The following is a 72,089-nucleotide window of genomic DNA, read 5'->3' as shown; positions in this document are numbered from 1 at the left end:
ATTCTTGTGCAACAACGAAAGATAGAAAACATCATGAATATGATTTATGCTTGTTGGTAACCAAGTTTATAAGCTACCTTACCAATCTACTCCACTATCTTATATGAGTCGATATACTTAGGAGCCAACCAAACCTCCGCATATGCTTAAATAGGGTAACTCCAGTTGACATAGCTTTTTGGTTTATCCTAAACTCGTTTTATTCTCTGTTTGACCAGCTAAACATCCTCAATCATTTTCTGAGTTCACTTTTTTCTAAGTGACTGAACTAAGACATCTTTTTCACCCAACTCATCCTAGTGTAGAGGAAAACGACACCTTCTACCATAAAGTGCCTCATATGGTGCCATTTGAATCATTGTTTGTTAACTGTTATTATAGGCAAATTCTACCAATGGTAACATCTTAACCTAACTCATTTTCTAGTTAAAATAATAGGTTCTCAACATATCCTTCAACACCTAGTTAATTCTCTTCATCTGGCCATTTTTCTATAGGTGATAAGTTGTATTGAATGACGTATTAATGCACAATGATCTATGCAAACTCCTATAAAAGCTGACACAAACCTTATGTCTTTATCTGATGTTATAGTCCTGGGCACGCCATGTAACTTGACAATGTCTTGAACATATAACTTCCTTAGTTGATCTGTAGGGATGTTGTCCTTAATAGGTAGGAAATGCATTGTCTTAGATAACCTGTCAACTATTACCCAAAGCACATTATATCCACTCTAAACCTTTAAGAGTCTAACAATGAAATCCATAAAAATAAGCTTCCAATTTTATTTAGGTACCTTTAGAGGCTGAAGCAATCTTGATGGTCTCTGGTGTTCGGCCTTAATCTATTGATAGGTAAGACACTTAGCAACATACATACCTACATCTTTCTTTATGTCGGACCACTAGAAACTCCTCTTCATGTCTTGATCAATTTTGACACCTCTAGAATAGGTTATGTAAAGAAAACTGTAAGCCTCTGAAAGAATTATTTGCCTTAACTCATTCACTGTAGGAACATAAATTCTGCGTCTGAACTTAAGAACACCACCTATCACCTAAAAGTCTGTCTTGAGATCATCCTGGATCTCTTGAATCCTTTTCTTATACCAATTGTCCAATAGCTAAGTTGACTTGATCTTTTTTACTAACGTGAATTTGATCTCTAATCTGGATAGAGCCCTAATCACTAATTAAATCTACTCTCAATCTAAATCTATCTAAATCTCTCTTTAAATCATAAATTGTGATAGAAACACCTTTTTGTTGGGAGCGTCTACCATTACATTTACCCTGCCTATGTGATAATTGATATCATAGTCATAATCCTTCACTAGTTTGAGTCATCTCCTTTATTTCATGTTAAGCTCTTTCTGAGTAAAAAAATACCTTAGGCTTTTGTGGCTGGTGTTGATTTTACATTTTACCCTATATAAGTAGTGTTTCAAAATCTTAAGGGTAAACACTACAACTGCTAGCTCTAAGTCATGAATGGGGTATCTGGTCTCAAAATCTTTTAACTGTCTAGATACATCTATTATAACCTTGCCTTACTATATCAACCACGTGCCTAAGCCATTGTAAGATGCATCAGTCTATAGATCATACTTGACCCCTTCCTTTAGTAAGGCCAACACTAGAGTAAAAGTCAATTTCCTTTTTAACTCTTGGAAACTCTCCTCATATGAATCTGACCACCGAAACTGAGTTTCCTCCTTAGTAGGAGCTATGAGAGGTCTTGCTAACCTTACAAATGCCTTAACAAATCTTTCGTAATATTGTATTAAACTTAAAAAACTACTACCCATTTTAATTATCTTTGGCCTCTGCAAATTTTAGAATTGTCTTTATTTTACTTAGGTTCATTGATATGCCCTCTGCTGAAACCACATACCTTGAAAAGACAACTCTATAAAGTCAACTCATATTTGGAGAACTTTACGTATAGTTGTTTTTCCCTCAACCTTCGCAAAGTAAACCACAAGTGTGTCTCATGCTCCTCATGACTCCTTAAGTACACCAAAATGTCATCTTTGAAAACTACTATATAAATTTGTTTAGACAATCCTGAAACACTCTATTCATCAAATCCATACACTATAAGGGAATTGGTAAGTCGGAATGGCATTACTACAAATTCAAAATGACCATACCTTGTTTGAATAGTTGCCTTGGGTATATCCTACTCAGTTACCCTTACTTGATGATAGCCTGAACTCAGATCGACCTTAAAGAATACTACTGATCCTCTCAATTTGTCAAATAGGTCATAATTATGGGCAAAAGGTACTTATTCTTTACCATCACCTTGTTTAGCTCTCAATAGTTTAAACATAACCTCATGGACCCATGTTTACTTTTAATGAATAGGATAAGAGCTTCCTAGCGAGAGTGACTCCACTTGATAAAACCATTCTCTAGTAGCTCATAGAGATATTTCTTTAGCTCTTGTAACTTGACAAGGATATTTTGTGTGGTGCTTTTGAGATAAGTGTTATGCCCAATGCTAGTTCAATATTGAACTTTATCTTTCACTCAATGCTAATCTTGATAACTCTATTAGAAACACATATGGAAACTCTTGAACAATTAATATCTTTTCAAATGTATGATAAGATTGATGATGTTGTAACATACTTATTCATGTATTTGTAAAAGATCAATGATAATAGACAGATAACTTTTAAGCCCAATTTTTTATTATATCAGAACCCTAGCCTAAAAACACTTTTTCTATCTCTTTTGGTTCTTGTCTTCCATCTATATATGACAACAAAACTAGAATCACAAATGTTACTTTTGGATCTCTTGTCTTTTCAAATAATTTTTCTTTTCCATCTATAAATGTTTCTCAACAATTCTCATTTGAATTCAATACATCTAATTATCTCTTATGGAAAACATAACTTTTACCTTTGCTGAAATGTTATGATCTAATCTATCATCTTCATGGTTCTTAAGAGAGTTCTCCTACTAATCTATCAAAAGGAGATCCTAATCCTACGTATTCACTTTGGTTCAAAGAATATCAAATTGTTTTGAGCTAGTTGATTGCATCAGTTTCAAAAAGCTTACTTACCCAAATTGTTGGGGTAGAAATTGCATATTATGCTTGGACCAAATTAGCACTGATTTATGCCTTTGGCTTGTGATCATAAGTATGACATCACAAAGGAGCATTGTATAAACTTTTTAAAGGGATTGATTCAATTACTAACTATATGGAACGTGCTAAAAGCATCATTGATCAATTGGTTGCACAAAATAGTCCTACCAATAATAATGATTTATTCAGGGCAATTCTTAAAGGTTTTGATACAGCCTATCACCCCTTTATATGTCTTGTGGAAGTACATCTTGAACTAATTTCCTATGATGACTTATATGGCTTACTTTTAAGTGAAGAATTGTAATTGCACAATATGGAAATTGTCAATCATCTTTTTCTTTATCTAAAAGTGATGGTTGAAATTCTCAAAAGGGGTAGAAGAGATAGAGGACATAATTTTACTTCTTTTGGTAATTTTTCAAATAATGAATATCAGAGTTTTATACAATTCTTCTTCCATAATGATTGAAAATTTGATTAAATGTCATAATTATGAAGGATTTGAGCATATTGCTTGTACATTCTCTAATCCAAAAGTTTCAACAACTTCACATCCAAGTCTTTTTAAGAGTGAATTCAATCTAGCCTCAACTGTCAATTCTACTAACTCTCAATCTTGGATTGTTGATTTTGGATTGAATCATTATCTTACAACAAATTTGGAAAATCTGTGTCTTACTGATTATCAAGACACTGATGAGATCAAAATAGGTGATGGTAAAAAAAATTCTTCTCTTACATTTGCTCTTCTATAATTTCACTGAATAATAATTCTTTTGTTCTTAATAATATCTTGTTTACACCAAATTCATGTCAAAATCTCCTATTTGTAAGTTCATTTACAAGAAATAATTGTGTTTCTATTGAGTTCTTCCCAAACTTTCTTTATTATGAAGGATATCCTCATAAAATAGGTATTTTACGAAGGCTAAAATAATTGTGAACTTTACAGCATGCATCTTCCATAATTGACATCAAAATTTGTCTATGTTTCTACATCTTTTCTTATCTCATTTCAAACTTGACATTCTTGACTTGGATATGCAAATCATTGCCTTTTAAAGCAAGCTTTGTGTGTCACCATTATATTTCTTATTCCAATAATGATATTTCTAGTTTATTTCATGTTTGTCAAGTTAGAAGGTCTTATAAATAACCCTTTTATGATTCTAGTTTTTGTGCTATAAAACTATTCGAATTAATTTGTTTAGATGTTTAAGGTCCTTCACCTATTCCTTTTTTTACGGGTAATATTTGTTTAGTTTATTTTCTTCAATGTAAGTTTGAAGTGTTTGATGTCTTCATTCAATTCTAGAAATTGATAGAAAAATATTTTGGTTTGCCAATAAAATTATTTTAGGCCGATTGGGATGGTGAATTTAGAGTCTTAACTTCATATCTTAAGGGAAAATGGGATTAGCCAAAAAATTTCTTGCCCAAATATACTTAAGCAAAATAGATGAGTTGAGTATAAACATAGACATAGTTGAAACTGCTAAAGCTTTAATACATAATACTTCTATTCCTTCAAAATATTGGCATGAAAAGTTTAAGCATGTAATTTATTTGATTAATTAGCTTCCCATTAATCACTCTCATAAACTTTCTCCTTATGAGGTTCTTTTTAATATCAAGCTAAATTATAATGATCTCAAACTTTTTTGAAGTCTATATAACCCTTGGCTAAAACCATATTCAAAAAATAAATTAGTTTTCATTCCAAAACTTGTTTTTTTCTTAGTCATAGTAAAGTGCACACAGGATACAAATGTCTTGATCTTTCTACTAATTGTTTATTTATTTCTCGTCATGTGGTTTTTTATAAGTAAGTGTTTCCATTTGTTGTCAAGAATGTTGTTTCCTCTCTAATCAATAATTCAAATAACACAATTGTGGTTCCAAATTCACTAGCAGTTCGAAACTTTTCACATCACATAACGGGCCAAGCATTTTAGGTGCCACTCCTCAATAAAACCCCGATTCCAACAAGTCCTAAGCCAAATCAATTATCTTCAAATCCTCCTTATCTTTACCCTTATCTACGTCAAGTCTTTGTTTACAACAACTTGTAGATTTTTCTAAACATTTTGATTCAATCATAACTATTATACAAATTTAAATTCTTCACAACCAACCAAAACACATCATATGATTGCCAAGCTCAGATAGAAAAATTAAAGCAAAAACAGTTTTTGTATAGTCTTCTTCCACCTTAACACTAACAATTTTTACCCAAGCTCAAAAGTTTCCTAAATGGCATGAAGCAATGCAAAATGAGATCATTGTGTTAATACACAATGGTACTTGGTGGCTAGTGCCTTGCAATAATCAGTAGAATGTAATTGGATGCAATAGAATTAAGTAGAAAATAGATGGGACCATAGAAAGGTATAAAACTCATTTGATGGCTAAGGGTTTCATCAATGCCTTGAAATAGACTTTTCTAATACCTTTTTGTAGCTAGTGAAACCAACTATATTAAGAATAATTCTTAGTCTTACTATTTCTCTTAGTAGGGATGTCAAACAGTTGGATGTATGTAATGTTATTTTCTTCTTCCTGGTAACTGCTTCATGCAGTAAATAAATAAATAAAAAACCTGATTAATGGTCTATAACTTCCATGCTTAATGGTTTGTAACTTTCATGCCATAAATCATCCACATATTGTTACTGCATTCTAGATGGGAGAATGCTTATTTAAGGTTGCAAAAAAGGTCCCTAGGTGAGTTTTTTTTGGAAAAACACATACACCATTCTATGTGAAAAAGAAATCACCTGGAAGATGAAAGCTTACAAACAATTTTCAGAGGATTATTTTGCATCGAATTGTCAAACAATAATTGGAGGTTAGGATTTAATATTCAACAAATTTTAGTTTGGTTTCTATCTAGCATACTTAGTATATATATATGTTTAGATAAAGACCATATACATGTCTTACATTTGGTATTAGACTATTTTATGCCTCTGCTTTGCTTGATGTGTATTACATGCAAAATTTTATGTTATCACGAATTTCTTTAGAAAAAGAAAATTGGTTGTTGGTATTTTTTGTTTAAAATTTTCATTTAGATGAATTCTACATCAAAAACTGAGAATTTTGATATATGGAAAGTCAAAATCGAAGTTTCGTAAGTTGATTTAGAGTGCAAAATGTATACGGGTCTGAAACATTAACCCGAATCTTGACCCAGTTGGAGGTCAAGGACGATCTTCAGATGACATGTCATATGCGTTACTTCTGCCTCGTTTGTGTTGCACTGCTAGCCAACATGACATTTGCATTCATTTGCAAAGGATGACATGTTGCTCTACCTTAATAAAAATGAAAAAGTTTACTCCCAGTCTTGGGTTTTGAACCAACAACATAAAGCACAAGGTTCTGAGGGAGCAATTTGCCACCAAGCCAATTTCATTTTGTTGGAAATTTAGGACAACTTATTTTCTTATACATTTCAGTTTCAATTTTCATAAAATTTTAGCTTTTAATTTGCTTGATCCCGTGACCTTTCTTTGTTATGAAAAATAAAAACCGCTAGGGTTTAGCCTTACAATATATGCTGATTGTGGTTTATTTATTAAATTTAGATATAGCCGAATTAAGATTTCACTTTTTCCATATACTTCGGTTTTTTGATGCTGAAGGCTTGTGAATTTAATAAATTATACATTTTGGATAAAATATATTTTTATAGTATGTGTTTGCTAAAATTATTTTCTGATTGGATAATTTAAGTTTCATTTATCTAGTTTTAAGTGTTTATTAAATAATTTAATATTGTTTATATGGTTAATTTTGTGCATAATTTTGGTTTAAATGAAATTATACTTTAAATAATTTCTTAAGGATTATATGCATAAAATTAGATGTCATGTGATTAGTATAATTTTGATTGATCATAAAGTAGCCACAATATCTTTGATTATGTTAAAGTTATACATTGAGTATCCTGGGATCATATTTAGTTATATGACATCACTTGTAATTAATCATTGTAAATATAATAAATCTTATCCCACACGAATTTTTATTATATTTATATGATTAATTAGGATGAAATAACAAATTATTTTCTTAATCTACCCACAAGAATTAAGAAAAGGAATATAATTTGGTAGTTTCATCATACGATTTATATATTTGTATATAAACCTATTTAAATTAAAAACTTAGCCCACAGGCAGTTTTTATATTATGTGGTTTATATATTTGCAGCATGTTTATACATTGGTAGAACATGATATAAATTTTGATTGTTTCAAATTTTGTGACTTAAGCGTGTATGTTAATATTTATTTGCAGTTATTCAACCTGTAAATTTCTCTGATAATGTATGTGATGTTTCTGTTTTGAGTGATGACAATTATAAAATTTGGAAGGAGAGAACTCTTCTCCAATTAGGGTTCATAGACATTGATTATGCTATTAGGAAGGATGAACCATCTGTAGCTACAGAAACTAGCACTCAGGCTGAAATTGCATTGTATGAACGTTGGGAGTGATCTAATCGCTTGAGTATGATGTTCATTAGGACACGCATATCTGCTAGTATTCGTGGTTCAATCCCTGAGTGTAATAGTGTCAGGCAATTACTGAAGGCTATTGATGAACAGTTTGAGTCTTTAAATAAAACACTTGCCAACACTCTTATGACAAAGTTTTCATCAATAAAGCTCACCAGTGTTAGAGGTGCACATGAGCACATCATGCAAATAAGGGATATTATGACTCGGTTTAAGGCTCTTGAGATTGAGATGTATGAATCTTTCCCTGTGCATTTTATTCTGAATTCTCTTCCACAATAATACAGACCTTTCAAAATCTCTTATAACACACATAAAAAAAAATGATCAATCAATAAACTTCTAACCATGTGTGTACAAGAGGAAGGAAGGTTGTTGATTGAAATGGGTAAAAGTGCACATATGGTTACACAAGAGAAGAAGAAGAAAAACCAAGCTAAGTCTAAGGGAAAAGATAAAATATTCAATCAACCCAAATTTAAGAAAGAGTCCATATGTTTTTTCTGTAAAAAGAAATGACATGTGAAAAAGGATTGCATTAAGTTTAAAGCTTGGCTTGAAAAGAAAGGTAATCCAATCTCATTTGTATATTATGAATCTAATATAGTTGATGTTTGTCATAACACTTGGTGGATTGATTCTGGTTCTACAATCTATATTTCAAATACCTTGCAAGGCTTTCTAAACCAAAGAAAGCTGATGACCAGTGAACAGAGCATTTATTCAAAAAATAAAATGCGTTCACATATGGAAGCAGTCAAAACATACAGAGTAGTTTTAGATTCTGGTTTTGTATTAGATTTAGAACAAACTTTTTATATTCCAACTTTCCCTAGAAACTTGATTTCTATTTCAAGACTTGATTTTCCTTTACATTTAATGAAATTGCATTTAGTTTGATTTATAAATCTATAGTTATAGAAAATGGTACATTGTCTGATGGTTTGTTCCAAATTCATTTACAAAACAATGTTTCATTTAATTTGATGCATGTTCAAAATAATGTTGACATTAAAAGGAGTATTATGAATGACAATTCTTCTATGTTGTGGTATCGAAGATTGAGATATATCTTCATAGAAAGAATTAAAAGGTTAGTGAATGATGGGTACTAGATACTCTAGATTTTACTGACTTTGATACTTGTGTGGATTGTATAAAGGGAAAATAAACCAACAAGTCAAAGAAAGGTGCCAAGAGTAGTTCAAACATATTAGAAATCATATATATAGATATTTCCTGTCCTGATATGGACATTTATGGTAAAAAATACTTCATCTCATTTATTGATGATTATTCATGATACATCTATCTCTATATGTTTCATAACAAGAATGAACCATTCGATGCCTTTAAGGTTTTATAGGCAGAAGTAGAGAAACAATCTGAAAAACAAATTAAAATCATGAGATCAGATAGAGGTGGAGAATATTATGTAAATACACTTATGATGGACAAGCACCTGGTTCATTTGCAAGGTTTCTTGAAGAAAATGGGATTGTTGCCCAATACATTATGTCTGGTTCTCCAGACCAAAATGGTGTAACGAAAAAAAGAAATCAAATTCTACTAGACATGGTGTAGAGTATGCTTAGCAGATCCAAACTTCCTAAATCACTGTGGGTAGAAGCTTTTAAAATGATAGTGTATATATTGAACCGAGTTCCAACCAAGTTTGTTTCTAAAACACCATTTAAGTTATTTAAAGGTTGGAAGCTGAGTTTATGACATATACGCGTTTGGGGATGCCTATCTGAAGTAAGAGTTTATAATCCACATGACAAGAAATTAGACCTAAGGATTATAAGTGGTTATTTCATTGGATATACCGAAAAGTCTAAGGGGAGCGATTAGTGTCCATCACATAGCACTAGAATTGTGGAATCTCGAAATGCAAAATTTCTTGAGAATGACTTAATCAGTGGGAGCGATCAATCTTAGGACTTAGTTTCTGAGAAAGATCATTTAGATACTCAACCATCCGTTTCGAGTAATAGATTGGTTGTTATTCACAACACCTTTGAAGTTCAAATGGACGTTGAACAACTAATTAATGAAGTTCCACAAGTTATTGATGATACTCTAGTAGATCAAACAGTTCAATAATCTTCAGATACTATTGAACCACCAGTTTTACACTCTACTTTACAGGAAGATAGTGTTACAACATTAAGAAGATCAACTAGAACAAGGAAATTAGCTATTTCTAGTGATTATATAGTGTATTTATAAGAAATTAACCATAATTTAGGAGTCAAAGATGATCCTGTTATGTTTTCACAAGCAATGGATTGCAGAAAATCTATTTTGTGGTACAATGCTTGAAAGATGAGATGAAATCTATGAAAAGTAATAGAGTCTAGGATCTTGTTAGGTTACCTAATGGGGCAAAGGTCATTGGGTGTAAATAGGTCTTTAAAACAAAGAAAGACTCATTAGGTAACATCAAGAGATATAAAACAAGACTCATTGCTAAGGGTTTCACTTAAAATGAAGGAATCGATTACACTGAGACTTTTTCTCCTATATCTAAGAAAGATTCTTTCTGTATTATAATGGCTTTAGTATCCCATTTTGACTTAGAACTGCATCAAATGGATGTGAAAATGACATTCCTTAATGGAGATCTAGAGGAATATGTATATATGAAACAACTTGAAGGATTCTCCTCTAGTGATGGTGAGTATTTGGTGTGCAAGCTTAAGAAATCCATACATGGATTGAAACAAACATCTCGTCTATGGTATTTGAAATTCCATGAGGTTATCTCTTCATTCGATTTTGAAGAGAATATCATGGATCAATGTATATACTAGAAGGTTAGTAAGAGTAAAATTTGTTTCCTTGTTCTATATATAGATGATATATTACTTGCAACCAATGATAAAGGGTTGCTTTATGAGGTGAAACAACTCCTCTCTAAAAACTTTGATATGAAGGATATGAGTGAGACGTCTTATGTCATTGGCATTGAGATTCATAGGAACAGACCTGAAGGCATACTAGGCCTATCTCAAGAAACCTATATCAATAAAGTTATAGAGAGATTTCACATGAAAGATTGCTTACCAAGTATAGCACCAATTGTGAAGGGTGATAAGTTCAATTTGAACCAATGCCTTAAAAATGAACTTAAGAAAGAACAAATACAGAACATTCCTTATGTTTTAGCTGTTGGAAGCCTTATATATGCTCAGGTTTGCACAAGACCTGACATTGCATTTACTGTTAGGATGTTAGGAAGATATTAGAGTAACCCAGGTATAAACCACTGGAGAGCTGCAAAGAAAATGATGCAGTGCCTTCAAGGGACTAAAGAATACATGCTTATATATAGACAGACCGATAATTTAAAGGTAGTTGGTTACTCCGATTGGTTGTGTTAATTCAAGACAATCAACATTTAGATATATTTTCTTGTTTGTTGACGGAGCCATATCTTGGATGAGTGTCAAGCAATCGCTGATTGCTACATCTACCATGAAGACTGAGTTTGTTTCTTGTTTTGAGGCTACATCACATAGTGTATAGCTGAAGAGTTTTATATCTAAGCTTAAAATTGTGGATTCTATTTCCAAACCGATAAAAATTCATTGTGACAATTTAGCTGCTGTTTTCTTGGCTAAAAATAATAAAAGTAGTAGTCGAAGTAAACATATTGACATTAAGTATTTAGCCATCAAAGAACATGTAAAAAAGAATAAAGTGGTCATTGAACACGTCAGTACTGAATTGATGATTGCCGATCCTTTGACAAAAGGCATGCCACCAAAGAGTTTTAAGGATCATGTAGAGCGAATGAGAGTTAGTCTCATGTTGTAATTGTGATGGGAGTTGGTTCTATCATGTGATTTGATGTATATACATTTTCTATAACAAAATTATTCAGTTTTTTAAATTGATTAGTTTTTCTCATTTTTATGTGCACATTTTGGTTGAGAAAATAATCAATTTTGGACCTAAAATAAACATAAGGTTTATTCATTCAGTTATAAAAGAATGAATACATCGTGATACATGGAAGATAATAGTCGTTCTTAGAGGACTTATCACTATGATTCGTGTATTTTATTTCTTTACTTCAGTATGTGGATTCATGGGCTACAGACCAAGTAGGAGAATGTCAGTTTCTTCTTCTTGGTAACTGCTTCATGTAGTAAATAAATTAAAAAAAAAAAAACTGATTGATGGTCTGTAACTCCCTTGCTTAATGGTTTGTAACTCCCATACTATAACTCATCCACACATTGTTGTTGCATTCTTGATGGGAGAATGCTTATTTAATGTTGCAAAAGGGGTCCCTAGGTGAGTTTTTTTTGAAAAAACACATATACCATTCTGTGTGAAAAAGAAATCACCTATAAGACGAAAGCTTAAAAGCAATTTTCAGAGGATTATTCTACATCAAATTGTCAAGCAATGGCCCACAAATTTTAGTTTGGTTTCTATCTTGCATACTCAGTATATATATATGTTTAGATAAAGACCATATACATGTCTTACATGTAATGCCTTTTTAAATGGTAATTTGGACGGAGATGTATTTATGACTCAAACACCAGGTTTTGTTTGCATTTGAAGAACTCTCTCTACAGTTTAAAACAGACACCATGACAATGGCATACATGTCTTACTAATACTCTTGTCTACAATGGTTTTATTCAATCTTGCATGGATTCATAACTCTTCTTTTATAAGAAAAAGGGTGTTCTTATGTTTGCTTGATTTATGTGGACATTATCTTCCTTACAAGCAACAATAATGAAGTTTTCTGAAACTTAACAGTTGCTTTAGGTTGGGATTTTCATCTTAAAGACTTGGGGAGATTTGAGTATTTTCTAGGCATGAAGGCTTAATGGCGTAAGGATGGCTTACTGTTAACTTAATCCAAGAATATTAAAAACTTGTTATGTATACAAGGTAAACATGCATGAAACTAATGTAATTAGCACTTGTATGAGAACAAGTGAATCCTTAACCAACAAGAAATGGCATTCTCTTTCCTAATGCCACCTTATATTGTATTGTTGTTGGATGATTGTAATACCTATATTAACTCGACCAGATGTATTCTTTGTAGTAAACAAATTCAGTCAATTCATGCATTCATTGAATAAAAAACATTGGGCAACTGTTAAGAGGATACGTCGCTATCTAAGAGGTGTTATTTTTCATAGCTTATTGATAAGTAAGTCTGATTTTGATCATATCAATACTTATTCAAATGTTGATTAGGTAGGCAACATAGATGATAAAAAATCAGCAACTGGTTATATGGTTTATCTTGGTGCTAATTTGGTCTCATGGTCAAGTAAAAAGCACGGAGCAATTTCATGGTCATTCGCAGAGGCAGAATATCAGGCATTGGTAGCTACTAGTTTTGAAATCACATGGCTACTAAATATGTTGCATGAATTGGTTATGAAATTAATTGTCCAATGTTGTGGTGTGACAATTTTGGAGCAACTTATTTAAGTGTCAATCTTGTATTTCACACAAAGATGAAGCATTTAGAAGTTAATGTCTATTTTGTATGTGACAAGGTCTCTGAAAAGTAACTACAACTTCTTCGTCTTTCTGCAATAACCCAAATCGCTAATATGCTCACAAAAATTTTGTCAAAGAATATGTTTAATTACTGAAAGGATAAGTTCATAATTTTTTACTAAAATAACTCAACTTGAGAGAGAGTAATGAGGATATAATCAAGATAAGATTAATGTTGATAATATTAATTGGGAAAAAATTAAGGAAAATATTAATTTTATTAATGTTAATAGATAAGATGATATTAATATTGATAGATAAGATGGATAGTTAATATAAGATAGGATTAGATAAGATTAATTTGAATTATTTGAATTTCAAATATGTGATAAAACTGATATTATTGTAACATACTTATCTATGTATTTATAGAAGATCAATAATAATCAAAAGATAACTTTTGAGCCCAATTCTTTACTGTACTTCTAGAATGTCCTTTTTTAAAAACGTTTTTAGCTATTTTTGTTTGTTGAACAATTTTATAGTGTTCTAAGGACATTTGGTTTTTAGTTCATTGTGTTTGATACTTCTATGCCTTGAAAGTCAAAGCCTTTATGAACTTGGATGACTTTCATGAATTTGGTTCTTTTACATGTAGCGATTGTATATTTGTTAACATTTTTCATTGTTCGCAAGTTATTGTTGTTTCAATATAGGCTTTGATCTTCGATTTAGAAAAGGGAAATATTGTGGATCTTTTTGGCAAACCATGAACAAATGTGATACTAATGTTTACCATTTATGCTAACAATGTGTGTGCACACATAATGCACTATATGATCAAATTCCTAACGAAATATCTATCTAGCACTTTTCATTAATTTGTTATCTTTACACTTCATAAAAATTTATACACTTGTGATTCTATTGTGAGATGGAACAAGTGTCAGCAATCTAGAGAATCTGATGATAAATTTTTTCATCAGGTTTTTGTTGGTATAACAGTTTTATAGTGCTTCTTTTCAATAATTTCTCTTTTAGAATCTTTTGGCAAATAGCATCTTTATGCATATTATTGAGATTCGGTTTAATCTTTGGTTGAAGGGATTTTAATATCATAAGCTGAAGGGATTTTAACTCTGTTGTTCATAAAGGGGATCTTGAACCTCTGCCTCTAAGTAGAAAGTTTGGAAAAATAAGTGAGATGCTCATTCCTATTTTAGATCTGTGTAACTGTAGTCACTAGAGTTTAAGGTTTAGTCAAGTGACCTTAAGTGAGCTATTTTATTTGAGTTGATGCTTTTACTTGTGTTTGACATTACATTATAGTGGATTTGAAATTTGTTTGACATAGTTGTTGAAGAATAAGTCTTGTTGACAAAGTCAGTTTGTCCTATTCTTTAGGGATAGTTTACGTTGCATTTATGTAGGCTTTAGTTGATCACTTTAGTTGCATTTTTTCTGGAATTTAGTTGCTGTAATGCCTATATATAAAGGCTCTTGATTCATGAATAAGTATGCAGTAAATCTTCAATTTTAGTCTCTCCTTATTCTTTTTTCCGCAACAGTGGTATCAGAGCCACAAGTGAGAGTTCTTGAGAGCCTTTAAAAATAAAAAAAAAAATCTGTGAGTTGAAGCACAGAAAAGAAATAAAGCAGCAGCTTTAGTATTTTCCTACAGAAGCAGAGAGTCAGTAGCAGCAACTTCATTTAAATTAATATTTTTTTTTTGCAGCAGTAGTAAACATTCACAGTTGCAGTAGATTTCAGAAACAGAGCAGTTTAGCCAAAATTAGTTATTTAAGTTCCAAGTGAATAATGGCAACATACAACTTTGTGCAGCCAGCAATACCACGTTTTGATGGTCATTATGATCACTGGAGCATGTTGATAGAGAATTTCTTAAGATCCAAGGAGTATTGGCAGGTGGTTGAAACTGGAGTCACAGAACAAGGAGAGGGAGTAGTGTTGATAGCGACACAGAGAGCTGAAATGGAGACATTAAAACTAAAAGACCTCAGGGCAAAAAACTATCTTTTCCAAGCAATCGATCACTCAATCTTGGAGACAGTTCTCTGCAAAGATACCTCTAAGCAAATTTGGGACTCCATGAAGAAAAAATATCAAGGTTCGGCCAGAACTAAGAGGCAACAACTTCAAGCACTTCGTACGGAGTTTGAAACGCTTCGAATGAAGTCTAGTGAATCAGTTACAGATTACTTCTCACGAGTTATGTCGATTGCTAATAAGATGCGGATCCATGGTGACAAGTCAGAAGATGTCACCATTGTTGAGAAGATACTCTGATCCATGACATCGAAATTCAATTTCGTTGTTTGTTCTATAGAGGAGTCAAAAGATATTGATGAACTCTTACTTGATGAATTGCAAAGTAGCTTACTGGTTCATGAGCAAAAATTAACTCAGCAAGAGATGAAGGAGCAAGCGCTGAAGGTTTCAATAGGCAAACACTTTCCACAGTCATTCAAACCAAATAGAGGACGAGGTAGAGGCAGAGGGAATAATAATAACAGAAACTCAAGCAAGCAATTTGAAAATAATCTGTTCCACGATTCTCAGGGGAGAGAAAGAGGTCGCAGTGGTCATCATTCAACTGGTTACAAATCAAAGTTGGCAGACAAATCCCATATAGAGTGCTTCAGATGTCACAGGTATGGCCATTACAAATCAGAATGTCCAACTAGTTTGAATAGACAAAATGGAGAAAAAACTAACTTTGCAGAACAAGAAGAAGAAGTGTCTCTTTTGATGGTGTGTTACGATAAGGAAAAAACTCAACAAAATATGTGGTATTTAGACACCGGTTGCAGTAATCACATGTGTGGTGATAAGAAGATTTTTTTTGACTTGGATGAATCGTATCGCAACACTGTGAAATTCGGAGATAATTCTACTGTTTCAGTAATGGGAAAAGGAAAGGTAGAAATTCAAACGAAGGAAAATTCTTTACAGACAATTTCAAATGTTTTTTATGTCCCTGAGTTAAAGACTAATTTGTTGAGTGCTGGCCAACTACAAGAAAAAGGATATGAAATCTCTATTAAAGGAGGAATTTGCAGAATTCAACATCGAAGATCAAGTTTAATTGCCCAAATCAACATGACGAAAAATCGAATGTTTCCGTTGTATCTCCATAACAACACCCATTCAAGCTTTTCTACAAGATTAGAAGATGAGGCATTGTTATGGCATTTTCGCTACGGACATCTCAATTTTGGAGGATTGAGAACACTACAACACAAGAACATGGTGACAGGTCTTCCTAAAATTACAGCCCCCTCTCTAATTTGCGAAGTATGTGCTATTAGCAAACAACATCGTAATCCATTTCCATAAGGCAAATCTTGGAGAGCAAAGACAGTATTGGAGCTGGTTCATTCTGACATTTGCGGGCCAATAAATCCATCATCAAATGGAGGTAAACGATATATAATTACTTTTATTGATGATTACAGCCGAAAAATTTGGGTCTATTTTTTGCAAGAAAAATCTGAAGCATTTGCAACCTTTAAAAGCTTTAAAGTGCTTGTTGAGAAAGAAATTGGCAGTCTAATAAAAGTTCTACGCACAGATCGTGGTGGAGAATACAACTCACATGAATTTACAGATTTTTGTGATTCTCACGGAATCAAGAGACAACTCACAGCAGCTTATTCTCCCCAACAAAACGGTGTTTGTGAGAGAAAGAATCGCACTATTCTTAATATGGTGCGAAGCCTTTTAACATGGAGCAAAATTCCAAAAAGTTTCTGGCCTGAAGCAGTCAATTGGAGCATCCATATTTTGAATAGAAGTCCCACATTTGCTATTCAGAATATGACACCAGAGGAAGCATGGAGTGGACAAAAACTGACGGTAGATCATTTCAGAATTTTTGGGTGTATTGTTTATGCCCATATTCCAGATCAGAAAAGAAAAAAATTGGATGATAAAGGTGAAAAATGCATTTTTCTTGGTGTTAGCGATCAATCAAAGGCCTATAAACTTTATAATCCAAACACCAAGAAAATAGTAATCAGTCGCGATGTTATCTTTAATGAAGACGAAACTTGGCCAAGGAGTGAAAATAATGCTAAAGACCATATTCCAGCAGATTTTGATCATGATGAGATAATACAACAACCTGTGGAGAATGTGCAACAGCCAACAGTCACTCAAAATGATCCACCTATAAATGCAGAAGATGAACAAAGATGGCCACAACGTGTTCGAAGAAGGCCCCAATGGATGACTGATTATGAGGTAACTGGAATTGATCAATCTGAAGACCCACTTACACATTTTGCTTTGTTTTCCGATTGCGATCCTACAGTGTTCGAAGAGGCAATTAAACAATCAAAATGGCGAAAGGCAATGGATGAAGAAATTACGGCTATTGAAAGAAACAACACCTGGTAGCTGACTAACCTTCCAAATGGACACAAAACAATAGGTGTCAAGTGGGTGTACAAGACAAAATTGAATAAAAATGGTGAAGTTGACAGGTATAAGGCGCGTTTGGTAGCTAAAGGCTACAAACAAGAGTTTGGTATAAACTACAAAGAAGTCTTCGCTCCTGTCGCACGACATGACACGATCAGATTAATGATTGCATTGGCAGCCCAAAATTCGTGGCCTATCTATCAATTAGATGTGAAATCCGTATTCTTGCATGGTGATCTACACGAACAAGTATTTATCGATCAACCACCTGGCTATGTGAAGCTTGGAAATGAAAATAAGGTATATAAACTTAAAAAGGCATTATATGGACTAAAACAAGCTCCACGGGCATGGTATAGTCGAATTGATGCTTATTTCTTGAAGGAAGGTTTTAAAAAATGTCCATATGAGCATACTCTTTTCATTAGAATTGATGATGGAGGAAAAATGCTTATTGTGTGCTTATATGTTGATGACCTTATTTTCACTGGAAATGATGATGCTATGTTTGACAAATTTAAGAAGTCCATGATGGTTGAATTTGATATGTCTGATCTTGGAGAATTGCATTATTTTTTGGGTATTGAAGTGGTGCAATCTGCAGCTGGGATTTTTATTTCCCAAAAGAAGTATGTTCAAGAAATCTTAGAAAGGTTTCAGATGAAGAATTGCAACTTTGTGAGTACAACAACTGAGTTTGGATTAAAGCTTTTAAAGGATCCTGAAGGACGAAAATTGGATAGCACTTTTTATAAGCAAATCGTGGGAAGCTTGATGTATTTGACTGCAACACGACCTGATATAATGCATGCTGTGAGTTCAATTAGCAGGTATATGGAATGCCCAAAGGAGATGCATCTTTTTGCTGCAAAACGAATTCTACGATACTTACAAGGTACTGTTGATTATGGGTTGTTTTACAAGAAGGAAAGCAAAATAGAATTATTTGGCTTTACAGATAGCGATTATGCTGGCTATCAAGATGACAGAAGAAGCATTTCAGGATATGTTTTTATACTAGGATCAGGGGTTGTCTCATGGTCTTCAAAGAAACAACCAATTGTCACTCTATCAACAACAGAAGCTGAATTTGTTGCAGCAGCATCAAGTGCATGTCAAGCCATTTGGCTAAGGAAGATTCTTGAAGAACTACAATTCAAACAGCAGGAGGCTACTTTAATTTATTGTGACAGTAGTTCAGCAATTAAACTTTCCAGGAATCCTGTTCTGCATGGAAGAAGCAAGCACATAGATGTAAAATATCATTTTTTAAGGGATCTCACAAAAGAAAAAGTGATTGATCTTGTTTATTGCAAAAGTGAAGACCAGGTTGCTGATATTTTCACAAAGCCCCTCAAGTTGGCTGCATTTCAGAAGCTAAGGAAGTTACTTGGTGTTTGCACACAGAATAATGCTTATTAAACTGATTGTTTGTTAACATTCAATTTAAGGGAGGGATTGTTGAAGAATAAGTCTTGTTGACAAAGTCAGTTTGTCCTATTCTTTAGGGATAGTTTACGTTGCATTTATGTAGGCTTTAGTTGATCACTTTAGTTGCATTTTTTCTGGAATTTAGTTGCTGTAATGCCTATATATAAAGGCTCTTGATTCATGAATAAGTATGCAGTAAATCTTCAATTTTAGTCTCTCCTTATTCTTTTTTCCGCAACAATAGTTGTAGTTGAACCACGCAAAAATGTTTTGTCCCCTTTGCTGCTCGTTTCTCTTTATTCTGCAGCATGTTTTATATTTTGTATGAAATCATATTTAAATTATATAGGTGTTAACTATGCTCACTAAGTGTGCACACAATCAACACGTATCGTAAGCTTTCATACCATGAATGCATAAACAAAATTCTGCAGATCTTGTGTAAAAAGTTTATTTGTCTGTTACATGTGCCTATGCAACTTACTTGGTTTTGACTTTAGTGACTCTAGAAATGAAATGGAAAATTTTTGTAAACATCTCAAGGCTTACCATATATATTCTATAGCAAAGGTAGTGTATTGCTCTTTAAGTTAACTTTATCATTTAATATTGAATATATTTAATTAGTAAGTTTGAATATATGGTAAATTTTAATAGAAATTAAATAAACTTAAATTTTCTAAATTCATTTGCTCCTATTCACTTGGTTTACTGCATTTTTAAGAAGAAATTAGTGGGCTAGCTGTACTTACAATGAGTATTGTTGATGTGGGAAATTGTACCGATGAGATGACATAATAATCCACAAATATTATGAGAGAAATGTAGTAGAAATGAGTGTATATAAGAAACACTAAATAATAAAACAGTAATGCAAGGAGATTTTTACAGTGGTTGGGTTGCCTTGAGCAAAGCCTACATCCATTGTTATATTGTTAGTCTCTTTTCAAATGTGCTCTTAATAAAACAATTTATAGAGAACGTAAAGAATTTCTACAGTTTAGTGAGTCTGAATGATAAAATCATAATAAGAAGAAGAGTTGCTAGCTACCATGGTCAAAGAAACGCGTTGGAGGCCTTTTTTTCTTTTGTAACTCTGTAGGAGAAATTGGCCAACCATCTTTCCATTATGCAACCCTCCATTTATAAAGTAAAAACGGAAAGACATTATTATAATTATTGAGAAAAGGGACGCTTGGATATTTGTTGGGATGAATGACACATGTGCCGTCAAATTTACTAGAAGGGGTGTTGCCGTTATACATTTAATGTGATATAGATAACTGAATCATCAAGATGTCAAATTTTCTAGTAGCAACTTATGCACATCATTCAATGGGGAATGTGTGGTGTTACTTGAATAGCCATGTTTTCATAATATTTTAGGCAGATTTGCTTTACTCTATATACATTGATCGAAATAATTTTATTTGTACTTTAGGGTAACATGCATCTAGGTGATGGGCCATACTACTAGTCATTTAGCCAAATGTCTACCGTCTAATGGTTAGGCTCTATCTGTGGAACCATTCTCGAAAGGACAACTTTAGCCACACAACAACTGCCTCACAAATTTTGAAGTTTTGAAAGAATTTCAAAAAACTTTTAATTCCTTTTGTTCCAGTTGGCAACACATGCACAGTTAGGGTTCATACATATGGAAATGATGATAATTATTACAATTTTACCTCGTGTTAATTAAAAGGCAGCTGTCAGATCTTCTTATTTTGAATCATGCACAGTATAGCCATCAATACATGTGAACTACTGGTTTTTGAGTCAGTTTCATATTTTGTTTCATCTTTCATTTAATGCACCTACTAAAATGGGCATATTTTGTTCAATTTTAACTTGGTATCTCCATACCTTTTGTGCTTGAACATTGAGAACAATATTTTGTTTTAAAGTGTGTGGGAGGATTTAGTTGATTTTTTTAAATTTTTTGTTTTTGTCACATTTATGTTCATTTATGCACATTACATTTTGTTTGCGTTTACATTTACATATTGCATATTGTCTAGACACTAAGGTAAATGTCAAAACAGTAGGCTAATACAATTTCATATATGCCCATATTACCATTCTAATGGCCAACCTTGGATTTTCAACTTTAACCCAATTTTTGCCAGCATGATTTGATGAATTATAGATTTATTAAAGCAGGGTAACTATAAAGAATTTTTTATAAAAAATGTTTTCACCTTGAGAGCTATGAATACAAGAATGTTTGAAATTGATAATAGGGTAAGGAATCTTGCAATTTCTATTTAGGATGTACTTTGTATGTAACCGACTTCTTGGGGTGTGTATGCTTACTTAGAAAAGACTTATTCGTGCTTAGATATATTGTCTTGTGTCTCACGAGTCCTAAAACTTGCTATATAACTTTCAAGGTGAAATCCTAGTTGCATGCATTGATAAGGATATGATAACATTTAGTATGATTATATCATATCCTTATCAATGCATGCAACTGGGTTTTTTTTTTTTTTGCCAATTGCTATAACATATAACATTTTCCCCACACATTTAGTGTGCATGTATCATATCCTTCATCCTAATATGATTTTCTTAGCTTGCTTAAGGACAAATAAAGTTGACGTTTGGTGATTTTGATGAGTGAATAATTTACACACATTTAGTGACTAATTATTAGCTTTTTTGGTGCATTTTAGTTAAAATTTTGTTAATTTTATTTCATTTTAAGTTAATTTTGTGATATTTCCTCATTTTGTGGTTATTTTTCTAATTTTAGGATATCTAGTGAAGTTTGGAGGCAATCGGAATAAATCTGGAATGAATTTGGAAAATTGTGCATAATTAGGCAAGATTTTCTAGTATAGGCAAGACTTGCCTAATATGAGGAGTTGAAACAGGAAACTAATACAGCTAAAAGAAGAAACAAATACAAGTGTTTTTGACAGAATCTATAAAATCCTAGAAAATCTATAACTCCAAGATACATGCTAGTTGTCAACCCTAGACTATATAAAGATGTGTTTCATGCAAAACATTCATTATTTCCTTCCTTTTCAACTTCTAGCCACCTAAAACTCATTAGAGACAAGTATTTAATGCAAAACTTAAGATCGAAGAGCAAGAACCATGGATTGCTTCAAGAATTCAAGGAGATCATGACTAAATTCTTCCCAAGATTTCTAACTTCATCTTCTTAATTCTTTATTATATTATAGATTGTTCTTGTTTTTTGATTTGTGTTCTTGCTATTAATAAGATAGCTAAACATATTTTCTAGGGATTAAGAGGGATCTTTCGATTTATCATACATGTAATTTGATTTGTGTTCTTGCTATTAAGAGGGATCATTCTTTATTATATTAGCTTGCTTGAGGACAAATAAATTCTTCCATAACTATGTAATTGCTTTTATTATTTGTTTAATAAATTTATGTTGGTGTTTTTGATTTTAAAGTCTTGTGTAATGTTAATGACCATATATCATACATGTTTGTAGGTTGATGTAAGTTATCAAAAGATAAGTATACAACTAGTTCATGTAATCATTAAACCTGGAAATATGAGTTTAGGGATAAATTAAAATCCTTGTGGAGTCATTGATTGTCACAAAACGTAATGGATTTATATTAAACAAATACCATGATAGTAAATATTCATTTAATGTTTACACATTTAATCCACCTCGAGGGAGGTATTAAGTAAAATAGGATAATCAATCATCAAAACACATCAAAATCCTTAGTTACTTAAAAGCACTATTAGTTATGTGAGATTGATAGTGAAATATTAATCTCTAGTCAAGTTGAATAAATAGGAAAGTTTCTTAGATAGGTTATTTAATTTCCAATATTAGATCAATTTAATTAATTAGGTTTACTTTAATTTCCATCAACATTAGATTTGGTAACCCTAGTAATAAAAGTTACAAAACAAACTAGTAGCTAGCTCATAATCCTTATGGGATCAATATCTTAAGTATTAATTGGTGACTTATACATTTGCAAGCAAGATGCAATAATTGCCCTTATAACAAAGTGATTTCTCCTACCATAGAGTCATCTAGTTACTCTCTGGTGTTCTAACCACTACCAATACTAGCTCTAGTGATATCTATATGTTATTCCTCATCAATTCCCATTTAAATTCCAATTCAACACCCTTTGAATTTCTAGTAGTGTCCTCTTCACCATCTACCAATTGGATCATCTTGTCACGTTGCATCAAATGGTTACTTGACTGTGGGATGATATTATAGCTTGACATACACTGACTTGCTAACATACATTTTCCTTCACTCAAACATCCCGAGATCCTTACTAGCATGCTGCTATGGTTTTAAGTACTCTGCTCTCATTCATAATGACACTCGAGAACTAATGGTATAACCACCTTATGTTTTGCCTATTGGTTATAAGTAAACATATAAGGTTAAGCTTCGATTTGATGGTTTTCTTAAGTGGCACAAAACTCACTTCTGGTGAAAGGTTTTCATCAACAAGTTGATATAGACTTCACTAGGACATTTAGCCCTGTAGTCATACTTGTTACTATTCAGATTGTTCTAACCCTAACTTACTAACCCATTCATGAGGTTGACATTTCCATGGCTTTTCAATAAGAAGGTATACATGGTTCAACCACTTGGTTTTGTAGACCTTTCTCATCTATATCATGTTTTCATCTTCGTAGATCTTTATATGTCCTTAAATAATTTCTTTGTGCATGTGCTTGCACTAAAATGATTGACACTTGAGTAGTCTCTACTTTATGCTTCATTGATGAACTGTAACATCACTGGTTCAATAGTTTAGCCTACTATCAAGATATTGTTTACTTTGGGCATACATTCCAATATAAGTTTTGCTTTTAGACTTTGTAACCCAAAACACATTTTGATAGTTTAAGGAGCTCACAAGCTATTTAACCAGTCATATCTTAGCATCCCCAAGTGACATGGGATGCACGTTTATTCCCAACTTCTTTCCCTTGATTTGCTAACGAGGATTAACTTAAGGGACTCATTATCACTCCCTTACAAAACTTAGCATCCTCATTAAGGTTTGCCCTACCATCGCTCAAGATGACACATGGAATAACTGTACTACCATTTTTAACATGCCTAATCTATAACCCAACCAACTGTCAAAATATTGTCTATTTTGGACATACAATCAATTATGGGTTTTACATCTCAAAACATGTTTTGAAAATTTAAAGAGTTCACATACTATTTAATTAGTCACATTTTAGTATCCCTAAGTGATGTAAGATACATATTTATACCTAGTATTTCTCTTGGACTTTGTTGATGTAGGATTCACTTAAAAGTCTCACAAAACCTCTCTCAATTTAAGATGGTGACCTATTTCCTGATCCTATGTTATATGAAGCATTGTAGGTGTCTTACAATACTTAATTCTCACTTGATCAGGCATTTTGTACTCAGTCAATAGAATGTGTCAATTCATCCATGCTCTCACAACAACTCACTAGCAATTTGTCAAACACATCTTGCGTTACCTTACGGATACACCAAGACTCGACATTTTCCTCACATGTAGTCCCTCTGTAACTTTCCATGGATTCTCTGTTGTAGGATTTAAGGAAGAATATCATTGCTTAGTAAACACTACAACTGAAATTATGTGGATTGAATAACTCCTTTGCTAACTTCTGGCCTCCCTACCATAACCTCCCACTTTTTGGTGTGATAATCCCTTACTCTATACTTGATAATAAATCTAGTATTCCATGCTTGCATAAAGCACATTAAGATAAACTACCATTTTATTTGCAAATGAATTGTTAGAAGTCGACTTAGTGTTCACTTTATTTTCTTAGTTGACCAACTAGCTAACATTTTTATAAAGGAACTATCCTTTACACATTTTTGTCCCTTATGATCCAAGTTAATGGTCTATTCTGTGTATTAGCTTGTGGGATGTTAGGTAAGATTAACTCTCTGATATCTACACATCCAATTTGAGTTTAAATTTTGAAATTAAATTATATTTGAGTTTAAATTCTAAGATTAGATTAAATCTAAGTTTAATTTTGAGATTGGATTTAACTTAAAGTTTAAATTTTTAGATTAGATTTGTTTGAGTTTAAATTTTATGTGAACAATCATGCGTAAAAAAAAGAAAAACATAAATTATTTTACCATTCTTTCCTGGGAAATTAATTAAAATAGGCAAATATGCTGTCGTTTATATGTTTTTAGGCCAACTTTTGTACTTTTTTCCTTTATAAGTAAACCCATTTTTTATTTCAATAATACCCCTTTTTTACTTCACTTAACTAATCTCCTTTTACCATTTTCATCTCATTTTCACCAATATCTCTTTTCTCAACACTCCTCTTCTCTCAACACTTTGATGACAACACATTCTAGTTATTTTCTTTGTCATTCATCATCATCATATACCAAGTAAATTTCTTTTATATAAATAACAACTTGTATTTTAAAAAAAACTGTGAATTGAATAACTTTTTTAGGGATAAAAGTCAAAAGGCTTTAATGATGGTTTCTGAAAGAAGTTGAACTTTTTTAGTTAAACACTTACATTATTTGTACAATCAATATCTATACAAGTTTTGGTGCCTAGATCTAAGGAAAATGGAAATCGCTATATTTTCTGGTAAATTGCAGGGTTTGTGTTTGTGGGGTTTGAGTTTAGGTGGTTTGTGTTCTGTTTTCTGTTGCTTTAAAGTTTCTCTTTCTGTTTCTGGGTTACTTAATTGATTAAAATTTTGTGTATATAGGAAAATAGGTAAGCTAATATGTCTGTTTAGATATGATAGATATTGGGTTAACGAAGGTGATAATAGTTCGAAATATATTGGTGGAGTTTAAACATTTATATCAATCAATAAAAAAATATATCCACAACTACATCCTATAAAAAAATATTCTGAGATAAAGTACATAATCATTCCAAGAAAGTAAAAGTAATATAACTCTAATTTAACCTAATAATTATTTCTAAAGTTACTTGAAATGTCACTGTATATCCCATTAATGCATAACTTTGCACTAGAATATCTAGATCGTATACTTGATACTCATGCATAACTTTTTCATACTTTTCTCCATCGCCCAACTTATTGATTTGGTTGTCAACTTCTAAACCATACCCCCATGAAAATCTATTGAATGTGTCCCAATCATTAACTAACAATAATATATATTCTGATACCACTTTTCGATTATCTATTCCTAATAATCTATAATGTTTCAAATACAATACAATTACTTTTGACCACATCTTTATCATTGTTTCCCCATGACTTAGACATTAAAGTTTTATTGAAAGCACCATGACTCACAAATATGGCACCTAGGAAGTACTTGTCTCTAAATTATGATGAATCCGTTGTTATGTATTCAGTTATACTTGTTTCCTTACTAAACCTTAGTCCTGTCATCATTGCAAACTCAATCGAACTCAATCGAACTAAATCTACAATCTACCCCATTTAATCTAAACTAAAACATCTCTCTTAACTTACCCTTATTCACTTGCCGAAAAAGTACACTATATAATAAGGTTAAACTATATCCATGTACTTCAAGGTTTAAAAAGTGTCCAAAACATGTTTGTCTAAACAATATCTTTTGCTATGAATTTAGTTTTGCCCTTATTTGTTTCATTGTATCTTTATGACTATGAATATTGATCGTAACTCTAAAATCATATGCATCATGTAATTGTCTCTCCCTTATCTATTCATTAATTGGAAATTTTTGCAAAAACGAATTTAAAATAAAATGCTATTCATTAAACAATAAAGTTTAAAGTAATTGAAATTCACAAGTGCAAGCAAACATGACATTTTGTGAACAGTATTGGTTTGCACAACATTATGTGGTCTACGTGACATTGCGCAATATAATTTGTATTATATTGCACAATTTACAATTTGCACGATTGCGGGATATTGCGCAACACGGGATTTTGCGTGGTTGCATGACATTGAGCGATTTGTGGGCCATTGCACAGTTCCTACAAATTTGCAAGATTTTTTATTCAATTTCCATTCAATCAATGGCTACACTTTTAGACATCTATATCACACTATTAACAGTGAAACTACAACTCTAATTACCAATAATTACCATTCATAACATTCAAATACATAAATTGACAAATTTAAGGTTTTAATCTAAAAACCCTAACTGCCACGAGAACCACCACAATTGATGCACATTGTCTAATCTATTTCAATCAATCCAACAACACTCAACAATCAATCAATACCCACAATGGGTTTTTATATCCGTTTGATAGAAATAAACATAAACCAAATCAACAAAATAGCAAATCCTAACTGACCTCTGAAGCCATTGTCGATGTATTGCTACTTCCTGAAATTTTGCTGCTTGCCCTATGCTACCACTCTAAGGATATTCACTGGTGGTTTGTGGTTGAGATTTCTGATTTCATCTTGCATTTTTCCCTTTTCGGCTAAAGTTTTTTTTTTTTTAACTAGGGGTAAAATGGGTGCAAAATTTATTGTTTACTTATAAAAGTTAAACCGTTATATGTTGGCCTAAAAACGTACACACGACAACTCATTTGCTTATTTTAATTAATTTCACAAAATGACTAGCCGTCAAGTCAATTACAAAATCTCAATTTTTTGACCTTTTCAACGTCTGATTTCTGGTAATATTTGGCTGATATAAAATCAAGAAATGCCTCTATTCTTAAAAATAAATCTCCAACCAATACCTACAGATTTAAATAGATTTCTGGGCTAATAGAATGTAAAAGAAACCAATATGCACCAGAATTCTAAATCACTCTCAACAAAACAGTAACACAAACTAGAAAGCACTACTAATATTACTTTTATTAAAAAGTGCACATTAACAAACTATAACTATACAAGAGATGTATATGTTTATAAATATTTCATTTATCAGACACCTTTAGGCCTCAGCTCAAATCCTTCTATAATCAGCCCCTGCTTCCTGCTGAAGCCATCAAAATCAAACAGACTATACATTACACCTCCATTTTCTCCAAGCTTTATGTAGAATTCACCCATCTCAATCTCCATCCACCCATCTCCTCGATCTTGAGGCAGGTTCGGTGCTCTTGCCTGAGCATCCAGCAATACCTTACTTCTTTCCTCCTCCTCCATTCCATCAACATAGAAAGACAGCTCTACAGGTCTTGTGTCAAATCCATATCTGGAGTCAGCAAACTTATACACCAGATAAGCTGCATAGGTGGTTTCAGGGGACAAATATTTAGTCTCTATCTTTCCCCTCACTTCAAACCAACAAGTAGGCTTTAGTTCAGCTACTTCAGGAAACCTGCAAATAACATATACTCATTACTGTAAATTTATGAATTGGTTTATTACCCGAATTAATATTATTAAGGAAATATTCCACAATATATAGTATTATAATATAGTCAAAACTAGAATTTTAATTCTATAAAATAGGAAAAATAATAAATGACTCAACTGGAATCTTAAAATTTCCATTCATCTCAAGATTTCCTTAATCCCTTCCCGTACCAAACATAAATTTTTCCCTCAATTGCTTGAACTATTTTTGTATGGGGGGCATTCCCACATCTTTTTTTACTGTAATGAGGCTATCCTCTTCCTCTCCTCTCTATTCATATTCCAAAATGTCATGACTGATCAATAAAATCAAAACAAGAATATTCGGAGGACCTAAATAGGTGAAAATGAAAATAAAAGATCCACCATCAACATTCTTGCCACATTATTGGATGAACCTTGTAACACTCTAGATCTTTTCTACAAACTAGAAAAAGATAGGCTAGGTAGAAACCATAATCTCACAAATTGAGGAAATTGGATATTCATCCAGGAGAAATTAGCTACATCTAAAAAATTAAACCATTCAATCGATACAATTCTGTGATTAGATTATCAGTCACATACTTTTAAATCCTAATTCTATGAAATAGTAAAATAATAAATAGTTAAACTGGAATTCTAATTTGTGAAGTAGAAAAATAATAAATAATAAATCAATCAGAATCAGATAAAATAAGAATATGTTTAACAGTTACTATTAGAATTACTTAATAACTAACTATAGGGAGGCAAAAAAGGTTTAAAATTTTAAGGAATGAACCTGGATTCTGGTAGAGATGGCCATGTCCAATAGGATATACTTCCCCATGTAACAGAAATCCCTGCTTTTGCCCCAAACATGCAACATGTTTTTCCACTCTCTTTTTGTAGTCCAAAGCTCTCCATCAAAGAATAACAAGTTTAATTATACATTAGAATTTAAAAATAAAAAAGTGTTGAAAATAGAGACTATGGAATGAGTTATTTATAGAATAATATTTTGCTTACCATATTGCTGCTGTTGATGAAGATGGGTTTATTTGCGAGATGAAAGTAAAGATCCTTCTTGGAGGAGCAAGTACTCAATCGAGACAACGAGGCCGAATTTGACATAACTTCCTCGTAATCTGAGGGCAGAAATCTCTCCCAAACGGCATCAGAATAAGCAATGGATTTGAAAAAAGAAGACACTGCTGATAACCTGCAGGCATCTCTGGGAGATGTAAGGGAGATGATCTGGGATAAGCACTCTTCAGGAAGAACAACACTCATGTCCATTTTCATTATTTCTTGTTGCCTTCTCTGTCTAACACTTGCTTTTATAATAATGAATGCCTTTGTTACGTATGATATTGAATAAGACTTAGGTAACAGTGAAGGAAGCCACTAACGTAAAACAAATAAAAAATAAAGACTCAACAAAGTCCTAATTAAAATATATCCTAAAAAATATTAGAAGGTAAGACTTGCTTTGTTCCTATTAAAAAAATACGACTTTGATATTGATTTTTATTTCCTTCTTTTGTTTTATTTTATTGTTCTGAATAGATTGATCTTCACATATTTCTTATGTTGCAAGTATTAACTTGTACATTTTTCAATTTTCATATGGGCCAACATTGGCTAATTTGAATTAAATACTAGAAATTTTATTTATAATTTATAACTATTAAAGTAATAAACAAGAATTACATGGAATTAAATTTAAAAAAAATAAAATTTTCACTTCATGAGTTGATTCGGGACATTTATGTCATTTCCTTGTTTTCTGTATTTGAGCTTTATTATGAACCGTGACTGCCTTTCTTTTTTGTAAATGGGATTTTTATTTTTATTACTATATAGTAAAGGCATCCTTCATATGTTTTTCATCATGTATTTTTAATTAAAGGTATTTAAGTCATTTTCATTTTAAGTTTAATTTGTTATTTAAATTTCTTTTTTTGCATGTTCTTGTAATCAATGTTGGTAATACTCTCCTCTAAAAGACAATACTTTTGGAGAGGGTATTACACCTATAAGATACTTTTTACATCGTTGTAGCAAGGCACTGTTTATAATAGGGCATACCGGTTCACAATAGAAACTGATTGTCTATAATAGGGTTTGGTAGGCCACAGAAGGCGAGAGGTAACACTCCTCTCCAATTGCATATTCCAAGATGAAATATGAACTTGAGGGGACGTGCTAACTTGAGCTTCACCCCCAAAAATACAACGGAAATTAAAAGTATGATATTTAAACTCAACCAACATGCAACATGCAAAGAGGTGTAAAATCAACAAACTGAATATTAATAAAAAATCCCAATCCATAATCCATACTATAATTCGAATGCATAAAGTGCAGACATAATCCTTATAAATAGATAATTTGAACATCCAGAACAAATAACATAATGTTGATAATGCGTTTTGGCTCATGCAACAAACTAAGTTGAACCGTTGCACAGCCCTATGTGCATACCACACTACTTATCTCTTCTACTTGTAAAACCACAATAAAAGACACAGTAAGTGATAAACACTCAGTAAGTTGATGACCACTTAACACCTTGCATACAACCAAACCAAAATAGTGGTCTAGAATTATTTCATAATGTGGTACTCTCAAATTTTTTCCGAGCATCCCAAATGCCCATCCAAACCATCTCAACACACTTATGCCATAACTTTATTGGGGTTGCCATCCTAACTGATTATTGACATGCGATGTACATTGACATCCCAAATGCTTGGTGAAAGCATACAACATCTTATATGTCTTTCATAAAAGTGCACACTACATGATGTCAGTGGGCTTCGGGCTAATGATACCTTAGTCACATGAAGAGTCAGACCCTAAGTCTTTCCTTGGCCAAACACCTTTACACATGCATCCTAGGTGCTAAGGCGTCCTAACGCTGAGTGCATAATATATCTCATAGGCATTTCTATCTCTCAAATAGTCTTAATACTTTCATAATATTATCATATTACACAAATTAGTGGCTAGATTGATGTATATCACTTTTATAATCTTTTCTTATTTTTGACTTAGATCTACTCCATTTAGACTTTATACCATCGTCCACATAGTCAGACACTTCTATATTAGTTAGTTAACTCATTTGACTTTCATTAGGCCTTTGTATACGTATCCCTTTTCAAACACATAACATAAGGGTAAAATAGCCATTTCTTTTATACATGAATATGCATGCATAACCTTTGTTCCTTGTTCATTTCATAGTGTGTTACTTGATTGCAAACTTTTTTAGGGTGGCCAAGTTAGCCTTCATGTATTCAAGATAACTGGCTGCATTAAGCAATTGGTGAGCTTGGATTTCGTCATGGACAATCAGCTTATCATTGACCTAGTGCTAAAACCTCTCCCTAAGTATTAGGCTAACTTCATTATGAATTTTAATCTAAACAAAAAAATAATAAATCCTTTGAAGAGTTATTGTATATGCACAAAATAGTTGAACAAGAAGTATATAAGGTTGATTTGAACAATGTGCTCATGGTTGAAGTCAAGGTACCTAAAACCAAGGGTAAAGGCAAGGCTATAACTAAGCCTAATCCCAAAACCAAGAAGTAACCTGATACTGCTAGTTAGGCCACGGATAGTATGGGAAAAGAAAAGTTTATGTGTTTCTTTTATGGAAAAGCTGGTAAATAGAGGAGATAATACAATGGCTTCATAAAGAACAAGAAAAAATGACGATTGAAGTCTCTACTTCAAGTATGTTTATCATTGAGATAAATTACTAAAAAGTAACCTAATATTACTAGTCATTGCACAGGATGTGTTCTCATATTTTTCTTATATACAGGGACTACGATAAAGTAGATTGCTTGCCAAATGAGAAGTTATTAATGTGTTGGAAATTGAGTATAAGTTGCTACATTAGCCATAAGGGTTTATTATCTTAGATTGCCCACTAGACTTGTTTTAGAATTGAAAAACTATTATTATGTTCCTTCTGTTTCTAGAAGCCTTGTTTTTATGTCTATGTTGGACAAAGAATGATGTTTATTTTCAGCTGTTAATGGTATTATAATCATCAACTTACATAATATTCTCTATGGAACAATTGAATTGTCTCATGGTTTATATATTCTAAAACTTGATAATGAAATTCTTAATATGTAAAATAATAAATGATTAAAATCAGATGAACTGAATACCACATATCTAAGCCATTGCAAGCTAGGTCATATAAGACCGATACATATATCAAGACTTATTAAACAAAGAGTCTAGGATTATTTGATCTTTACTCATATGATGAATGCGAATTATGTCAATTAGGAAAGATGACAAAAATAACTTCATTGGACACTATGAAAGGATGACTAGATTGTTCGAGATCATACATAATGATGTGTGTAGACCCATAATAGGGAATAGTAGATATGAGGAATTTTGCATCATCACATAAACCGATGACTATATGTTTTTGATGAAACACAAGTCTGAATGCTTTGAAAAATTAAAAGAATTCAAGATGAGATGGAAAAGCAACTTAGCAAATAGATTAAAATCTTTCAAAGTGATCAAAGAAGTGAATATCAAAATGCTAAATTTAGAGAATACCTAAATGAAAATGGGATTGTATCTCAACTCTCTCCTCTTGTTACACTACAACATAATGGTTTATCTGAACTAAGGACGAAGACCTAAATGAGACTAGTTAGGTCCATGATGAGTTTTACAGATTTTTCCATATCTTTTTAGGATCATCCCTTGGAAATTGCTACTTATACATTGAACTCTATCTCATCTAAATCTATGTAAAAAACCTCGTACAAGTTGTGGGTTGGGCAAAAACCTAATATAGGCTACTTCAAGATTTGGGACTGTGAAATTATACCAATAAATTGACTTTGAACAAGCTGAGTGTTAAATTTGAAAAATGTATCTTTATGGGTACCCAAAGGAAACTAAGAGATACTACTTCTACCATTCAGAAGAGCAAAAGGTTTTTGTCACTCGCACTAGTGTGTTCTTGAGAAGAAATTTATTCTCAAGAAGATTAGTGAGAGAAATGTGGAACTTGATGAAGTTTTAGTAATACAAGTTACCATGGATTCTAGACAGGATAATGTGCCATCATAGATGGTTAAGCTTGATAAGAGATTTCTTTCACCTCAGGTGGAACAACCTTAATGTAGACAAAAGTTAAGTAGGTCTATACAAATATGTCATGAGACAAAAAGATTTGGTTTTCTCCTGACTTAACATAGTGATGTACTAGTCATCCATAATGACAAATCAACAATCTACAATGATTTTGTTTCATGTCCAAATTCCAAAAAATAGTTTAAAGCCATGAAATCTAAAAATAAACTTTATATACCAAAACAAAGTGTGATCTTTGGTGGATGCACCAAAAGGGGTAAAACCTAAAAGGTGCAAATAGGTTTTCAAAAAAAAAAAAACTGACATAAAAGGTAATATGCATACCCATAAAGCATGATTGGTTGTTAAAATTTTCCAATCAAAAGCATGACATTAACTGTGATCAAACTTTTACGCCAATCACTATGTTTACGTTTATTAGGATTATGTTTGCTATAACAATAACTATGAAATCTTTCAGATGGATGTCAAGACTGCAATCTTGAATGATAACCTTGCAAAGAACATCTATATGGTGCAACCTATTGGACGTGCAAACAAAGTATGCAAGCTATAAAAGTCTTCGAGTAGTTGGAATATTTGTTTTGATAAAGTCATTCATGAGTTTAGATTCATCATAAATGAAGATGAACCATGTATGCATAACAAAGTCAGTGGGAATGTGATTGCATTTTTGATATTATATGTCAATGACACAATGATTATTGAAAATGACATACCGAACTTATAATTAGTAAATGCTACATTATGCAAGTGTTTCTCCATAAAGGATTTAAAAAAAGCAACCTACATTTTTGGAATTAAAATTTGTCGTGATAGAACACGTAGGCTACTGGGTCTAAGTTAAAACACATATATAGACAAGAAGTTGACTAGATTCAATATAAAAGAATCCAAGAAATGATTTCTACCCATTTCCTATAGTAAATATCTCTCAAAAGAGATATGTCCACATATATAATCTGAGAGAGATAAGATGAGTAGGATCTTATATGTTTTGGCTATATGATCGATCATGTATGCCCTACTATGTACAAGGATTGATGTCTCTAATGCCTTGAGCGTTTATAGTAGATATCAATCTGATATATGGAAAACCTAGATAGTTATCAAAAACATCCTAAAGTACCTGAGAAGGACTAAAGATGCATTCTTGGTTTGTGGAAGGGATTCTAAATTCACTATAAGAGGTTATATTGATACCAATTTCAAAACTAATCAAGATGATTTTAAATCACAATTAGGATTTATCTTTTGTTTGAATGGTGGTTCAGTAAGCTAAAAAAGTTTTAAACAAAATATAATGGTTGATTCTATAATAGAGTCTAAGTATATTGCCCTTTCAAAAGTGGCAAATAAAGTTATATAGATCAAAAAGTTTGTGATGAAACTTGGAATGGTTCTAAGCATTTCTGAATCCATTGAGCTTTATTGCTCAAGCAAAGGAACTACGGTTTTATCAAAGGTTAAAGCACATACGCAGACAATACCATATTATTAAAAAGATTATTTAGTGTGGTGACATCCACATAGCAAGTATCAATATACATAATAATTTAGTTGACCCATTGGAAAAACCTCTATCACAATAGAAGCATGATCGACATATAGCCAAATACAACATTTGATAAATGACCAATTGACTATAGTGCAAGTGTGAGATTGTTAGGGTAAATGTCTTAAAGCCAATCACATTTGACATTTGTAATTGTAATTTTATATCAATTATTAATAAAGGATTTATTATTATTCAATTTATAAGTATATAATTTATATAATCATATGAATAAAATACCCTTAGGATAGTAGAACTATAATTAAGGGATTAGATGACTAATCATGGGAACCCTATACACATATTATGTGGTCATTCTAAAAACATTCATAATCGCAATATTATTATAATAGGATTATTATATTGTTTAACAATTTCATTGAAAGGTGGTGATAATTCTTATATGTCAAAGTTGTTTATAGACAATTTGATGAACCACATAGGTGCACGTTGCAAATGTGCTTATTAGACTGACCCAACCATGAGGTAAAAGTATGGATGGTTACTCAAGTGTATATAGAATAAATCTACTAAACACTATAAGTGCATGTGATCCTTTGACTTGAGGTCATTAGGCTATCTCATATAAAGATCAGTATAGTTTAACATTATCCAACATGTTATTGTAATTGGGGTAACCCTAAAGGTAGTGATCGGTCATATTATGAGATACATTAAGACTATGGTTGATCAATAAAGGATTTGTCACTCTCAAGCATAGGAGAAGATATCTTACATGAGAATACTAAAAGAAATTTATATCTCATATGAGAATACCAAAAGAAATCCATGATTGTTTGAATTTATGGCCATAGTGGGATTAGCTCTTAGCCTGATCTATGTTGGTCATTGATGTATATTAGTTCATAACAAGGAGCCACTAAGATAGAGACATTTTTACATCTTAGCCTCGAGAAATATTGGTTGACAAAAAGATTGAATTACACTTAACTATGATGTTGTAAACACTTAAGAGACAATATTGATACTCTGTTGACCAAATGGCCATGATGCCTTGCTAGAGGCTAATCTTAGTCTATGTCTAGATTCAATCTGAATCTGAACACTGCTAACTTAATGGAAAGCTAAAAGATCACATACACATATGCGTTTAATCAAACTCGTAGGTATGAATTATTTAGTGATAGCCATGGTGCTTATGAATAAGAGTGAAACCTGAATAGACTTGGCTTATCCAATAGGACCAAAAAGTCTAGTTTGAATTTCTCTTAACCATGCATGATCTTGCATGGTTTTTAGCAACTGTGCATTTTTATAAAGAAAGGTCGACTATTCTTTATCAAGGGGTTGACTATTCCTTATCAAGGAGTCAATCATTCTGGTGTTTATTTATTATAAATAGATGCACTTGGCGAGAAAAATATACAAGAGTTTATTTTACAAACCTTAGTTACCTCTTTCTTCATATGCATATTCAATTGCAGAGCCCTAATAGCCTCTTATAACTGAATTAACCTCTTTTTGAGTATATGTTTCATGTAGATACCAAGGCACAACCTCTTGAAGGTTAGGTATCATTATTTTTTAGCCATGTAAAGAACGAAAGAGTTGCCTACTGCAGGAGTATTTCATTGACACCTTTTGTATGTTAATTTATGTTCATGAATCTTATGTTCAGCCTAGGTATCTTAGCCTAGGTTTTTCAGATTGTATGATTTTAAAGTTTTTAATTTTACTGTGTTACCAATCATCGACACCTTGAAACCATATTGGCCTTACTTGAGTGGTATTTAATCTCACAGTCATAATTCTTGACCAACTCTAACCACCTATTTTGTCTTATATTTAATACCTTTTTGGAAAAGAAGTTACTTTTGTGATTTGTGTATGTTACTCTTAACCCCATATAAATAGTGTTTCAAAGCAAACACCATAAGCACAAACTGCAAATCACGTGTAAGATACTGAGTCTTGTATTTATTAAGCTAACAAGAGACATAATCAATCACCTTACATCTCAATATCAAAACTACTCTTAAACCTTGATATGAAACATCTATGTTAATATCATGATCCTCACCCTCAATCAACAAAGTCAAAATGAAAACTTATGTTAACCTCCTTTTCAACTTGTGAAAACTCTCCTTAAGGCTAAAACCATCTAAAGGGAAAATTCTCAAGAGTTAGTTTTGTTAATGGTTAAGCTAACTTAGTAAAGCCCTCCACAAACTATTTATAGTACCTTCCTAATTTGAGAAACCTTTATATCTTCTTAATTGTCTTAGGCTTCCGCCACTCCAATACCTCTTTATTCCTAAATACATCAAGATGTCATCCATTGAAACCATATGTCCAATGAATGCCACTGTCAATGCAAAACTAATGCTAAGAAAACTTAGCATACAACTATCTATCCCTTAATCTTTGTAACATAATCTCAAGTGCTATACATCCTCTTTCTAATCCTAAAGTATACCAAAATTTCATCCATAAATACCATAATGGAATCATCAAGGCAATCCAAAAAACCTTATATTCAAATCTATAAAGACCGCTAAATCATTAATCATAATATCCCTCCCAGCTATCTAGACCTGATGATACTTAGATCTCAAATCAATTTTAGAAAATATTGAGGCACCCTTAAACTGATCAAAAAAATCATCAATCCTAAAAAACGGGTACTTATTTTTTACAGTCTTTTTGTTCAACTCTCTATAGTCAATACACATGCATATTGTCCTATCCTCTTTTTCACAAAAATAATTAGTGTGCCCTAATTTGAATGGCTTAGTCTAATTGCTTTTTCAGCTCTTCAAGTTGGGTTGGGGCCATTTTGTATGATAACTTAGAAATTGGCACTATCCTAGAAGCTAATTACAACACCCACAAGTATGTCCGAAGGTATTTGAGTTCTTTCCTCTTAATTGTTTGTCATTGCAAAGGTGAACGTCTGTTCATGCCTTATAAAAAGGTAAAATGGTCATTTCACATTGAGTGCATGAAAATTAGCTAAATAAAGAGACAAATGGTTGTTCTTACTCGTGGGACACCTGTTTATCCATTCATTAGATTTGAATTTGAAAAAGATACATTTCCTGATGATTTTGAGATATGTTTTAATGAAACCATGGTAAGAACAACCATTCATGGAAGATCAATGTTGTTCATGGTTTTATTTGGTATAATAAAAAAAGGCATAAAGCATGATTCAGCTATATTTATGCATTTATTTTTCCAAAACCAAACAAAGCAAGTGAAAGCATTGAAGGGTGAACCTAAGAGGCAGAAGCAAATATTAGATCAGTAAAATTTCTATAGCCATGTAAAGAAAAACAAGTCATTGGAAGGTAAGTTAGCAATTAGCCTCTAATTTTCTCTCCTTTGTGGTTTTGGTGAATTTGTTGGCTATGGTTTTGTCCTATTGATTCATATGCATGAAAAAATAATTTAGTAAGTTGAATATACAAGAGACTATGGTATTGACTTTATGAAATTACGTATCAAAATTGAATAGGATTACATGGCTACATATGTGTGCATAATTATATTGAATCTTGATAATGGTGATTTAAGAATTGAGATTGGTGTGTATATATATATTTACTATTGTTTCCAAATTTTTATCAAGCAATGTAATATGATAATTTGAGCTACCAAGTTGTATTTAGTGTGGTTATGAAAGTGCTAGGGTTAGTCTTTGTGATTGTAACACCTATAGGTACATCTCAAGGGTAAAATGGTCTTTCTATGAGAGTTTATTAAATATATGTTTTAGTCAATGTGATTTGAAAGTCAAAGTGTGATTTTTCTATGGAGCACAGTCGTGCATAGTGGGACATATGCATGTATCATTGTCACGTTAGTCGGATAAGATGATTTTATGTAAATTTCAAATTTAGGTACACACAGTCATATGCCTTAGACACATGCTTATGTGTGCTGAACACGATTTCAATTTATATTTGTCACATTGTTGCATTTTAGGGATCATGATTCATAATACCTAAACGCATGAATACTCCAAAAAAAAAAAAAAAAAAAAAAGAGTGAAGTTTGATCATCTAACTTGTAAACAGTAGCTCTAATGACCCAATTTCATCAACGTAATGATAAGGAAAGAAAAGAGAATGAGCCTCCCCTGTGACTAATTACAACAAAAATATCTAGAGGTAAGTAGAAATCTCTTCTTTCTTTTTTATATCGTTTTATGTAGACTAAAGCATATGCCCCATCAAAAGGATGATATTATGATTAGTGACAATTTTTTCATTATTTGATTATGTATAATTTAGTGATGGCGAGATTAACAATATTATGTTTTTTAAATCGTTTTGGAATAAGTAATTCAATATAGTGTTTTCTTAATGTATGTTGTATGATCCTATAGTTAATTATCATGGTTTAAGAGATTATTACATAGGGTTTATTAAAATAACAACATGAATTGATGATTGATGAATGAGTCTTTGTTATATGTTAGATTGTACATAGAATTATGCCTTACAATACGACCTTATAATGTTAATGTTTTGGTGATGTTTTTAAGATGGTTCTTGCTTATGCATAAGTTTGAATCACTAAAACAAAATTGATTAGTAGAGCATTTTGTAGAGTTGAGTAGATCACAAAATAGATAGGCAAAATCTTACATTCTGGATTTCGACACACGGACGTATGGTATGGGACACACGTCTGTGTGCTTGAAGACCACAGATAATTTTTAAGACCTAACAAAAATTTATTTGGCTCCAACTACCATGGATCAAGAAAAAAAAGTTTTCAAGACCTGATAGAAAGATAATCTGAAGGCCTGAAGCCATATGTTAGCTTTGATGAACAAAGAACTTCAAACAAAGCATGAAAACATGTAAAATGTGTATAATATACTCTTAGCCTTACATAGAGAGAATTTGCAAATTTCAAATACGGTTTTGTGCTACATTTTTTAGAATAAGACTAAGGGATGGTATGCCTCTAGATGATCATATCATAAAGATGATAAATATCTTATAACAGTTGAATGCATATGGAGTTGTCATTTCTCATATAATTAAGGTGAATTTGATTCTTCAATCCCTCGTAAATAGTTATAAACCATTTATAACAAATTACAATTTCAATAAAATTGAATGCACTCTTTTGGAGCTTCTAAATAAGATTCATAAGTTTTAAAAACAAGGGAAAGGTCATGTGAAGGTTAACATTGCTTTTACAATTGGGATAACGAAAAATAAAAAACAACCCCAAACATGTCCAAAAGTTGGATCAAAGAAATAAAATTTCCAAAAGGTTAAGTCTAGTATAAAAAAGGCCAAAGCCAAAAGGCAATGAATGAGTTCATTTTTCAATTAACCCATCACTATATAAATAAGCCATTAGTTCATTTTCAAGTGAATTAGTTCACTTTTGCTAAATCACTTTTCTCACAAAACACAAATCCTCTATTTTCTTTCTTCCTTTCAGCCAAGGAGAGTTTGACTTGGTTGGTGCACTTTTTTGGAGGCCTAACACTTTGAAGGTGCAACTCTACCATAAGCCATCAAATAAAGAAGCTTGGAAAAGGTATAAACACTGACTTTCTCATGCTTGCTTCTTTATTGCATTAATTTTTGCCTATACTTTGCATGCATGTCCTTTTTGTAACATTTTGTTCTTTATAATCTTTCAAATGGTGTCAAAGCCAATTTTGCTTCTTGTATGTTTCAAATGATCAAGAAAGGATCTGTTGACTCGAAATTATTGGATTCAGGATATCTACTAACTCGACCTAGTTTTGAGCTTCTAAACGAATGTTGATAAATATTAGAAACTAAAATATTCAGCTAGAGTATAATGTAAGTCATACAAAGGATATTCGTGATGACGTTTCCAAATAAATCAATTGATAATTTCTTAGAGAATCAAAATTAAGTTTTTGATGAACAATAAGCTTAAAATTTATCAAGATTGGACAACAAAAAGATCTTGCCTATGTGAAACATATGACTGGAAAATTAGATTTGATGAAGTGTTCCTTTATAATAGTTTAAGGGTTATGACACATTGCTAAATGTTTACTATACTCGTTAAGTTTTTAGATATATTTTCGAATCATTTGAAAAATAGTTTACAGCTACACCATAGTGAACCTAAAGGGTCACACTAATAAACTAAACATTTTAGACAGTGATGATTAATTATCCAAGGTTGGTTAGCACCTTCTAAAGGGTAATAAAAGTAGAAATCATATAACGTATTATATGGATGCAAAAGTAACATTTTAAGAGTTAAAATGTTAGTAAGATGAAATTAAGGTGGCTAAACTATATGTTTGATATACATGTATGGTTATAGTTAAATTAAGAATTTTTCAAGGACTAAATAACAAATACATATTTGTTAATTAACCTACCACTATATAAATAAGCCATTAGTTCATTTTCAAGTGAATGAGTTTATTTTAACTAACTTACTTCGCTCACAAAACACTAATCCTCTCCCTTCTCTCTACCTCTCAACCAATGAGAGTTTAGCTTGGTTGGTGCACCTCTTTAAAGGCCTAAAACTTGGAAAGCTCAACTTCATCATCATCTATCAAAGAAAAAAGCTTGGAAAAGGTATAAATACTAACTTTCTCTCATTTGCTTTTTTATTGCATTGATTCTTGCCTATACTTTGCATGCATGTCATTTTTGTAGCATTTTGTTCTTTATAATCTTTTTGTACATGAATTCATTGAACTTAGAAGCTTGACATTATAGATGGGTCAACTCCTTGAGGAGTATCTGCATTCACAAAATCCCAGCTCATTAATTTTAATAAAAAATAAAATTTTATATTATAATTATTAATTAATTATTTATCTAATTTTTTTTATTAATTACGTAAACAGTAACAAGCTGTGTCAGGCAAGCCCATTGGCCTTGTGTCTAGGTCCACGAGCTAAGCTTGTCATGTTACAATTCCCATTTGAGCCAAGCCATTTTCCCATGTCTTGAACCAAGCCATAGATCGACCAAATCCAATTGACACATCTAGATATAAGAGTCCACTAATATTGTTAGAAATGCACATATTGGTTTGATAATGTTAATTGGAATACATTTATTCATCCAAATTTTGCCCAAAAACAAAACATATATGACATTTTTTCAAAAATTAAATTACTATTTCACTTTTATTATTGTACTTTTCAAAATTATCATACTACACTACTTACTTCTCCTTCGACAACGCAAAGGTTTTCACATGGCAAGAACTTCTCTTAACAAAACTATAACGACTTCCCTTTTAGCTTACTTTCACAACTCTTAATTTTCTTGAAATATGATGAGAATGTGAACGAAAATGTATTTGGATTTATTTTATTTTCATTGTAATTAGTGATACATGAGGGTGTACTATTCATACACAACCGTGTATGTTGTTTCATAGTAATGGCAATTTCCACAATTATTGCGAAACTGCTCCTTATCCAAAATTCAAAATTGGCACAAGCATATGTATACCACTATACATGAGTGTGCATGTCTCCTATACTTAGCCAAATTTCACGAATCATACAAGAAAAAACCATTTTACCCTTGCCACTATATACATAGGTCTGTGGCTTACCTACATGACCATGTATCTTGATTTGCACAAATATATAATCAAATTAGCACAAATGGATGCAAGCAAAGTCAAAAGAGTAAAATATCCTTAAGCATACCTACAGGTGTTACAAAAAATAATTTCTTAATAATTAAAATTGGTAGCGACAAAAGGAAATTTTTTAGTTGATTCTTGAGGTGACTTACAACCTACTTTTCAACCTAAATCCAATACAAACTCATAACCCAAATACATCACATTTGAGGGTATGTACGACATTTTCATGGGAAAACCTTGCCATAGCTTGTTAACATCCCTTATACACGGACCTTTCAACCAAACCTTGCAATATTTTTCCTTCTTTCCCATTGGCAATCAATATACAATACATATATACAAGTACCCTAAATTAGCCACAAAAGTTCATGGATTTTAGATCAAGATCAGTTTCTCTTGCAAGAAGATCTCATCTTTCTTAAGAATCATGCTTAGAAACTTGTCACAAATAAGTAATATCTAGGCACAAATTCATCCAATACACATTAACACACATAAACCATATGCAACAAAATTCAAGAACCAGTTTCTCTAAAGATTGCACCTAAATCCAAAGGATACAGCTGAAAAAAGTCATTATAAGCAACTATGATTTTTGGGAAAAATCATAGATACAATTACAACAAAATATGACAATGAAAAAATCTACGAAAATTTCATGCAAAACCGTGTAGGAAGTTCTCCTACTTAGGATTTTTTTGGGCAAGAAGAGGTAGTAATAGCTCAAATTTTTTCTTCCCATTGTACTACCTCTAGTGGCCTTCTTCCTAGTTGTTGGTGGCTACTCTTTCTCTCCCCTCTCTTTTTCTTTTAGACTCTAGAAACAAAAGGTTGTGACTAGTTTAGTTGGATTATTTCAGCTAATCTTCTTCCTTCTCTCCTCATTTTCTTAGTTGTTAGAGATATCCCCAAGGCTACTAGATTTTGGCTTTCTCTCTTCTTTGAATCAAGGTGTGGAAACTTAACCAAAAATTATGGGAAGGGCATAACTTACATACGTATCACTATCCTACTTTCACAAGAACTACTTCACCGTTTCTTTGTTTTTTTGTTTTTCTTTCTACCTTTTCTCTTTTTTATTTTTGTCGTTCTTAATCATGCTTGGGCTAGTCATAAAGCCCAAAAAAGGCCCACACATCTATTTTTGGTTCGATCAAAATTCTATTTTTGAGTTCAACCTATATTCCACCCAAATCTAAAATTTTAAATTTTAGAGAAAGGACACTAATACCACTAGAGCACACTTAAAAGTGTTACAGTATGTCTTTGTCCATATCTATGATAAGTAAAAAGATCATTATTGCTATTGAAATGAAAGGTCCTCTTGTATTTATTATCCCAGCTACCTTCATCATGACTACCACCCTCTCAGTTGCCTATTGACATTACTTATTCTGATCTCTAGGTTAGTGATATCATTATCTCTAGTCATGTCCTACCTCATGACCTCAAATTTTATGCCCTACTTGGGACCTCTAAATATGAAATAGGGCATGGTCTCCCATCATAACATTCTTAGTAATATCTTACTAGAGCCTATGTACTATCCTCAGATACGTTTCAAGGGCATTTATGTCTTTTGACCTTATTTCCAGATATTTTCAGTTTTAAATATATATGTTCATATGTATGTGTGTTTATATATATATATATATATATATATATATATATATATATATATATATATATATATATATATATATATATATAATAGTGACAAAAAGATAAAGAGATATATATATGCATATATAAATCCATATTAAAAGGTATAGACATATATAAAGAGAGAAAAGACAAAAAAAAAAAAAAGGAAACTTCAAGCCTTTTTCTATCATCTTCTCCAATCCATTCTAACAGCCAGCCTTTTTCATGTTTTTTTCTTTTGTTTAGAGAAGAAAAAGGAAGAATTGAAGGGGTTTTGGAAGACAAAATAAGAAAACAAAACAAATAAGCACTTTGAAAGCCTTGGTAACCAAACAATCTCTTCCTTTCCCTTTACCTATGTTTCTATGTATTAGATGCATGTTATATGAATATGTTAGTATGTTTTAGTGTTGATTTAAGGTGGTTTTGGTGATAAAGGAAGCAAGACAAAGATGAGGAAGCCAACTTGCAAAGATTGGCTTAAAACAAGCTAAGAGGTATTATCTTTGGTATGTTTCATGTTTTATGTTTTTGGTTCTTTGGCTCTATGTTATAAATGATGATTTTTAAGTTAAAAAATGTTGTTTTGCCATATGGGGTATCTATGTGTGTTAGTTTGTTCATGGTAAAGAGTTAGATAATATTTACCATTTTACCACTGACTTCATCCCACATTTTGAGTGTCTTATCTGATAAATCATAAGTTCTATTATAGCTTGTTGGAAATCTCTTTGAATCCTCGTTTCAATGATATATAACTTGTATAAATTGGAGACCGTTTGGACTATTAAAATGTATGAACAAAAAGACTGTCTTATCAATGAATAATGAATAAGTTTTTTGTCACTATTCATCTTACATTTTGACTACCTTATTTGATGAATCATGAGTGTTGTTATAGCTTGTTGGAAAGCTCTTTGAATCGTCTTTTTAATGATATATAGTTTGTATGAATTAGAGACCGTTTGGACTATTAGATTATATGAAGAAAAGACTGTTATACCAAGTGAATAGTCTCATGAACAGTGATTTACAATTTTGGAAAGAAAAAAAAAAGAGGAGAAAAAGAAAAGGGAGAAAAGAAAGAAAGGAAAGGAAAGAAAGAAGATAAAAAGAAAAGAAGAAGAAAAGAAAAAAAAGCAAAAAAAGGAATTTGAGGCTTAAGATTCAAGTGTCATCCTAAGAGTATAGTCTAGTGGGTTATGGATAGTTTTAGATAGAAGTAAGAGTAGTAAGATATAACACATACATGCATTCTATGAACTATAATAGGGCACATTCGTAGTAGGATATAGACCCACATAGGGTCTACTCGCAATAGAGCATACTCGTAGTAAAGTACAATTCAGATTTAGAAATGGTGTAGTAAGAGAAAGGAAGAGAACTCGAGCTTAGAAAAGTGTCAAATCCTTATAGTCAACTTCCAGAAAGTATCGAATGGACACTAGATGGGACAAAGTATGACCCAAATAGTAAAGAATGAACTAGATTATCTCATTGATTTCTTATAGAGGTTATGATGTGACAATGAGTCTTGAGAGTGAGTTAGAACATGAAAGGTGACAGTTTACTTAATTCTTTCCCCTTACTGAGTGTTCTTATCTCTCACTTCCTTTTCTTTCATGATTGTAGGTACAGATGATTGTGGTAGCTGCGAGGCAGGGTCAAGTTAACGAAGATAGATTCGGTTGGAGTAGGTTATCACTGGTTTATATTACATGCATATAGTTGCATGTTCTTGTTGACTTTTTACCTTCTTGAGATGGTTGTACAGTTTTATATGATTACTCCATGTTTTCAAATGCTTTCAGATGAGTCATATAGGATATATTCATCTTTTGTTTACTTCCAGATTTTCAGTTTTCTTAGAATAATTTCTAAACACTTTTAATAAAGAGTTTAGTTTAAAGTAATTTAAAAAAAATAGATGTTTCGGATATTAATTTGTAACATTTCTCTTTCGGAGGGTAGTAATTCTAAGGAGGGATATTATAGCCTATTGATGAAAATCTTTATCTTGCCCTTATTGATGCTAGCCACCTCTATGGCATACTTAGCTAAGCCATTCAATTTGGTGGAGAACTCTTTTACTGTCATACAACCTTATTTCAAATTTACGAACTACTAGGCTCACATGTACAAGATGTCTATTGCTAGGTACTTTTTCTAAAAAGTCCATTTGAAATTAGCCTAACTCATGTATGAAGTTTAACAAGTTTCATGTAACATCTGCCACCCAACCTTAGTATCATATTTCAACAAAATGAAAAACCCTCTGAATTTTTAAAATGAACCCAATGAAGGATGAATAAGTTCTTTGAAAAAATTTAATGCACGAATTGCAATTTAAATAACTGACAATAAATATAAACACAAATTAAAAGATAAAATATTAGAAAAGCTTAGTATTTAAGGTGGTTTAAAGTTTTCTCTTGCAAGCATCTTATGTCTACTTTTCTAAGTAAACGGTCTTGGAGTTTCTACTAGTTTCTCCAAACTCTTTACGCTTAGTTCTTCAAGATTGAGCCCAAATACAATAGTTAAATAGGATTTCATCCACAAGTGTTTGAGTACAAAGATTTTACGTTTAAATGTCTCTCAAATACTTATTACATAATGTGAGTACAAGAAGTTTACTCAAGGTTTTGAGTTTGGCTTAGTGAGAAAAAAAAGATTGCATGAGCTTTAAAGGATTTTAGCTTTACATATAGCAATTTCTTGTGAAACCTTTCTTCACTTCAAGTGAGCTCAATTTATAGGTTTGAGGGACTAGAAAATTTAGTAGTTCCATTGGGTTTGAAAATATAATTGTTGACTTTTGAAAATGACATTTTTTCTTTTAAAATTATGACAGAATAGGTAACACCATTAGTTGGAACAATCAGTACTACTATTTATGGCTAAAAGTCAACCTTAATCAAAGCTCCCAATAGTTGACTTTAATTACTCGTGCCACTAAGAAATGGTCAATACAACTGATTGCATGGTTGGTATCCTCTTCAAAGCTTTAAGTTTTGAACATTCCAGAAAGGTGCCCGAGATTGTAAACAAGATAAAGGTTAACTTCCTTAACGATTGATTTTACATTAAGCATAGTTGATACACTTTTCGTGACTTTAAGTTCAATTTGACTTGACTTTGACTAAGATGAGTTCCTTGTTCACGCATCAATCTTGTTACCTTTCACAAATTTGGAAGCAATGTAATACCTTTTCTTGAAATAGGTACCTGAAAAGATGCATTATCTTGAAATTTCTTATATATGTTTTGCATGAAAATCATGCATAATAAATTAATATCCTACAATCCCAAAAGTGAACTTATTAATTAATAAAACAAAATATAGAAGTCTGAAAACAAAATAATGATAATCATAGTGTATAAAGAAATATAAATAAGTCCATTATACATAAACATTGTTTAATAGTTAAAAAGACCAAAATGCCTATGTCTTCATGCGTTGCCTTGAGCTAAGCCATTAGTTACCCTGCTGACAACCTATTGCTCCAAACTCCTATGTGCAAAACCATAAAAGAGCATGTGAACGAAAAACTCTCAGTAAATAGGTGACCACATTACACCCAATTAAAATATACATATCATAATTAATCACAATGACATATGTGTCCTCTATTTAATCCCCTTGTGGTATCATGGATGTTTTTCTAGCATCCGAGATGCCCATTGAATCTTCTCGATGCCTAACATCGAATCCTTATTAGCAATGTCATCCCAAATGACTAGTGTGAAACCATGTAAGTTGATATCTTGGATGCCTGGTGAAAACATAAAATATCTCAAATGTCAATCAAAAAGTGTACCCAATACACTTGTTGGTCGAGCTTTAAGCTATGGATTCGATATCTTTCATGCCATTTTCCACAAAGTCTAACACGTTTATCTACTATTCATCTCATATTACCTTTATTAGAGCCTTATTATTTATTCCTTCATAACCATCCTTTATAAAGTAAATCGGTCATTTCCATATCCATATATGAGTATGGAATATTGGTACTAGTGCCACTAGCTTCTTATGCCTTTACTTTCAATTTTTCCTAATACTTAACCTACATAGGCATGTAACTTAAGGTATGATACATGGTCATATGTTCCATACCACACAAACCTATACTTATTCCTAAATTAACATACCCGTAAGCTTCATTTACACGAGAACTATTTTCCTCTAAATATACATAGTTGTGTATGCAAACATACATGGGTGTGTAGTATGAATTTTTTAAACCTTCGATTTGCTCGCAATTGCATATTTCAACTACCAAAACACATATCTTAGATTTTAGAATATACTTAAACTTACAAGGATCAATTTAAGTGATGTTTTACCATATCATAATCCTTAGAATACTCTCATAATCATTAATAATCAGTGCATTTCAAATACATCATCTTCAAAAGAGGAATTCAACATACATGATTTCATGACCTTTCAAACATGTATAATCAATATTGGTCACTTTTTATGTTAATCAGGTACACACTACTTATTACTCAACTTCACATACTACTAGTATCAGTCAAAGATTTAAGACTATGCAATAATCCATAATAGCCACATTCTTAAATATTACTTGCTCACATTAACAATAGTCTAAATATAATTCATCAACATTATAATCCAAAGCATCATATAATCAAAACATTGATTAAACCATCTAAAGCACATATTTGAGTGATTGGCGCATCACATCATATAATAACATGTTATCAAAATAATCAATAACTAACAAATTTGAAAGGCCATTTTACCTACCTTGCTTTTGTAGTCCAAGCAATCTTCACATGGTAGTGATTGATCCCTATCAATCCCCTTTGTGCTTTCTAACCTCAAAAATTCCAAACCATTTAAATTCTTTCTAAATTCATTGAAACTAATGTAAGAATAATGAGTAAAAACGTGTTTAGGTTTTTTTTTTAATTTTTTCATTATAACATATGATACACGATCGTTTGGTCCATTTACATAAGTGTGTATGTCATTATTCATTAATGACAAGTTTCAAAAGCACCGCAAAACTACTCCTTATCATACTTGAAATCACCAAAATTAAATCAAACAATTGTGGAAAACTCTATCTCATATCTTACTCCACCTCTTAGATGGACTCTTCTATCTAATGGTTACTTCAAAAAACCTTAACCAGTGGAATTTGTTTGTTTCTAACCTAATTAAATCTTCTATCCAATATCTGAATTGGGTACTTCTCATAAACCAAGTTATCCTCAAGCTTCATATCATAAACTCTTAACATAAGAGTTAGGTCGTTGATGTACTTATACAACAATGACATATGGAACACTTTATGAATCTAATCCATGCTCATTGGTAATATAAGTCGGTAGGCAACCTTAAGTGCACATTCTAGAATCTCGAAGGGTCCTACAAACCTTAAAGCCAATTTACCTTAATATCCAAACCTTATCACATGACATTAGAGGGTAACTCTGACAAAAATCATTTCATATCTCATCTTAATTAAATTGTGATCTACACTTTCTCCCATAAAATACCTTATATAGAGTCATCTGAATAATCATTTTATACCTATTATTATATGCAAATTCCATCAGTGGCAACACATCAATCCAACATGCTCCCTGATCCAAATAACACACTTTTAACATGTCCTTGATAACATGGTTCACTCTCTCAGTCTAGTCATCAGTCTAAGGATGATAGGCAGTGCTAAATACTAATCTTATACCAATAGATCTCTACAAACTCTATTGTAATACTAAAACAAATCTTATGTCTTTGTCCGACATGATCATCTTGGATACCCTATGAAGTCTTATAATCTCCCTAACATAAATTTAACTCAATTAATCAGTGTTAGTGTTACCTTTAACTAGGATGAAATATGTCGATTTGGTCAACTATCTACAATCACCTATAAGGCATTAAATCCATCTCTAACCTTAGTAATGCAACAACAAAATCAATAGAAATATGCTCTGATTTCCAAACAGGTATATTCAAAGGCTGTAGTAAACTCGATAGTCTTTGATGCTTAGTCTTAACCTGTTGACATACTAAACACTTGGCAACAAAATCTGTCATATCCTTCTACATACTAAACCACCAAAAAGACTTTCTCAAGTCATGACACATATTTACATAAATTCTTAGAGAATCTTACTCTTCAAACAATCAATATCAGGAACATAAATTTGACCTTAAAATCTCAATACATCATTAGTAATACCAAACTCAAACTGTGTACCCTTGATAGCTCCCTGCCTCATCTGATTATACCACTCATTTACCCACTCGACCATATCGATCTTATCCATAAGAGTCAACTACTAAATCATTAACCCAATCATCAACCTAGAAATCACTTATATCTAACCTCTTACCAGCTCCTATTATAATTCTTAGTAAACAATAACTCGAGACAACATTACCTTTCTACTTAAAACATTAACCATAACATTAACTTTCCTCTAGTGATCCTTAATGTCACAATTATAATCTTTCACCAGTTCTAACCATCTTCTTTGTCTCATATTGAATACTTTTTGGGTGAAAAAGTATTCAAACTTTTATGATTTATGTAAATGTTACAATTGAATCCATTTAGATAGTACCGCCAGATTTTAATGCAAACACAACCGCAACATACTCCAAATCATGGGTGGGGTATCGAATCTTATAATCCTTAAGTTTTCAAGAGGCATAGGTAATTACCTTCACTTTTTGCATTAACACAACTCGTTAACCTTGGCGAGATGCATTTGCATACAAGTTATAATCTTCACCTTTAATTAGAGATGCTAAAACCGGTACAAAAGCCAATCTCTTCTTCAACTTTTGGAAACTCCTCTCATAAGCATCAAACCATCTAAAAGAAATATTATTCATAGTTAACTTAGTCACTCGTCAAGTTAACCTAACAAAACTCTCTATAAATAGTCTATAATAACCCATTAATCCAAGAAAACTTTGTACTTTATTAGCTATCATAGATGCCACTCTAACAAAGCTTTAATTTTACTCAAAGCCACTGAGATACCATAAACTAATATTGTATGTCTTAAAAATGCGACGTAATCCAACTAGAATTCATATTTAGAAAATTTGGCATATAACCACTTATCTCTTAAACTTTGCAACACAAACCTTAAATACTACATATGATTGTCTTAAATCATGGAATACACCAATATGTCATCAATGAATACTACAATGAAGTTATTAAGGTAATTTTAGAACACTTTGTTTATCAAATCTATGGAAACTGTTAGAGCATTAGTCAATCCAAAGGATATCACTATAAACTCATAATGCTTATATCTCATCTTAAATGCAATCTTCAGAATATCCTTCTCAGCAACCCAGACATAATGATAATCAAATCTCAAGACAATTTTGGAAAACATAGAGGCACATTTCAACTGATCAAATAAATCATCAATTCTCAATAGTGGATACTTATTCTTGATTGTCACCTTATTTAACTCTCTAAAACCATTTTTCTTTTTCACAAAAGGATTAGTGTGCGTCAAGATGAAAGACTTGGGTTGATAAAATCACTGTCCAAAAGCTTTTATAACTGTTTTTTCAATTCTCGGAGTTCAATCGAAACCATTTTGTATGGGGTTTTAGAAATAAACATTATTTCATGAGCTAAGTCAATACTAAACTCAATATCCTTCTTAGGTGCTAACCTTGGCAGATTATCTAGAAACACGTCTTGAAATTCACACACAATAAGAGTATTTAAGAATCTTAAGATTGATTTATTAACCTTACAATATCTGCCAAATATCTTATATATTATTTACTCAACATTTTTCTTACCTTCACACTACTGATCATATACTCAACACACAATTTTCACCAAAAGTGAACTTTTTACGATCATTCAATTGAAATTGAATTTTCTTCTTTCTACAATCAAGCTCGCTTTATACCAACCTAAGAAGTTTATACCTAAAATAATAACAAAATCTAGAATGTCAAACATAAGTAAGCCTACGACAATCTCTTGGCCTCTCATAAACACAATCTCACCTAACAACATCTGCTTACTCAATACCTTATCCCCATCATGCATCTTAATACTAATGTTATCCATAGATGCAGGTTTTATCTACCTTTCAATTATCTTTTAATCAACAAAGTTGTGAGTAACACTAGAATAAATCTTTACATATAATAGGAAAAAATGGAAACCCTCGCCTATCATCCCTTTATAGTTTACTTAACAAGGGTTGGTATTGTTATAGTGCAATCATAGGTAAAGTGTTTTAGTTGTTTGCACCTAAACAAACTCTTTGTCTTATAACACATTCACCTGCATGTTTGCTACCACACATATGATAAGTAAGAAGTCATTACACCTTGATTGCTTATCTTTCTAGGGTTGTTTATTACATCTTGACCTCTTACCCTTCTAGCCCTTCTTGGAACTTCATGATTAGAAGCTCATTTTGCCCTTATTATCATGATTGTCTCCCTCTCAGTTACCTTCTGAAAATTTCCTAAGTATACATCAGCGTTAAGGCTATTGATCTAGGTTATTCTCATTTTTTTCTCATCATCATTTGTCTCATGACCTTTGATCTAGGGGTTTTACCCAATACCTCTCAATATGATATAAGAAGGTTACCTCCAATCAACACATTTTTTGCAATGTTTTATCTTTGCCTGTTGATAAAGATCTCACTTTTACCTTTATTGTTGTTAACCACACGAAGGGCATATCAGGCAAGTACATTAAGTTTGGTGGAAAACTCTTTAACTATCATGTGCTATTGTCTTAGATTAAGGTATTCTTGTGTTTGAGCATATAATATATGTATTTCCATAAACTCCCTCTCAAAAGCCTCTTTGAACTCAATGCATGTTATCATATCGGTCTAACAGGTGTCACATAATGCCTACCACCAGAACTTGACATCAATTTTCAGCAAGTAACTCACATCTTGAATCCTCTCACAATCTGTCATGTAAAAAAATCCTATAACTACTTCAAGAGCCTGGAGCTAACCCTCAATTGGAATTGTAACACCTTTTTATATGCATATACCCTTATACAAAATAAATGCCCAAAGAGATGCATCTAAATAAAACTTTTGCATGCATAAATAATCTTTAAATATGTCTCATTAAATAAAATTCCACAATCCTAAAAATGTAGTAATTATTACATGAAATCCAAGTATATAGACCAAAAAAGTCAAATCATAAGCTAATTATGCATAAAAAAAATGAATAGTTTGAAATACATAAAATATCCAATAATGATAAAATTGATGAAATCATCTCTACCTTCACGTGCCACCACAAACTAACCTCGCTGGATACCTCTATTGCTACCTCGTTTCTTCATAACTTTACATGCAAAACCATAAAAACATAACACGAGTGAAAAAAACTCAGTAAATAGGTAATCCATATAATTCATCTCATGTCCACATATCAGTATCCAGTAATTGCTATGTGATCTTTGCTTTTCAATTTGTGATATCACAATTTTTTTCCCAATATCTTAGATGCCCATCCAGATTGTCTCAATAGCCTAACACCTTTTTCTCAATAGTGGTGTCATCCCATATGACTAATGTCAAATGATGTATGTTGATGTCCTAGACGTCTAGTGAAAGCAAATAGTATCCTGAATGTCATCCATAAGTTGTACCCCATACATGTGTCAATTGGGCTTAGGCTAAAGAAACCATTTAAAAAAAAAAAAAAGAGGCCCTAAACTTCCCCTGCCATTGTACATGCATCCCCAATGCTATGACACCCATCATCGATGTATAATTAATAAAAGGTATTAGGACCATATAAACTAGCCCTATTGTTTTCACTACCACACTGCACATAACACGCGGTTCAAACTAGTATAATACATTATTTCTACTTTTTTGACTCAAAATTGCTTAGATCGGGGTATATGCCATCATCTACATAGTCTGGCACTTATATAATGATTTCATCACTAACAGCCTTTTTTAGGGGCTTATTGATGGCTTTCCTTATAATTATCCCTTCTAGGGGTAAACTAATCATTTCCAAATGCTTATACTCATATTCGAGCTCTTTATTCCTCTTGTTAACCTTTTATATCTATATTCTCAAATTTCCCTAAATTTACACAGATGTGTATCCCTCACACATAGAGGTGTACTTATTTATCCATACTCTAAAAACCTTAGGAACACTAGGGTGTATCTTTGGAGTAGGACACACGATTTTGTATCCTTTACCACATAGGTGTGTGCTAGTTTCCAAATCTACACTCTTGTGGCTTACTCTAACACGGGTTGATAATTTCACTGAATTATAAATTCCATAGATGAGATATAAATTCCTCTAAAAGCATACAGGGCATATTTCATTGAATTTCCATAATTTCATTTTTGATTCTATACCAATTTTTTGTTCACATAACTCAATTACAACACTTCCAAATTATTGATCATCAATAACAAAACCATCCTAAATAAGTCTCAATTCACTTAACCTTAAGTTCATCACTAAAAGCATTACTTTATGCCTTTCAATCCATAACATGATCATCAACATAGTTTGGATACTTCTACCTTTACTCATAAGTACACATAACACTTTATCTAGGCATACCATCGATTTTTATCATTAAATCAATCCATATATTACAACTAAAACAACCAAAAATAGTAGACATTTGTCAACATAAAAAACAGATCATTCATACACATTTCAAAAATAACTAGTAATTAGCATTTTAAACTCATACTGAATTACATATAAGTATCAAAAAATGAATTCAATAGTCACACCAAATAGTAATAGAATTTATCCTACTTAGGAAAAGGAATTTGTCTGCTTACCTTCCTTTGGAAGATGCTTAATCCTTCTTCACATGGCTTCATCGATCCTTTTAAGATTACTTCTCGTATCTAAGGCTTCAAGGCTTACAAAAGTTTCCTCAACCTTTCTATTTTGCTGAAGAAAATTAGGGTGAAATAATAAGTAACCACAAACATGTTCTTCTTATTTTCACTTTAAACAATGGCACATGGGTTTATACTTAAGGTACACAAGCGTGTATCCTATTATGCAATTAAAGCCCCATTTCAAAATCCCTACAAAACGCATCCTTATCTCAAAATGCAAATATGCTAACGATATACATGCATACACTATGCATGCGCATGCACATCTCCTAGAATTAACCAAATATAAAAGAACAAATGAAAAAAAAATGATTTTACCCTTTTTCACATAACACACAGTCATATGGCCTGCCAACATGGTCATGTGTCACAAATTTCATACATTTGCAATTATTTAAGCAATATCATATATACAAAACCAAAAAACAAAAGTAACCTTAGGCATACCTGTGGGTGTTAAATTTCTTCCCCCTTAAAGAATTATGTCCCTAAAATTCACTTGAATAATTGTGAGAACCTCTACCTCAGATCTTGCTCTACCTCCCATATGGCCTCCTCATCATGATGGTTCCTCTAAAGAACCTTAGTTAGTGGAATCTATTGTTTTTTAGCTATTTCACTCATCTATCTAGAATTTGAATCAGGTGTTCCTTATTGACTAGATTATCCTCAAGCTCCATATTTTCCACTCTCAACATATATGTCTGGTCACTGATATTCTTATGTAGTAGTGATACATGGAACACATTATGCATCCAATCTATGCTTGTTAGTAATGCACACTGGTAGGAAATCTTACTTACACCCTTCATAATCTCAAATAGTTCCACAAATCTTAGAGCCAATTTACCTTTCTATCTGAACCTTATCACATGATGGTAGAGGGCAATTCTAACAAAAACCTTATCATTTATATCAAATTCCAAGTCTTACCTCTTTTAATCAACATAACTTTTCTAGCAATCCTAGGCCTATTTCATCTTCTTCCTAATCAACCTCACGTCTTTAATCATTTTTTTTGGTTCATCTCTAGCCTTAAACCTACACCAAGGAATCTCTTTTGCTACCTCATCCTAATGAAGTGGTGATTTGCACTTTCTCTAATAAAATGTCTCAAACAGAGTCATCGAATGGTTGCATGATAGCTATTACTATATGCAAACTCCATCAGTAATAACAAATCAATCTAACTAGCTCTTAATTCCAAACAAAAAGCTTTCAACATATCCTTGATCACCTAGCTCATTCTTTCAATTTACCCATCAGTCTAAGGATGGTAGGTAATGCTGAATGCCAATCTGGTACTCATAGATCTTTGAAAACTTCATCAAAATGCCAAAACAAACCTCATATCCCTATCCAACATAATTATTTTAGGTATCCCATGAAGCCTTGGTACTTGTGACATAAACCTAACCTAACTAATTGGTACTTATGTTATCCTTTATAAGGATAAAATATGTCGATTTGGCCAATTTGTCCATAATTACCTATAAAGCATTATATCCACCTAGGAACCTCGGCAAACCAACCACAAAGTCTATAAAAATGTGCTCCCATTTCAACTCAAAAATGCACAAAGGCTATAACAATCTTAAAGGCCTCTAATGTTCAACTTTAACTTACTGGCACATCAAATATTTGGCAACAAAATCTTCCACGTCTTTTTTCATACTGGCCCACCAAAATGATTTCCTCAAATCTTGGTACATTTTTACATTTATAGAGTGGGTAGTGTAAAATGAACTATGAGCCTCAATAAGAAACTTTTTTCTCAACCCAGCTATATTAGGAACACATACCATATCTCTGAATCTTAACACATCCTCAACAACACTAAAGTCTAACTTAGTACCCTCAACAACTCATTATCTCATTTGAATACACTAATCATCTGACAGTTGAGCCTCATAGATCTCATCCAACAAGGTTGATTAAATCCTTAATCCAACCAATAACCTAAAAATTATCTCAATTTAATCTCTTTCCAATTCCTACTAGAACTCTTAGGAAGCTATAATATAAGATAACAACACTTTTCTACTTAAGGCATTAGCTACAACATTAGCCTTTCTCTGGTGGTACCTGATGTCACAATAATAATTTTTTACCAACTTCAACCACCTTTTATGTCTCATAGTTAATTCTTTTTAGGTGAAGAAATACTTTAGAATCTTATGATCCGTATAGATGTTACATTTAACTCTTTACAAGTAATATCACCAAATTTTCAATGCAAAGACAATTGTGGCTAACTCCAAATCATAGGTAAGATATCAAATCTCATAATCCTTGAGCTGTCATGAAGCATAGGTAATCATCTTCCCTTTTTGCATTAATAAAGCTCCCAAACCTTGGTACAAAACTTCTATGTACAAATCATAATTTTCACCCTATTTACTTATATTATAGCTAACATTGGTGCTAAAGTCAATCTTATCTTTACTTCTTGAAAACTCAACTCACAAGCATCAAACTATCTAAAAAAAACATTATTCTAAGTTAACTAAATCAATTATTGGGCTAACTTAGCAAAACCCTCCAAAACTTGTCTATAATAACCTATCAAACCTAAAAAACTTTACACTTCCTTAGCTTTCTTAGGCCACTGCCACTCTAACATAACATCAATCTCACAAAGATCCATCGAGATACGATTAGTTGATACTACATGCCTTAGAAAAGCCACACTATCCAACCAAAACTCATATTTTGAAAATTTGGCATATAATTGTCTATCTCTCAACCTCTGCAACAAAAACTTCAATTGTTACTCGTGTTCCCTCTTGAATCCTTGAATATACTAGTATATCATCAATTAACACACTAGAAATTCATCAAGGCAATATTGGAATATTCATCAGATCCATAAAGACTATTACAGCATTGTCAACCCAAAAGGTATCAATACAAACTTATAGTGCCCATTCCTCATCTTGAAAGTAGTCATCAAAATATCTCTCTCGATAACTTGGACTTGATGATACCTAGATCTCAAATCAATCTTAGAAAATAGCAAGACACCTTTTAACTGATCAAACAAATCATTAATCCTCAGTGATGAAATTTGTTCTTAGCTATCACCTTGTTAAGCTCTTGAAAATCAATGCATATGCATATCGACTCCTCTTTCTTCATAAATAAGATTGGTGCATCCCAAGGCAAATGACTTGGTCTAGTGAAACCACTATCCAAAAGCTATTGTAATTACTTTAATCCATGGAGTTCAACTAGGGCTATACAATATGGGGCTTTAGAAATATACACTGTTTAGAGAGCTAACTCAATGCTAAACTCAACCTCCTTCTCAAGTGCCAACCCTAGCAAATTATCTTGAAATATATCTTGAAATTCAAATACAATGGGAGTATTTTATAAGCTCGAGACTAATTCATCAACTTTATTCACTATATGCACTAGATATCCTATATATCCCTTACTTAACATATTGTTGGCCTTTACACTACTAATCATCATACTTAGCACATAAGCCTCTCCAAAAGAGAACTTCTCACCACCTTCTAGCTAAAATCAGATTTTTTTTTTCTAATAATCAATCTCAACTAGTCCTAGCCACGGGCTAGTTTGGCCCATGAATAGGATCGAAATCGACCCGATCAAAATTGAAACTAGAACCGTCAAAACTAGAATCAAAATCAAATTTTGACAGTTTGGTTCCAGTTTTTATATTTTTGAACTGTAGAACTGTCAGTTCATAGCCGGTTCATGAACCAACAATTCAAAAAATTCATAAACTGGTTTTTTTATTTTGTAAATTTAAAATAATTTACATGAATAGGCAAATGAAAATGTTTTAAAACATTAAAACATTTACAGGGGACCGATCAGTTTGTGTTACTTCTCAGTTTGTGAAAAATACTTTGTATGTTGGTAATCCATATAATTTTCTTAATAATGGCATCATTCTTGATGACTAGTATCAAATAATGTATGTTAATATCTTGGATGTCTGACGAAAGTAGATGACATTTTAAATGTCATCCATAAGTTGTACCCTATACACGTGTTAGTTAGGCTTGGGCTATAGATATAACAGTAAGACTCTAAGCTTCTCTCACAACGCACATGTATTCCTAATGCTATGACACTTGTTGTTGATGCATAATTATTAAAAGATATCAAGGTCACACAAACTAATCTTATTGTTTTCACTACAACATTGCACATAACTCGATGGTTTAAACTAGTATAATACATTATTTCTAGTTTTTGACCTAGAATCACTTTTGTTACAGTATGTGTTATTGTCTATACAGTTGGACACACCTATAATGATTTTCATCATCAACAACCTTTGTTAGGGCCTTTTTGATGGTTTTCCTTATAATTATCCCTTTTAAGGATAAATTAGTCATTTCTAAACTAGCCTCTTATATTTATACTTTCAAATTTCTCCAAAAGTAAATGGGTGTGTATCCCTCACACATGAGAGTGTACTTATTTATCCATATTGCAAAATCCTAAACACATGAGGGTGTATCTTTAGGGCAAGACACACAATCATATCTCCTATACCACATGGGTATGTGTATGTTCCCAAATCCACAATCTTGTGGCTTACTCTAGCACTGGAAGAAATTCCCCCAAAAGCACACTAGTATGTGTCAAAAGACACAATCTATTTCTAGAATTTTATCTTTGATTTCTACACCAATTTTCCGTTTACATAACTCAATTACGACACTTCTAAATTATTAATTATCAATAACATAACCATCCTAAAAAAGTCTCAATCCACTTAACCTTAAGTTCATCATCAAAACTACTACCTCATGCCCTCTAATCTATAACATGATCATCAACATAGTTTTAATACTTCCACCTTTACTCACAAATACATATAACATGTCATTCTAGCCATACCACTTATTTCTATCATTAAATCAATTGACATATTAAAATTGAATCAACTAGCAACAGTAGCCATTTATTAACATTAAAAATTAATCATTCATACACCAGTATATGTTCATATATATGAAGTCATAGAGACAACCATCACAATTCCAAAATAGCCAATAATTAGCACTCTAAACTCATACTAAATTGCATGTAATTACAACTAAAATGATTCAATAGTCATACCAAATAGCGACAAAATTTATCTTTCTTAGGAAAAGGAATTTGTCTTTTTACCTTCCCTTCAAAGATGTTTAATCCCTTTTCATGTGGTTTAATCGATCTTCCTAAAATTACTTCTCACATCCAAGGCTTCAAGGCTCACAAAAGCTCCCTCGGTCTATTTGTTTTGCTAAAGAAAACTAAGGTGGTATAATGAGACAAACACAAACGCGTTTTTTTTATTTTTACTTTAAATAGTGCCACATAAGCGTGTACTTAAGGCACATGGGCATGGATGTCTTTGTGCAATTAAAGCCACATTCTAAAATCCCTATGAAACGCATCCCTATCCTAAAATTCAAATATGTTGATGATTCATGGGCATGCAGATCTCCCAAACTTAATCAAATATAAAACAACAAACAAAAAAAAGATGATTTTCCCTTTTTCACATCATACATAGGTGTGTGCCCTTCCCACACATCCGTGTGTCACGAATTTCATACATGTTCAATTATTTAAGTAATATCACACACACAGAGCTAAAAGATGAAAATAATCCGTACATTGCCATTAAACTCTAAAGGTTGATGTTTGCCATCCAAAATGTACATAGGATGGAGTTGTCTTTTACTATCACCCATAATCACCATCCTTTGAACGTCTTCACCCATTCTCTCTTGCTAGGGTAGTAAATCAACAACTGGTGGTTATTGCTCAACAACAAGGGGAGCCTGAACTAAATATGCCATACTCTCTAATAACTCCTGATTCACCTAGATAACCTCTTAAATAATATATCTAATCATAGAGCTATCTATCCGATGCATTATAGTTGCCTGATGCATTACAATTAAGCCAAAAGTTTTTCTCTATATCACTCATTATCTACCCTTCTAGGTCGGAAGCTCTTTAGCATTGGTGTGACCTAATAACCTCATGGATCTCCTCATACTTAAATCACACACATAAGCTCATACAAATATTCCATAATTTAAATGTAAGTTAATTAATACTTGTAGTTGTTAGTGCCTGAGAGTTGTCAACTTCACATGAGCAGTTACTTAAACACTTATACACACTTAAATACTTTTGGGTTCTCAAAACCATGTTTTGACAGCAAAATGTAAACCTCTTTTCAAATGCATACCCCTACTGGAATAGGTACCCAGAGAGATCCATTATCTTGAAATTTCTTATATGTGGTTTTTAGCAAATCATGCATAATAAATTAACATCCCATAGTCCCAAAAATGCACTTATTAATTAATAAAACAAAGTACAAAAGTCTAAAAACCAAATAATGATAGTCATAGTGCATAAAGATATATATATATATGAAAGTCCAAAATACATAAATATTGTCCAACAATTAAAAAGATAAAAAAGCCCTTAACCTCATGTGTTGCCTTAAGCTAAACCGTTGAATCCCCTGTCACCATCCCACTGCTCCATAATCCTACTTGTAGAATCATAAAAAAACACGTGAGTGAAACAAACTTTGTAAACCAATATATACATATCATAATTAATCACAACAGTATGTGTCCTTTATTTAATCTCTTTGTGTGATCGCATATATTTTTCTAACATCTCAGATGCCCATCCAAATCATCTCGATACTCAACACCTAATCCTCAATGGCAATGTTATCCCAGTGTTGACGTCTCAAACACCTGGTGAAAGCATGAGATATCTCAAATGTCAATTATAAGGTGTACCTAATACACTTGTCGATCATGCTTTGAGCTATGGATACCATATCATAAAAGGAGTAAGGCCCTTGGCTTTTCCCAAAATCGCATGAGCATCCCAAATGCTAAAACACCTAACGCTAATGCATTGTCATCCAAAGGTATCAAGGTCACACATAGTAACTCTAATGTTTTCACGACCACACTACACACAACTTTATGGCTCAAATAATATAATACATCATTTTTACTTTTGACTCAAAACAACTCTTATTGAGGTCTGTGTTATCATCCACACAATCGGACACATTACCCTTCATGTCATCTTCCACATAATCTGTAATATTTATCTGCTATTCATCTCATATTGTCTTCGTTAGGGTGTTATTATTTATTCCTTCATAATCATTTTTTATAGGGGTAAAACGATCGTTTCTATAGTTGTATACGAGTATGGAAGCTTGGTACTAGTGTCACTAGCTTCCTACGCCTTTACTTCCAATTTTCCCCAAATGTAAACAAGGGTGCATCTTTGACACATGGGGATGTAATACTTAACTTATACAAGCATGCAACTAATACGCATAGACATGTAACCTGGGGAAGGACACAATTGTGTGTCTCATTCCACACCAACATATACTTGTTCCCAAATTAACATGTCTGGACCTTCATCTACATGGGAACTATTTTCTCCCAAATATAAATGGTCATGTATGGAGACATACACAAGCATGTAGTGTGAATTTTCCAAAATTCCAATTTGCTTGCAATTGCATCTTGCGACTAATATCAAATATGATTAGGGTTTTTCAACTTTTGACTTAAACATTGCCTCTAGCAAAAATTGGAAGGTCTAGAAGTGTGTTGAGTTGTCAACATATAATATAATGACCCTTTGATTAAGATACATGAATGGCTGACATTTTTTAAATTAAGACTTCATCAAATCCATCATACTAACCAGTATAAGTTAAAACATTAAAAAAGACTCAACAAAGTCCTAACTAAAATATAACCTAAAATATTAAAAAGACAGACTTGCTTTGTTCTTTCTTTTTTTTTTAAAAAAAACGACTTTGATATTGAATTTTATTTCCTTCTTTTGTTTTATTTTATTGTTCTGAATAGTTACATATTCACACATTGCTTATTTTGTAAGTAATAACTTATACATTATTCAGTGTTGATATCGACTACCAGGTTGTCACTTATAACAATGGCTAATTTGATTTAAATACTAAACCATTTACTTCAATTTTATAACTATTAAAGTAGTAAACAAGAATTAGGTGGAGTTAAATTTAAAAAAAAAAATCATCTTTCACTTCATCAGCCCTGGGATTCAAATCTTATCACCCAAATTAAGGCCTGAACATTTGAAACGATTAAAAAGAAAACCAAAATAATGCTGACTTTATGGTTTTTTTTTTTTTTTTTTTTACAAAATTCAAGAAATTCTCAATAACTACCATAACTATATACTTTGCATAGTCAATTGATTGTTCACAGCATGAAAATTTATTTAAGCATGACAATCGTGCTGCCGTGTTCTAATCGCTGCTCAGAAGTCAAATGTCCTTGGCAAATTAAAATTCGATGAGCTTCCAGTCTGTTTGGATAAAGACTTCATGATTTTCTAAGTCGATGGGCTAAACTCAGAAACAGCAAGAGTCTGTATTATAACTTCATTTCTAAAAGTAGATAATTGTCTCCCACAACTCGAATTCGTGCATGAATCATGACCGTGTCTAAAGACCATCGCTGGAATTGTCAACTCAAACAAAAATTCTAATCTAGCTAATCCCAAACTATTGAAGAATAAATTCGTCTTCTCCTAATCTAATCCCGTATAGCAGAATAATTGCCTGATATTTAAAAGTTATAAGTTAAAATCAAAAGAGAAGATAATTTAATTGAAAATAAAATGATGTATACCTAATTTTGAGTATATAGCATATTATCATTTGATTAAATTAAAGATAAAATAATACTAAATTAGAGATGACATACTTTTAAATATTTAATTGAATACTTAAAATTAGATATAGATGATATCACTCTTTAATTAAAGGGAAGCAAAATGAATATGAGCATTGTTTTACCAGGGCATCATACCTTTCAATTTACTTTCCTCTTTTTTAACTATTTGTTTCCTTGTACAAGAGGTAATGTTTCTACCTTTGCGATAACCATCCTCAGAAAAATCCGCCGTTTCCAACCTTTTGTATTCAAGGAAGTGAAAATCAATTATTCATCTCTGAAATGTATATGAAAAACATTAAGCATTTGAATTTAGGTAGAATATATGTGATAGGCAGCTAACATCGATGATTCCCTGAATAGCATGGAAATGAATACAAAGCAATGTGGATACACAAAAATAGAAATGATGAAATGCATTTCCCAAAAAATATAGAAAATAAAAAACTGAAAAAAACATGCAAATATTTAAAATATAGATTTTTTATTGTAAATATCAATTTTTTAATTAAAAAATGCAGCATTAAAATAGTGTCAGACAAGCAAAAATATAAAATTCAACTTAATAAACATTTTGTACAAGCTATCAACATTAATTTTATAACGCATCCTAGTTTCTATCGTGTGCCACATGATTTCATTCAGAGAAAAATTTTGGCCAGCCCCACAACTAAAGGCCATAAACATCTTTTTTAGTAGTTCGTGAAATTTATTACAAAGTCACCAAATTTTATGGGACCGCCATTTTTTTTATTTTATTCATCTCTCACCTATACTATTAATTTAAAAAAAAATATTTTTAGTAGATATTTAAAAAAATTTCATTCATTGACTCCGACCCTTTAAAAGTTCAACAATTTTTGTAAAACTATATGGGCATTTTTTATTAAGGTAGACTGTTGAGGAGGTCAGGAAAATTCTCGTTGTGCTCTATTGTTCTCTCATTAACTCAAGGAAGAAACAAAATCAGACGTTACTCTTCTTTAAATCTTTTAAAAGATATCATTAACAAAGAATTGACGATGACGTAGTTTAATTTTTCAGTTGATTTGACAGACAAAATTGAAGTAGCTGACGGTAGAGAGGATTATTATACATAGATACGAAAGAATAGCCGATGACATAGAGAGAATAGCCGAGACGGCGTAGGGGAGAGGAACGGCCGAAATAGACAAAATGATGTGGATTTCAATATTATTAAATAACCGAAGAAATGTGTTTCAAAACCTAAAGCGCATTTATTTTTTTTTTTAATTTTTTAAACATCCCCAAAACATTTTGTACTAGTTTTAGGCTATTTCAGTTTCCAAAGCATAGAAACTCTTCCTATCACTTAGCAAAAAAAAAAAAAAAAGAGAGAGAAAGAGAGAGAAAAGGAAACTCTTCCCATCACGTGTTTTTGTGCTTCCTACATGATTCAAATAAAAATGCATCCACAATGAATGCTGCTTTTATTATTCGTTAGAAACCAATGGAGATTGGCTTCATCTAGTTTTTAACTTACCATTTATTAAAGGATAGAAGACTTATTTTACTCTTTTCTTAAATTTTTATTTTTTAATTTTAAAAAATTTAAATATTTATCTATAAATTAAATTTTATTATAATTATCAAAGATAAAATTTTTATTTAAAAATAATAATTTATTCCCAATTTATTGACTCCGCATAAATCGTTACACCGATTTGTGTGAATCATATTGATCAGCAATGACAAATCTGACCATTTTGATTAAATTTTTAATGATTTTTTAGAGAAAAGATGTCATCAAAGTGGTTGACAACTCATCGAAATCAATTTTTGGAAAAAACGGTCTTTGAAAAGAGGTAATAAATTTTTGAAGTGTAAATACAATGTTTTGAAATTTGAGGGACGGTTGTTAACCCTAATCCTAAAATATAAAAACTCTAAAAACCCTAAATAATGAGAGTAAAAAAGTAACTTTTTAATATTAAGTCAGAAAGAAAATTGTTAATTTAAAAAAATAAGGTGAGAAATGAAAATAAATTATTATTTTTAAATAAAATTTTAAAATGATAATTTTATTTTTCACAATAATAATAAATTTTAATAAATAGGTAAATATTTGAAATTTTTTAAAATTAAAGAATATAAATTTAAGAAAAAATCTTTGGGTGAAAATAAGTTCCCTGGCCCTCGTTAAAATGCAAGACAAATCATGACTTGATAATTACCATGGAATTAAGTTGACTTCTGTGCTGTAAACTTACAGAACATCCAATTCCAGCCATAAAAAATTAACTATTCATAATTTAACTTTTATCCATCGCTGAATCATGTATGGAAAAGTTAACTAATATTGTAATTCATCGACACAGAGATTTGCACGAGAAAAAGAAAGAGGGAAAAAATGTTACGTGGTTGGTGTAAGAGAGATACATTACATGGGGTGGAAGAGCTGCAGACCAGGTGTGGAGAAGTCAACCAGAGTCAGGTTAAGTATTCTGTTGTCTACTATGAAGGATTGAATAAATGGCAGATTAGTGAGAAATTTGACTGATATTTAATAGAACTGTTACAATTAGTTATATAAGTCGATTAGTTCCCTTTTTATATTGGAACTAATGTATGATTTTGTTGAGACTCGACAAAAGGGGTAAACAGAATGTAACATACTATTACAATTGTTATTCGGTCCAGTTCACTTCAACAATTTACAATTTAGAACCACATTCAACAAAAAGGTGGTCTGTATTTAGCAAAACTTTGTGTTTAACAAAATTCTGCTGTACGCTTGACAAAACTTTCTTAACATCCTGTCTTAAACATAGCTCCCTTAATCTGTTCAACCTGCTGTTTATTTCTTCTTAATATCCCCTTTTAAGCATAGTTTTCTTCATCTTCAATTTGCAGCTTATTTCTTCTTAATGCCCCCTTTTAAACATAGTTCTCTTCACCTCTTCAATTTCTTTCTACTTTCGATCACATCATTACTTAACATCATCTTAGAGAGCTTATATTTTTTTTACCTATTAAGGTTGTTTGCTTAACTGAGAACATGAATTTTCAGTACTGAATTTTGCATCGAAGCAAGTATTAACAGTGCAAACATTAAGGCTGCTTTTGAGAGTGGTAAAACGAGCTATAGACAGGGCTTTACCTAGTATATCAGCCTTTTGGAACTCAGTGGAAATATATTGCATAGCCAAATGTTCCACAATAACTTGGTCCCTAATGTACTGAGCATCAACCTCAGTATGTTAGATGCAAGCATGAGAACAAAATTGGAGACTAATGCATTAGCAATTTGGTTGTCACTCCAAATGATTGGTGGTGAAGAGAATTAAGCTAAGTTTAGAAAACAAACTTTTTATCCAAGCAATCTTTGTAATACTATGAGTGAGCTCGATATTTTGCTCTTGTGGATGAAAAGCAGTAACTTTCAACTTCTTAGAACACCACCGAACCAAATTAGAACTAAGGAAGACGCAACACCTGTTTTATATCTTCTAAAACATTTCGACGAAAAAACTAAATTAGCTCCAACAAAAAAAAAAAAAAAAACCAAAATTCATGGTGCCTTTGATGTGCCTTTAGACTCTTACATACTTACCGCTGTAATTTAACTTATAAAAATTGACTCCAATTGTTAATAAAGTAAACAACGTCAAGTTTGCAAAGAGTGAGATACTGAAAATCTCCAATGATATTTCTATATAGAGAAGAATGTTTAAATTTCTCACCGTTATTTAAATATAACCTTGTACCAATATAGCAAAAGGTGTAAAACAAGGTTTTGCTTCTAACATATTAGCTTTAATCAATAGATCCCTAGCATATTTACACTGACAAAGATGAACTAGCTAATTTTCTAGTCACTTCAAAACTTAGAAAATAATGTAAGACACCTAGATTTTTCAAGACAAACTTATCATTCAGTTAACTGATTAGTTTATCTATGAGATCGCTATCATTTAAAATAGAATAATATCATCAACAAGTACCAACACAAACACAACCACCTGTTGATCTTTGCACATGAAAAGACTTGTATCAACTACTAACTCAAGAAATCCCTAAGGGACAAGAGTTGATTTTAATTTTTAAAACCAAACTTTAGGTGCTTGTTCGAGTCCATAAAAGGGTCTTATTCGTTGACACACAAACTTACAACTATCCTAATTAGTAAAAAAAACCTTTAGGATGTCTCAGATACACTTGCTCAACTAATTCATCATTGAGAAATACATTATTCAAAAATTTGTGTGTACTTAATGAGTTTGTCAATAGTTAGAACTTCTTAGGTGTGTAATAATTTCTTTCTATAATCATTCCAAGTTGAAGGCAACTTTGAAATAATTACAACAACTTGAAATGATTAAAAAATTTCCGCCTTCAAATCTTCAAGTTTAGAAACTTATACTTGCAGTTCATCAACTTGATTAATGATGGATTTATTATTTACCATTGTAATTTTGTAAATACTTCATGCAAGTGAAACGATTTGTACCTTGTTTCTGCCTTGAATATTTCTCCTCTAGAGCACACAAATATCCTGGGAAGACTTAATGAACTAAGATAGATCATATAGGTGATTCGAAAGATGATTTAATATGTGTCCCCCTCAGCCCACATCATCATCTTCTCCCTTTTAATGAGTAGTTTTTATTTCATCATAATCTTCAAACCTTAGTTAAGGTAATGGAGGATATTCCAAGATATAAACACAATTCGGTCAAAAGAAACTTCATTTTATCATTCCAACACATTAAGTTGAAACCATCAAATCTCTTCAACTTGTCGATGTCTTAATTGATCGACTTTAAATCCCTAATGATGAAATATCACTGCAAGATTGTTAGAAACTTAATAAGGAGTTGTTGGAGAAACTAGAGGAAATTGATTAGGCTTTAACAATATTTTCAAAACCTGATTAGATTGGTTGGTCTGTCGGTTTGACTAAGAACTAATCCACAATCTACTCTGATTTTTTTGGAAAAAACGTTTGGTTTGAAACTTAGTCAACCCCAATTAAAACTAATTAACTAGATAAATTAGCAAAAACCAATAAGGCTGGGTTTGACCAAACTTCAACTTAGTTAATACTACTTTTTACACAATTTTGTGACTTTTGTCTTATATAATTATAATAAATTTTAAAATACTATAAAGTTTTGTTTTGTCAGACATCGAAGTTAAAAAATCAAAACTTAAAAAGTTAGAATATCAATTTAAAATCAATAAAACTTGGTGCCCTAATAATAATACTTCACCTTAAGTTCTATCGTACAAGGAAAAAGCTCTACATAACAAATTTCAGCCTTTGCCCACTTATCTTTTCATTGATTTGGAAATCCCCAAGCTCAACTCAATCTTTTCTTCATTTTTGCTCGAGCATTCTTTTCATCACAAATCATTTTTTTAAAGTTCATCACAAATTTAAAGCAAAGTTGTTTGGTTCATGAACAAACTATATAATTATGTCCCTTTGACTATTTGTTTGAAATTTACATGTTTAAGTGTTTGTTTTTTGTTTTGGTTCGTTAATTGTTCTTTGGTTGTTTGTTTGAAATCAGGAAAAATTTATTGTTTGTATTATGTTTTGATTGATGTTAATGGTAGATTTTTGAATTAATGTGTGACGTGCTATTGAAACTGTAAACTGTGGTATAAGATTTGTTCTTCGAATATGAATTTGTTGACCAAATAGATTTAATTTATGATGCTTGTGAGAGTTAGAATGTGTAAAAATGGTCAAAGGCTAGGCGGTAAAATTCGACAGATTTTACAAACTACAGATCAATTGAACCCAATTTAATCATGAAAATCTATGTTTGCATGTCTTTCAAGTAATCATGTTCTCAAATTCAAATGTCAAGTTTTATGCTAAATGTAATGTAATAGTGTCTTACTGTTTTTGGTTTGGAAGCATCTTTGGGGTTTTTTGCATGTCTCTAATTACCTATAACTTAAAGCAAGCTTTAGATCCTTGAGTGAAATATGAATGGTTTTCTAATTATTTTTTCATTAACATCTTGTTTGTGCTATCATTAAGGTGGGTTTGGTCATATAATTGATCTTACGTTGTCATTTTGGTAAATTATTAAGTTTTGGAGTGTAGCGCTATATATCTCCAATATAGAATCATAGCTTGCTATCAAGATTCAAGAGTTATAGTTTCTAGTTATCTTCTGTAGTCTCCATTAAACCTTTTGTTCTTATTTTTTGAACTCATTTTTATTTTATCCAAATTCTAATGAAAAAGTTTGTTTGTTTTAGATTAAAAGATCATATGATGCACTTAAGTTATATTATAGTTATGCATAATGGTATTGTAGGAAATTCTTTTTTATTCTAAATGTGTGTAATGATTCCAATAAGTAATATCTTATTAATGCTTCCTTTTTTTTATTTTTTAAGTAAAATGAAAAATATATCATCAAGGTCAAGACCATCTTTGGAAGCATAATCTAAAGAGTAAGCATCTTCTAAACGCTCTATACAAAAAAAATGATGTAGCATAGAAGTATATTAGTAAGGAAACTAACTCCAATGGTAAGAAGATACTAATGTGTGGATTTTTTAAACACAAATAGCAAATAGAGGTATTAATAGAATGAAACACTATCTAGCTAGAACAAGAGGTAATGTTGATCTATGTAAGAAGATTACCAAAAATGTTTGATTCCAAATAAGAGTCATTACAAGAAAATATTGAAAAAACCAATAAAAAAAATCATATAATGATAATAATGACATTCAAGAGATTCCCCCTCATTAGTCTACAAGTTCCTTTAAAAGAATGAGAAAAACAAATTATGGAATTGCAGCATATTTAAAAATACCTTGTGATCCTTCTCAACTTAGTATCAAGGCTTGCATTTAAAGTCAAGAAAGATATCATGACACTAACATGACAACTATTTTATGATTTTACAATGCATGTGTTCCCATGAATGTAGTGAATTCTTCTTTTTACTAAACTACAATAAGTAAGATAGCAAGCATAGGTAATGGATATAAGAGGCCTTTTTATCATGCTTTACATGTGAATTTGTTGAAAGATGCTAAGCAATATGTAAAATTTATTCTTGATTCTTATAGAAGTACTTGGGCTAAAATAGGTTGTTCCATAACAGGCAAAGGGTGGATAAATACTGGATAAAGGTCTTTCATTAATTTCTTAGTGTATTATTGTTGCATCTCACTTGCAAGTATACGATTCATTAAATAATATAATAGATATCGATCTCATAGGGATTGAAAGCTAACTACTAGTTCATTTTATTAGATAGGTTAACTGAATTTGATGTTGAATTAAATATTAAGCTAAACCTAATCAATTAAATTAATCTAATTTTAGAAATTAAATAATTTATTGAAAGATCTTTCCTATCCATTCAACGGATGTAGGGATTAAAATTTCACTATCAATCCCACATAACTAATGGTGTTTGTAATTTTTAGTAACTAACATTTGGATGTGTTTTGATGGTTGATTATCTTATTTTACTTAATTCTTTTTTCAAGGTGGATACCTACTCTTGTGGTGCTTGATTAATATAAACTCATTAAGCTTTGTGACAATCAATTACTCCAAAAAGATTATAATCTAACTCTAGACTTAGATTTTCAAGTTTAATGATTGCATGAACCTGTTATGTACCTATCTCTCGATAACCTACATCAATTTATAAACATATATGATGTCTGGCCATTAACAACACATACAATGTTAATTTCCAATCATTAAATCAAAAGTATCATCATAATTTTATTATAGAAATAATAAAAGTAACTACATAGTCATGGGGATCAAAAGATTTTTCTCAATATCTAGAAAATATATTTAGTCACTCATATTAATAATTACAAAAACATAAATTAATAATTTTGAACAATTCATAATGCATAAAAGAATAAGAAGATGAAGTTTAGAAATCCTGGTAAAATGCTCAAGCTTCATCTTCTTGATTTGTGATGAAAAATCTACAAGTCTTGCCTTTAATCTTGAGTTTCCATGTTGAATCATTGATCTTCAATGAGTTTAGGACAACTAGAAGGTTGAAAAGACGAAAAAAACTAATATTTTGCATAAAACACATCTTTAAATAGTCTAGGGTTGACAACTAGTGTGTATCTAGGAATCTTAAATATGCTAGGATTCTATAGTTTATGTCAAGTATGGTCACATCAGTTTCATGTTCGGGCCAT

General features: G+C 31.7%; 1 protein-coding gene across 1 annotated transcript; it reads right to left on the bottom strand.

Moving 5' to 3' along the window:
* Positions 1–27,902: 27,902 nt before the first annotated feature.
* Positions 27,903–29,600, bottom strand: LOC123211564 (F-box protein PP2-B10-like). Its single transcript, XM_044630370.1, has 3 exons — positions 29,331–29,600; positions 29,104–29,222; positions 27,903–28,302 (listed from the first exon to the last, which is right to left on the bottom strand). Exons 1-3 carry the CDS (start codon positions 29,598–29,600, stop codon positions 27,903–27,905), a joined length of 789 nt encoding a protein of 262 aa, XP_044486305.1.
* Positions 29,601–72,089: the final 42,489 nt, after the last annotated feature.

This window comes from Mangifera indica, chromosome 3 (assembly GCF_011075055.1).
Source record: "Mangifera indica cultivar Alphonso chromosome 3, CATAS_Mindica_2.1, whole genome shotgun sequence".
Lineage (NCBI taxonomy): Eukaryota > Viridiplantae > Streptophyta > Magnoliopsida > Sapindales > Anacardiaceae > Mangifera > Mangifera indica.
Note: the sequence above shows the minus strand (reverse complement) of the source record. Positions and strands in the feature narration are given on the sequence as shown.

What these genes read in the sequence shown, in the direction of transcription:
- LOC123211564 (XM_044630370.1), bottom strand. Translation starts at nt 29,600, where the DNA reads ATGGACATGAGTGTTGTTCTTCCTGAAGAGTGCTTATCCCAGATCATC. An exon ending in TCATCAACAGCAGCAATATG is followed by an intron (nt 29,223 to 29,330) that starts GTAAGCAAAATA and finishes TCTTTGATGGAG; the next exon opens with AGCTTTGGACTACAAAAAGA. An exon ending in CCATCTCTACCAGAATCCAG is followed by an intron (nt 28,303 to 29,103) that starts GTTCATTCCTTA and finishes TGTTATTTGCAG; the next exon opens with GTTTCCTGAAGTAGCTGAAC.